This window comes from Mercenaria mercenaria, chromosome 7, assembly GCF_021730395.1.
Source record: "Mercenaria mercenaria strain notata chromosome 7, MADL_Memer_1, whole genome shotgun sequence".
NCBI classification, from domain to species: Eukaryota; Metazoa; Mollusca; class Bivalvia; order Venerida; family Veneridae; genus Mercenaria; species Mercenaria mercenaria.
This window is the reverse complement of record NC_069367.1, coordinates 81,196,164-81,263,184: the sequence shown is the minus strand read 5'-3', so window position 1 is coordinate 81,263,184 and position 67,021 is coordinate 81,196,164. Positions and strand designations below refer to the sequence as shown.

The window sequence follows — 67,021 nt, the reverse complement described above, 5'->3', positions numbered from 1 at the left end:
TTTAGTAAAAACATATTATTTAAAGCATATTTTCGGGTATTACAACTTTTTTCATACAAAGACACGCAAGCACACGCACGCACCCAACGCTACATCTATAACCATACAGAAACGCTAGATGCATTTCTTCAGGAGCGTCTTGTGCTCCTAAAAATATCTTGCTCATTTGATTTACTTTTTTCGCCATAACTTGAGCATGGCTTCAAGAGCTTGTAAACAACAACGATTTTTTTTAAATCAGTATTTGACTTTTGTTTTTAAGTCACCACAAATTCTTAATTAAACGTCACAAGAAACCAAGTATACACTTCTGAATGACTGCTCGCTGCCAAATTTTAGTTTGAAACAATGCTGTACTTCTATGATAAATGTTTTGTGTTTGTTTGAACAATGCCACGTAATAAATATAACAGTAACAGAATAGAAACTGCGTTTGGTAAAAGGGGTCTTTTTCAGAAAGGGAAGTTTTTAAGCAGCTGACTTGGCGGATAATCATACAGTATCAATAGAAATAACTTAGGAAGTACAATATCGATACTTCTTCGCTGACTTGATTTTCCTCCGGTAAAATTCTCAAAAACGTACATATCCAGTATATATTGAGAGTGACATTCAGTAACTATTGCTGTTATTCAGGGTTCAGTGTTAGGTTCTTTATTGTATAAATCCACAAAAATGACATATCTTTGTTCATGGGAAAACACACAGAGATACATTTGCTGATACAACCCTCTAAACCTTTGTTATACCCTTAAATACAGCTGTTGAATCTGTTACACACGATCTTTTAAATGCCGAAGATGTTTTGTTCATGAGTGTCTGCGCTGCTGTGGTTTACGTTGTAGTGTAACTGTGATTAAGGAACGTACCATTTCCTTTTGTATATTCATCCTTTTTATACTTTCTCCTTCAGCCCCCTCCCCTACCCCTTCCACCCCTTCCCCCTTCCTCCCCCTCTACCTATATTTTGAATAAAATTAAAATGTACTTGTTGGATTTTTGAAGCAACCCGTCTGTAATATTTTTCCGTTACAGCTTCTTTTTGCTGCGGGCCTTCTTTGCAAATGCGTGGCTGTGAGGCTGTGTTTGTGGTGCTCTGTGCTTCCGAGGAATCTACCCTAACCTATTATCTTTTGATTTAAAGCGCAGGTCTATCAATTAATTGCAAAACTAAAGCCATCTATTATATCCAGCAAACACAAGCAAAATTATATAAATACATTTGTGAAACTATAATCCTTACATTTCTTTCAAAAATGAAAAGGACAGGTCAACTGCAGCTTTGAAGAGAAAATGGTAGGTATTACAATAAATAATAAGAGATCTTGGCATAGTCATATCGATAATGTTCTTAAATATGCAGTCTCGTATAAAAAGCGTTTCTTTCTATTCCTTTGCATAAAATGTTTTCAATGCATATATTTTGCCACATCTAGACTATTGTTGTGTTATTTACAGGAACTGTACCACTTCTTTAGAAGATAAACTCTTTTAGTTTCAAAAGAGAGCTGAAAGTTTAAAAAAATTCTGGACAAAGATTATGATAAACCATCTGTTGATTTATTTTCTAAACTAAACTGAAAGGCATTTTATAGAGTTTTTTTTTAAAACTATTCTGCCGTTTAAAATATTGAATAACCATGCCCCTTTTTACTTAATGAATAATTTCATTTTATCATCAGACGTTCATACTCGAACTTTGTGGTCATCTTCTGGTCTCCAACTTTACATCCCTACACCAAATACTAATCAATTTCATAAGTCACTAATGTTTTCTGGATCATGTATATGAAATAGCCTCATCTTCAAGCCAAGCCTATTGTATTGTTCGAATGTATTCTGTCGTGAAATAAATGACGTATTTCTTGTTTTCAGATACATAAATTCGTCACTTAGAAAGTGTAGTCACACGATCACTTTCTAGATCTTTTTCTTGTCTGTTACATGAAAGGTTCAGCCGGCAAGCGGGCAACTACTCGAGTGCAAAGTGAATATTTTTTCTGACCATTCCTAAATAGTGTTCTCTACGCTTTGTATTACTCACTGTATATTACTCACAGATAGTCTGTGTTCGGACCCTATTTTCTGTTCACAGGAGGTAACTTCTGAGGCTATTCAAATTTTGTATAGTTATGTCCCTTTTCTTCAAAAACATATATATTTAGAGTCGAGAAAGAATCATCAGAGTAAATAAGAGAAACTGGCTACCGACTAGATAATCTTTTTAAAAGCCAGACTTCTCACTAGAAATTGTTCAAGGATCTGTACTACTGACTAAAGATCATTGCACTATGCACTGATCACTGATCATTTCTCGAGCATTTGTCACGACTAATGTTTCCGATACAGTATTATTGACTGGACAGTGTTCGCTGAACTTCACTCACGGCGCATGTGACGTACTGCTTAAACTTTGTTCTACTCATAAGTAGTATCCAAGGCTCGCGAACTGTCTTTAAACATTGTTCGCTGCTCACTAACATTTCTCAATGAGAAGTGTTAAACTGGCAAACAATGACTTTATAAAAAATGAAAAAAAAAAAAAACAGCAAAAAAAAAAAAATAAAAAACAAAAAAAAAAACAAAACCGTTGCATTAGACTGTAATTAATCAAGGTGACAATACTAATGCAGGCTTCCTCTGACGGAGAAATTCTTCCTGTATCAAGGAGTGTATTGATAAGCCAACATTTAGGTACGCGTATGACATCTGATACTGGAATAGCAATGTGTGTGTGTGTGTGTGTGTGTGTGTGTGTGTGTGTGTGTGTGTGTGTGTGTGTGTGCGCGCGTGTGTGTGTGGACAGCTCAATCGAGAAAATAAATCAGATTTCATTTCATACAAAAACAAATACATGTATACTCTATATGTACGTTTTACTGCTAAGTCAGTTTTATACCTTGTTGTATCTTGCCGTGGAAGATGCTATTTAAAACTCCGGCCTCTCCGTGTTCGAGTGATTTAGATCGCTGATTTCGAATCACTTGACCCTCATCTCTTTGCATTTGAGCCCTACTCGGGTCATCGTGTGAGGGATCCAGCTAATTAACTGGCTTGCCCTACCCAGCTTCGCGCCCGTGGTGACATCCAGAGGTTGTCTTCCACCACAACTGTTGAAGAGTTATCAGTTGACTTAAACTCCAGCATAGCAAAAATCCCGTAACTGATGCAGTACCATGTATCAACCACAACAACAACAAAAACAACAACAACACATTTATCAAAGAAATGCACTTGATTTCAAAGTTATCTTTTGTTCTACAACGGGAAAAATACAAATGTCACTGTTTTATGACTTTGGTTCGACATTCATTTAATATCAGATATCAGCCTAATGCCTGCTATAGATTTGTACTTTGGGAATAGAAAACATAACTAACATTACGTTAGACACATTTTCTGAATATTTTAAGGCGGTAAACAACCCCGATGATATTTTTTTTCCAACCAGATGAAGACGTGCTGTATTTCAACGACACTTTCCTTAATTCAGAATTAAAAATTACGTTTCAAGAATTAAATGTACCATTTACTACTAATGAAATTAAAAAGGAAATTTCAAATCTAAAAACAGGTAGATCGGGAGGACCGGATAGAATTTTAAATGAGTTTATTATACACGGAGAGGTTGTCTTTGTTCCTTACTTACATAAATTATTTAACAAGGTATTCGATGTAGGCTATTTTCCAGACGCATGGGGTGAAGGTTTTATTGTGCCTGTTCATAAAAAGTGTAACTTGGCAGATGTCAATAATTTTAGGGGGATAACTCTCTTAAGTACTGTAGGAAAACGTTTTAGTAGGTTGTTAAATTCTAGATTATCTAACTGGGCTGAGCAATATTATGCAGGCAGGATTTCGTTCTAAAATAGGAACAAATGACCACATTTTTGCATTACATGGACTTGTAAATCATATGATAAACAATAACTCTAAACTGTACTGTTGTTTTGTGGATTATTCTAAAGCATTTGATTACTTAGCAAGAGAAAATATATGGTACAAATTGATACAGTTGGGTATTAGAGGTAAAATATTTGATATTATTAAAAGTATGTATAGAAATGTTAAATCAAAAGTTAAGTGCGACAATGCATTAAGTGAAAGTTTTGAGTGTTATTTAGGGGTTCGTAAAGGGGAGAGCTTATCCCATTTTTTTATTCTCAATGTACCTAAATGACCTAGAATATGAATTATTGCTTAACGGTTTTGGGGATGTTGATATTCGTTTTTTTTTTTTCAAACTACTTTTGTTAATGTATGCCGATGATATCGTTATATTTTTTGCAGTCACCGGGAGAACTTCAAAAAGCTTTGAATAATCTGCATTCGTATTGTTCAAAGTGGAAACTGAAAGTAAATAAAGAAAAAACAAAAAGTTATAGTTTTCAGGAAAGGGGGTATGTTACCACGAAATTTAAGCTTTTATTTTGACAATGCTCAGTTAGAAGCAGTTAATAAATTTACATATTGAGGTATTGTTTTCACCTCAGGGGGCTCTTTCTGCGAAGCACAAAAAACGCTAGCCGACCAAGCACAAAAAGCCGTTTTTAAACTAAGACAGTATCTTTACAAATGTGTTAATATTAGTGTTTCTCATTCTCTAGAACTATTTGATAAACTGATTTCGCCAATTTTGAACTATGGGAGCGAAACTTGGGGATTCTGTCCGGCCAATCAAATAGAGCGAGTTCATTTACAATTTTGTAAGTCTCTTTGGGGGTTAAACTACTACACAGAACGACTTCATTTACGGGGAATTTGGAAGGTTTAAATTTCAATCATTACGATTATCTAAAATAATAAAATACCGGCTAAAAGTTGTAAACACATTTGAAAGGAAATACATTTCAATTGTATATAAATTAATGTTAAGAGATCTTGACGTTCATCCAAATAAAACAAATTGGGCTTCACTAGTTAGAGATACGCTTTCAATTATGGGGTTTTATGAAGTATGGTTCGCACAAAATGTTGGTGATGTAACAATCTTCTTATCAATTTTCAAACAAAGAATAAAAGACATGCAGTTACAACAGTGGACTAATAGGATCAGAGAATCAAGCAGAGCATTATTTAATAGATCTTTTTAAAATTTCAATTATTAAATATACCTAAATCAGGTAAATGTTAAGAAATATAGGATTGCACTCACTAGATTTAGAGTTTCATCCCAAAGGCTTAAAGTAGAAACTGTAAGGTGGAATAATACACCATTTGAAAATAGAATATGTCTTATCTGTAACAAACTAGAAGATGAACACCATTTTTTGTTAGAATGTGTTCTGTATAATGATTTAAGAAAAAAATATATTAAGCCATATTTATATAAAAGACCGAGCATGGACAAAACAATCGAATTATTGACATCTGAAAACATAAAAGTCATAAGAAATTTAGCTACCTTCATATATAGTGCATTTGAAAGCAGAAAGTCTCAGGTGTAATTATTTAATCCACGGTAACTATAAACACATAGACTGTATTGAAATTTTTATATTTTTCTTTCTGATGTACTTCTATCTTTCTGGAACTAAAATACATAGTCTCCTGTCACAACTTTGCAATTGTTAGGAAAACGTTACTATTACATACATATTTTTTAATCCCCGTTTACTTACAATATAATTTCATACGTCATTATTTTTTCCAATTGACGTTCAAATTTCGTATTGGTATGTGACGTCATTTGTGACGCCACTTTCATGTATGTCGACGCGTTTAAAAGTTCCTTAACGACGATATTTTCAATTTCACTTAGGCTTAATATCAAATTTTAATCATCGATTTACTAGTTTTAAGCGTAGATGAGTATGTAATAAAAAGCTTGTTGGGTTTGCATCGAGAAATATGCACTTGTTCTTTCGCGGAGTAATATTGCGCTTCTATAAGATCGCGCATTATGTCCGCTACAGAACTCGTGCATGTTTCTCGTTACAAGTCTAATAACCTATGATTATTTGTCATAACGAGGTGTATTTTTATGCATGTAGTTATACACTTTAAGCATATTTCCGCCATTGACAATCCCTTTCAGAATTTGTATTAATTGTCACCTTTTGATTTGATCATGGGTCATGTTGACCTACATCAAATATATCATGTAATGTGTATTATTATGATGCTTGTATGAATAAACCTCTTAACTTCTATGTTGAACATCATAGTATTGTTTGGTTCAGTTATGCTCTGTTCCTCTTATCATTAGAGAACTATGATTACACAAAGTAAATGTCATTACCGCCGATTTTAATTGCCCTGAACAATATTTGGCAATAACGCGTGGTTCTTCTAAAAATAGTTCAAAGTTAAATAAAATGAAAGATTATTGCTATTGTATATCAACCGTAAGTATTTTAATGTCCTACATATTGCTATTAGTTATGCGGAGATATTTCCTTTCAAATATAAGCTTTCCCATTTACTTCGTACTATTATTTCTCAGAAAAGGTTATCCCCTTACTTCATGCGCGTATAGTTTTTAAAAGCCTGGCTACATCCCAGATGACAGAAGTATCACTGCGACTTACATTTTTTTAATTAATTAAAATTGTCTTCATTTATTAAGTAAACCATGGTTAAACCTTACATCTTTCTTAAATTGTGCCCTTTAATAACAAACGTTTAGACAAATGTACGTACATACATGTATATATAGCGGTTTTTCATGTGGAAGTATTTGAATTTAATTTCAATAATAATCAAAAGTTAATGAGGCTACAACATTCAGTACAGACGACACTTGCAATACTCTCTGTTGGAGACACAAATGGGTGTTCGCGCATAGGCTTAATTGTACGCGACTGGTGTACTAGCAAGATTTATGTGATTTATTTAGAAATAACAGTTCATAACAAAATGAACTAAAGGTCCAGTAGTATTAAATAGGTAATTAAGCAGCACTTCCGGATAATGGCGTAAAGAAACAATCCTCAAATTTTTCCCTGTTAAAGTAGCATTTTCATGTTTTATGTAAGCTAGTTCCTTTTTTTTTATTTCTTTGTGCATCTATACTTGACATTTTGGTAGCATTTTCAAGGAGATTTTTTGCATTTATAGAAATGTAAACAAACCTTATTACTCATGTTTCATGCCCATATTTTAACTGTCTGTTTGGAAGATATTCCATAGTGTTGACTTGTCAGACAAAAATCTCTCTTAGAAGATACATGACCCCTACATTTCTTGCTGTGTTTTGGTGGTTTATAGGTCATTTAAGAACATAAGGCTAGTAATTCTTTTCTTAAAATGGGCCTGGCTATGTGTTACAGCTCTCAGAAGATTGTTAATTTTATATAGAACATATAGCAAATTTATTTACTGGTGTATAGCCTAAAGGAGATGAATTAGTATCATGTAACCTTATTGTATGGGATGTAACTGGATCCAATCACGGGAGATAATTACTCATCATGTGACTACAAAAATTGATCACGTGATTTATGTTTTACAAGCAGCTGGTAAACAGCTGATTGAAACAAATGGAAATTTTCACTTAATATTGACAGGTTTTGTGTTTGAAAAGTGATTTATTTCTTATGGAAGGTAAGTATTGATATTTATTTCTTATTTAATTCTTAAACCTAACCGCGTTTTAAAAGGAACTGCGTACAATTACACGATATTTACTTTGTTTACATTCTTAAACCAACGCAATTGCCAATTGGATTTGTTTATAGTATTAAGGCATGTTTCGTTGCAGTTCAAGGCCCTTTGTAAACATGTTTACGATATTTTTAATGGTTCAGTAGGCCTACTATAAAGTTACACTAGAATAACACGATTATTTGTAGATAGCGTAATAAATTACCACATTTTGGAAACTTAATGGAGATCATGCTTATAAATGTCATTATAAACGAGCATATATTTAATATACACTTTGATTCAAATAAATAATATGAACCAGTTACTGGATAGGAATGAGTCAAATAAAGATGTAATGCTAATTTGATGATATCAAACTACAGTATGTCGCAGGGGATGGGCGGATTAATTAATACAGGGTCGGAAGACCACTTATATATTACTTAATTTCTACTTGAATTGTGCGGAAACTGAGCATTGATATTCGTGCTACATTCGCATGTACATCTTTGTTCTTTTTTGTCTGTATGTGAGCAAGCATACACATACTTTTACAGTTTTCTGCCAACCTTGCATGTCTCAGTGTATGGTTATCATGTAACCGGCACTCAGGGGATTTTCTGATGCTGACCTTTATCTCACACCTGATAGTTTTAGTCAATATTTTGTTCTGCTTTGGGGAGAGATACGCATGATTCCGTCTGATCAAAACAAAATATTAATGCTTATTTACAATAATCGATAGCTTGCCTCTATTCACTAACAGCAACAAAGAAAATAAATATTGGTTTATTGGAAATTGCTTTGTGTTAAATACTGCAGCCGACACACACATGCTGTGCTGCAGCAGACGACGACAAAAGCTTTTTTCGCGGTAAATAATAAATCGGTCAAAGTATCATATAGTTTCCATTTATCGTTTATATACTCATAATTCATGCTTTGCTTTAAAGACATACGCGCGAAAACGGAAAAGCTAAACTGTACTCCTTTAAAAAGGACTGATATATCTTTTATAACAGGGATTGTATTTCAACAGGAACTGTTGAATATATGTATGGGTCTCGTGCAAATAAATATTCGTACGATACCTTTACACATGCAGTTACTAGTATTGTAACAATCAGGTGCGGAAAATGTTGTTGTTTTTGTGTTTTTTTTGCCGGCTGATGAAATCATCTATAACATACGAAAAGCCAACAACAACAAATAAAACATATCATATTATATGCGTAGAAAATTATGACAAAGAAGTTATAGCTCGTTGATTATGATTATATAATTCCTATTGCATGATCTTGCAGAGTAACTATTTGACATTTACCGCTACCACACCTTCCTGAGTCATTTATATTTGGACGCTGCCATCTATACAGATTGTGCCTGTTTTCAGTACGTGTTGTTTGCTGGCACCACTGTCACATGCATGTTTGCACTACTTCAGTTTATTTTGGTATAAATCCAACAATAGCATAGAGGCTATATCAATTCTGTTGAAGATACTTACCTACTCTCTCAGCCCAAGTAATTTTTTTCGAGAATAATAGAACTGTGTATAAAATGTTCTAAAATACAAACATGACAATTACTGCAGACGACCGAGAGATATTATTATCTAAGCATTGATTGATTGATTGATATTCATTCATTTACTATTTACTCCAGCTTTTTTCTGACCGCGTCGCCTTGGTTTTTCAAACCGCCGAAATGTATGTCTCCCCGCCAGGTTGATTATCACACCGTTGTTTGAAACAGTATTTTTTTTTTCGCACTGCTTTATAATGTAGACATAGAAAAGATTTGCTGAGCTGCTAATGGAAAAAATATGATTTTGTAGATTATGATTGAAGTTTTTTTGTACAGGAATAAGGTGTCTTTTATATAGTTCTAGCATGTTCTGTAACATGTTTATTATACGAAGGTTATTATGTCAATGACTAAGCACATGTATGCAATTTATATCTGTTTTACTAATCATTAATGAAATCATGTCGGTTGAGATATTAGAAATAAATATGGTTGTTTACTTAGCAAGAAAATGTTTGACAGTTCATTGTGTGTTCATCCATATTAATAACAGACGTGTACCTGCTCAACTATACGAACAGAACAGAACAGAACATGATTTTATTTCAGTAACTTATACAGTATCTCATTTCATATGCAATAATTTCATGGTCACATGATCAACTCTTACAACCTTTAAGTAGAAAAAAAACAGAAAACATGCAGGGTATTGTAATGATATTGTGTGTGGAGAAACGTTTCACAAATGACTTGTACATGCATTAAGAATACCAAGTAAGTCATTTGCACTAAGGATGTATAAAATAGCATTAAATTGTTTTTTATGGAGACTTGTATACATGGTAACATAATAAAATCTAATATTTACAAATAAATCGACACACAACCCCATTAAATGGGCCTAGAGTATATGCCATTTTTTAAAATAACATGTAACTCAAATATATGATACAATATTTGTCAAAATGCATGACTGACAATGAATTGAGTAGTTGTAAAATGTGTTTATTGACAAAATAATGCTTGACTAGTCAACTTTAGCAGGTCACAAATAATGCTTGACTAGTCAACTTTAGCAGGTCACGAATAATAATCACTCCAAAAAAAACCCACCTCATTCATACTTCACAATATGCTGTTCAGAATGGTGTACGCGTATTCTCGTACGTCTACTCGTTTTAACTTTTATGCTGAATAGACTTCATTTGTACCAGAAACACGTGGTGGCTAATAAGATTCATGTCGATTCTGTTTAGGCCTAAAAAATTCTTTGTTTCCGGTAACATGCTAAAAAAAAATAGGGTAGGTAGGTCGGAAATTTTTTGTTTGGATTTTTTTAGCTCACCTGTCACAAAGTGACAAGGTGAGCTTTTGTGATCGCGCGGTGTCCGTCGTCCGTGCGTGCGTCCGTAAACTTTTGCTTGTGACCACTCTAGAGGTCACATTTTTCATGGGATATTTATGAAAGTTGGTCAGAATGTTCATCTTGATGATATCTAGGTCAAGTTCGAAACTGGGTCACGTGCCATCAAAAATTAGGTCAGTAGGTCTAAAAATAGAAAAACCTTGTGACCTCTCTAGAGGCCATATATTTCAAAAGATCTTCATGAAAATTGGTCAGAATGTTCACCTTGATGATATCTAGGTCAAGTTTGAAACTGGATCATGTTCCATCAAAAACTAGGTCAGTTCGTCTAAAAATAGAAAAACCTTGTGACCTCTCTAGAGGCCATATATTTCACAAGATCTTCATGAATATTGGTCAGAACGTTCACCTTGATGATATCTAGGTCAAGTTCGAAACTCGGTCACGTGCTGTCAAAAACTAGGTCAGTAGGTAAGATAACAGAGAAACCTTGTGACCTCTCTGGAGGCCATATTTTTCATGGGATCTGTATGAAAGTTGGTCTGAATGTTCATCTTGATGATATCTAGGTCAATTTTGAAACTGGGTCATGTGCGGTCAAAAACTAGGTCAGTAGGTCTAAAAATAGAAAAACCTTGTGACCTCTCTAGAGGCCATATATTTCATGAGATCTTCATGAAAATTGGTCAGAATGTTCGCCTTGATGATATCTAGGTCAAGTTCGAAAGTGGGTCACGTGCCATCAAAAACTAGGTCAGTAGGTCAAATAATAGAAAAACCTTGTGACCTCTCTAGAGGCCATATTTTTAATGGGATCTGTATGAAAGTTAATCTGAATGTTCATCTTGATGATATCTAGGTCAATTCGAAAGTGGGTCACGTACCGTCAAAAACTAGGTCAGTAGGTCAAATAATAGAAAAACCTTGTGACCTCTCTAAAGGCCATATTTTTCATTGGATCTGTATGAAAATTGGTCTGAATGTTCATTTTGATGATATCTAGGTCAGGTTCTAAACAGGGTCATGTGCGGTCAAAAACTAGGTCAGTAGGTCTAAAAATAGAAAAACCTTGTGACCTCTCTAGAGGCCATTCTTGTGAATGGATCTCCATAAAAATTGGTCAGAATGTTCACCTTGATGATATCTAGGTCAAGTTTGAAACTGGGTCACAAGCCATAAAAATCTAGGTCAGTAGGTCAAATAATAAAAAACCTTGTGACCTCTCTAGAGGCCATACTTTTCATGGGATCTGTATGAAAGTTGGTCTGAATGTTCATCTTGATGATATCTAGGTCAAGTTTGAAACTGAGTCAACTGTGGTCAAAAACTAGGTCAGTAGGTCTAAAACTATTAAAATCTTTTGACCTCTCTAGAGGCCATATTTTTCAATGGATCTTCATGAAAAATGATCTGAATGTTCACCTTGATGATATCTAGGCCAGTTTCGAAACTGGGTCATGTGCGGTCAAAAACTAAGCCAGTAGGTATAAAAATAGAAAAACCTTGTGACCTCTCTGGAGGCCATATTTTTCATGAGATCTTCATGAAAATTAGTGAGAATGTTCACCTTGATGATATCTAGGTAAAGTTCAAAACAGGGTCACGTACCTTCGAAAACTAGGTCAATAGGTGAAATAATAGAAAAACCTTGTGACCTCTCTAGACACCATATTTTTCAATGGATCTTCATGAAAATTGGTCAGAATTTTTATCTTGATAATATCTAGGTCAAGTTCAAAACTGGGTCACATGAGCGCAAAAACTAGGTCACTATGTCAAATAATATAAAAAACGACGTCATACTCAAAACTGGGTCATGTGGGAAGAGGTGAGCGATTCAGGACCATCATGGTCCTCTTGTTTTATTAAGTGAGACTTTCCGGAAATTATTTTTGTGTCAAAAAATGAATACAAATAAGGATGTTATGCCTTTAGAGCATCAGTAAGTTGATTTCTAACACCACTGACCATGTTAAAAGCATAAAAAGTGTAGTTTGAACTTCTTGTTAAAAAACTGAAAAAAAATTCTCCAATGCCATAAAAACATTTAGGGTCGGGCCAAAAAATTAGAGTAGGTCGGGATACCGGAAACAAACATTTTTTACGCCGTATAGGCAAACCAGAAAATAGTAATTTCCCTATCAGTTTCTGTATTGAACTTTGACTCCTGTTCTGACCCTGAGTTGATTGCACGTTCGGACATAAGGAGTTTCAAATTTTCCATATTAAACTTGATGTTTAACTCTGACCCCAGACAATGATGACACGTGATTTTACTATAGACACTGCGCTAGGCTAGCTACAAATATAAGTGTAGTGTTGCAACATGTGTTGAGATCAAGAAATGTTTAAAGTAGTTTATTTTCTTCAGTACTGATGGTGAAACTATTTCTGAAAACTTGTTTTCTCTCTTGACTGAGAGTCAAAGATGAATGAGAATATAACTTCTTTTCAAACAGTTCTGTGAGGGAGTATAGAGATTAATCTTAAAGGCATGACTGGTGCCAGTGCACTTAGAGTGAAATAATAACATACTAGAGATACGGAAAATACGAATATCGCAATTTGCACATTTGACAAGTCCCCCGGAGAAGGTAGCTCATTAGCCGAAGGCAGAAAGAAAACAATTTGTAAACGATATATTTTTTTCTACAGAGGCGGAAATCAATTCAGGAATTCTAAGATATTCTTAGTATCCGGATGTCCCATAAAAAACTTAGTTGCAACACAAGTAAAATCTTATAAGCCGGATGCGTTACAAAAACTTGCTTGACCAAACCTGACATGGAAGTCACATGATTATATCACTTCAGTTATTTTCCCAAATAGTTTAGTTGCTGTGTTACACAATGTCTTCTGTAAAGTCTACGTTTCTAATTAACTTTGTCTTCGAATTGCCCGGAGGACTGTCTAGTCAACATCTCTTTTTTGACATTTTGTAAAGTGGTATTTTCCAGAAGTGCTAGTATTTGTCAGTAGGGTTAAACCAGATCCTTATAAACAGGATAACCAAACCTGTTGAAGTGTTTCACATACTAGAAATAGGTAATGGGTCCCTAGGTTTTGCAACGGCGGATATATTGTATATAAAAATGGTCAAAAATTATTGCAACCTGGTTTGTATTTTTCAAACTGCTTGTTTGTTTACTAATTTAGGCTCTTTTTTCATTCCAAAGACTTTTCTGTGTAAACTCCGGGTTTTCGTATCTTTCCATACTACGGTTGCAATAATAATACCTGCGTTTATAGTCAATGTCAAAGTTATCCTATTCATACACATAAAAACTTTACAGAAACACAATTTTATAATTCCACTTTACGCAACTGAACGACATTTTTATAGCCAGCCAAACAAAGTATCCGCGCCAATGAAAATACCTTTTATTGCTGGTTGATATGACCTAATCAAACTTACATAGTACGTTATTATTTGATTTTAGTGATATTTGTACTGATCTATTAAGGGCGGTGGCATTTCTTCTCGAACGTCTCTCATACACGTGTAATTGTGAAGCTTTTTTCTGAACTTAGAAGTATTTAGTTACTGTACTGATATGGATGATACTTGACCGAAAGGACCCTATAATAAGGACCCTACCCTACTAATCTATACTGAAATTACTGGACGTTTGGTCGTTTGTTTATTTTTAGTGATATATCGAGATAATGATCAATTGAATAAGGTCGGGTGACACAACATTTCTTAAACATTCTTACGTAATGATTATTTATCGTCTGCTTCTTTAGATCTCCATTTATTCCGCACTTGCTCTTTTTGAGCAACTCTTTGTGATTTGTATTGTATACAGGATGATGACTTTACTGTAGTAAGAATCTAGTGTAAAGTGTGACTTTATAAGGAGACAATTTGCCTCTAGAAAAGTAATTGTGTATGTATAATTCATATCAAACAGTATCATATGGGGACGTGGTGATATAGGCATCTTAAAGGTGTCGGTGGTTGAGGAGGATAGAAGATGACACTATAAAAACGCATTATAACCTACACTAGAATTCGACCACAAAACAAGCCCCTTAGGTCTCTTATATCCAATATTTATGTCATCTGATTGAATGATCCAATTTCTTGATATCTGAATATTGTCAATTTAAAGATTCAGTCGTTTCTCGTGTTTATTTTCAGTCAAGAGATCATTAAATTTAACGCACATGCCTTTCAATACTTTGTGTATCTTGTGCATGCCTGCCTTCTTTTTCGTGACAACTCATAAATGTTAGCATTAAATTGTATAACTTTTTTCAAAACAATGATACAAACAAGATACTAAACTGGACGCATTTCTGATAATAATACATCTACAAAAAATATAATATACACGAAAGACGTATCAGTTCCTGAATTTAAGACAATCCGCGTATTATACTTGTCAAGCAAATGGACCGCAAATAGGTTTGCGCAATATAGATATTTCCCTCTAAATATTCAAATTAATATTCTACAATCTCCAGATTACCCGGGATTTTTGTTTTGTTTTTGCTGAGTGTAAAGCTACTCGTCCACAGTTTCTAAAAACTTTTCAACATGTTCAATCACAGAATGAATATGTGACACTTAGATGTGATAAAGTGGGAGGAAATAATAGTTAGTGGTAAAAATGCAAGAAGAATGTAAACTTTCTGCATTATTTCAAACGCGTTGAAACGGTTTACTACCTTCTGTACAATATATTTTGGTTACTTATAAGAACATCTTAAAAAATCTTATGTCAATAAGTTTGCACCACTAGTCACTTTCAGAGTATATAGATACTTTTAATGGATTTTTGCGAGAAAGTATTTTTAGGTTATTCACTTTAACGTCGCACCGACACAAGTACAGGTCATGTCCGTAGTGGCTGAATTAGAATAACATGTCGTTTTCTTTCTCTTGTTTTAAAGCACGACCATTCTAACACAAGAAAGAGTATTCTAACTAAAAAGGTGAAACTCGCATATAACATACCATTGTGGTACTTCGATAAACACGATCATTTTGTACCAACCAATATCAAATATTTCGCATTATTCCTAATATTTTTAATGCAATAGAACCAAATGGCGCTGACACTTTTTAAAGAAATTATAGTAAATCAATACCTTCAAAAGCATTATGTGTTGAAGTATTCATTTAATATTTTTGAAGCTCCGCTTTTCTTTGATTTCGTAGTTATACAGGCGGTAATTAAACCCCACGCCTAATAAAACTGGAAGCACAAACACCGGTTTCCTCGCAAGACATACACATGCTCTTTACTATATTCCTATCTTATGAGACTGGTATCAACTTTGCAGCAATGCACTCTTTGAAGTATGTTTAAGAGTTTACCAGAGGTTAAAGGCTTTCCGATTTAGTTTGTAATGAACATTACAAAGTAGTGTTCTACCATATATAAGCCACTCTAAACCTTTATTAGGGAATCTTATGAAATGTAGGAGCCTGTGTTAGCATTAATAATTCACCCCATGGCTGTGGATTCAAAACTCCGCTTAGCATACAGAATAATTTTATGTGCGAAAAGTGTCTAACTGTGTTGCAGACGATCGGTGGGACTTCCCTGTCCCAGGTCTTTATCCTCGTACCTTATAAAATCCGGCTGGGTACTTTGGTTCCATCTCCAGCATTAGATAAGAAAGCCATTGTTTGACTTAAATAGTTTTGTTGTGACTTAAAAAAATATGTCCTATAAATGTGTCATTTTGAAGAGAACTGTAATGAGTACTTGAGTGCAGCGCTTCAGATAATGTCGTTTTCAAGTGCAGATTGTAAATAAATGCGTGCTTTCCTAAAATAATTCAGTTGTAAGTTAACATGAGATAATACATTAATATACAAAATATATTAAGATTGATATGAACACATAATCGATGAGTGGGTTTAATCATATAGCAGCTACGCAGTTCTTAAGTATTGTAAGTTAAATGAGGAGTACCTCTGTACGTCGGGTGGATCTCAGTTTATGACACTTTTCATATCTTAAACTGTTAAAGTCACTGTAACCGAAGATATAAGAAAACCTAAAGTCGTGACAAAGCGTTCCTCTAGTCTTGAAGAAGCTCTAGTGCGTCAGATTCTTTTTTGCATGTGATAAAAGGAAAAAATTAACAGTAGCACAGAAAACTATCTCGTAAAACAGTCAAAATTTTGCATATTCGTAAGTTATATGATTATTAATAACATTTTTCATAATTACAATCTATAAAAAGAAAATCGCATAATTCGGGGCACTCATTTCATATTAACTGCCGGTCTGACATAATTTTATTCCTGGTGTTGGTTGCAAAACGCTTCGTAGAAACTGTCTGATACAACGTCATGACAGTGTTTTTACGTTGCAGAAGCCAGTTCTAAAAACGTGCGAATCGTATACTAATAAGAACTGTGAACAGATAAAATCATGTTATAACTTAGAATTACGTCAGCTTATCTCAACATACATGTATAAGTAAACCAAAATGAAACTAATTATCAAAGGTACATCGATTCATTCGACTTTGAAGTTATATCAGAGCAGTTTATGTAACATGACATCAGTAAGTTTATATGTATCAACAGTGCCACGCCAAAGGTTTCAAACAGTACATGCAATCACAGTATAAATGTATACCACCACTAAAAACTTAGGTTTTTAATCTATCAAATGTTACTGCATGAAATTTAATTACGAATGTAGCTCTACATACACATTTCATATTTATTTATATATTAAGTAAAGATTAATACATTTGATGAGAATTAAAACACTTGAAAGTAAAACCTGAAAATAAGATATTTCAGTGAAAGATGGGCCTTGGATAAGGTATCAATAATCAATGAGAAAGAAACCTTGTTCTGTTAATGATAACACTTTTCACAGACGCATCGAAAAACAGTTTCGTATTTGTTTTGATAACTGTCAAGTTTGATCCCATGTAAGGTTTCCCCACTATTCATTTTGTGTCAAGAAACTTGTCTTAAATGCGTTAACAAAAAAAAAAAATAGAGAGACGCCAGATGGAACTCGAGCAAATGAGATCCAACTAACAGAAACACAAAAAAGCAAGACCCAATATTATATCCCGACAAATACCGAAAGGTGACAGTAGACCTCGAAATTTCCTCAAGATACAACTCTACCAGAAAACTTCTTAGATTATTTTAAAAGAATCAATTTTGTACAGCTATGTGCTAACTAATACATCGTTTCTTTTTTGCCATCAGCTATAACTATTAACACGAAACGTTTCGGAGACCCCACGGCCGAGTGTACTGCACTTCACCGATTTGCGTTCGAAACCCAAAAATAGATGTAGAGGCATCAGCTGGTGTATGAATAGTCGGTTGCACTACATTGTCCAAAGAGTCATTTAATACCATTAAAACCTGGGACCAACTTCTACACATATTCCTGGAAACTCGTCGTATTACATAAACTTTCTGGTGTGACTTTAGTCAGTCATACGAGCTTCGACGTCAGTAAATGTGTCATTTTGAGAACTGAATTCAGTACTTGACCGACCGCACTACAACAATATCGTTTTCAAGTGCATATTGTAAATTACGTGTTATATTCTAGAATAACTCTCTCAGTAGAGATTATATATCAAGATTCATATGATCAAACTAACTATGAGCCGTATGTCACGTTATACAACATAATGCTGTGCAATATTTGAAACGGGCCACTTGTTGGGTAACGAGTGTTTTATTTTCACGATGAAAGCGGCTGGCGAATAAAAAATATTTCATCATTATAAAAAATCAGTATCTCCAGTAGCATTAACTATTACGAATGGCTTATTCTTATTAACGACAGTATACTTTAACTTGCAAGTTCTGCTAGCGGGGAGTGCTATGGGGGTGGGTGGAGCAGTGTTGTCGAGGTTGCCGATGGTTATGGAGGAGTGCTGTTACAGCTTGAGGAAGAGTGCTTGAGGGGCTGGGGAAGAGTGCTGTCGGATTTGAGGAGTGCTGTCTGAGGTTGGGGAGGTGTCCTTCGCGGTTTGGAGAGAAGTGCTGCCTGGGGTAGGGGAGGAGTGCTTCTTCGGAAGTTAGGAAATAGTGCTGTCGAGCATTGAAAAGGAGTACTGTCTGAGATTGGGAGGAGTGTTGTCGGGAGTTGTGGAGGAGTGCTGTTTTAGGTTGGGAAGGAGTGTTGGAGTGTTGTTAGAGCTTTGGAAGATGTGCTGTCAGAGGTTAAGGAGGAGTGCTGTTTTGGGGTTGGGAAGGGGTTTTGTCCGGGTTGTTAGGCAGTGATGTTTCAGGTTGGAAAGCAGTGCTGTCGGGAGTTGTGGAGGAGTTCTGTCGGAAGTTAGGAGGAATGCTGTCAGAATTAAGGAAGGAATGCTGTCGGAGTTTGAAGGGGAGTGCTGTCAGAGGTTCACAAGGGTGGAGAGTGGGAAGGAATGTTGATTGAGGTTTGGAAGGAGTACTGACGGGGTTGAAAAGGAGTGCTGTTGGAGGATGGGAAGGAGTGTTGCCGGAGGATGGAGAGGAGTGCTGTCGGAGGTTGGGAAGGAGTGCTGTCGGAGGTTGGGGAGGAGTGCTGTCGGAGGTTGGAGAGGAATGTTTCGGAAGTTTAGGAAGGAGTGTTGTCGGGGATTGGCGAGAGGTGCTGCTGGAGGTTATGGATGAGTGTTTGTTTGGGGTAATTTTCATAACGCAATATCGGTGTAATTTATAATACAAGAAACCCCGAACTAAATGTTCAATAATGTTATATATAAATGTTAACCTAATCAAAATTTCTTTTAGAATTTAGTGTGTATTCAGAACTTATTTATAGTATCTATTATTTCACAAATGTATTACCCAAACAAACACACAATTATTGTGAAGTAACTGACTTCTTTCGTAAGTTGATCTCTTTTAACTTGTCGAGTTATTAGTCTTATCTTGATAGTTTTGCGACCAGTTCAAACACTTTTCTACTTTTCAAATCATTAGATAATCGCTAACAAAAATACCTCACCCAATATTTGCTTAGATAACATGCTGATGATATATCATTATTAACCACATATTTATCAGTCTAGAAATTACGAAGAGGCGGTGCTCAAATAGGTTGTCGGTTGCAATAACGGACGGTCCGACAAATTTAGGTGCAAAACGTCTGGGTAGACAGACATTCGAGAGTCATAACACAATTTCCCTCCGCTACAGCCAGTTTTCAAAAAAGGTACGGATCGTTAATTTAAATAATACATCAAAACTGTGTATGAAAATAAAATATATTAGAAGTGTAATCATCATTTAAAATTTAAAAAAAAATGACAGTGGTGTCTATAGCCTTTTAAATACACAAAAATGTCCTACTTGAAAATCTTGTAAAACAAATGAAGGGGATTTTGTCCGCCTGAGGGGGGTTTTGTCCGCAGGATTTTTTTGTCCTAAACTTAAGGGAATGGACTCATTATTTTGGTCTAAATTATCTTCATTTACACTCGGCCATATTATGAACATTAAAACATGTGTTTTTGTTTCTTACCTATTTTAAAAAAAAATGCTAAATAAAAAAAAACATGCCTCAGACGAGAATCGAACCCGGATTGCACCGGATTGCCTCCGCAATAAAGTCTTTCCTACCATCTTGACCAATACAACACGGAGGAATTAAAGTTTTATAATTGCGTACCCGGTGACAAACGCTTTTCAATTCTATTTGGTTAAATAACAACTAACTCTCATGTGTTTCCAGAACATATATCATGTGTTTCCAGAACATATAATCTATCAGTTTAATACTATGTGTTAAAGCCTTCTTTAGAAATATAGCGACTTAACTTAAAATTGTCTTTTTCCCCTTTAAAACGAAACTAAATAAGAGTGCACATTTATATTGGCTTTTAAGCACGTGACACATTGATAATAAAACGATGACAACGATCAATGTTAAAGAAATCTTTTTTTGATGTTAATGATACCAGTCTTCCCAGAAGCGTCGAAAATAGTTCCGTATTTGTTCTGGTAAATGTCAAGTTTGGTCCCATGTAAGGTTTCCCCCTATCAATTTTGTGTCAAGAATTTGTCTTAAAGGTGGTCAATCACATTTAAACAACATTTAATGACATTTTTTACTTTTTGTATATTCTGGTAGAGAATTATTTAAGGAACAAAAGACCGATTACATAGAGTTAGATTCCTATTTGAAATGTATATTTTATTATTTTTATAAAATTTTGTAATTACTCCCCTTTAATATGAAAGTATATAAAAAGCTGGGTATTTCTTTTTATTTCGATACAATGTCTAGTTTTACATTTGCATTTGATAGACATATCAACTATTAAACAATCTGAACCAAAATGCAAGTTTTAAAGCTGTGTGTAGCTTCTGAATTCATTTATTTCCAAGATAGGCAAAGGGAGGTAATAATAATTTTTCAAACTTGCGTTTCTAATGAATTCCATCTAAATACATAATTTTTAATGCAAATACTTTACAAATATATTACAATATGTCTAATATTTATACATTTCCTTAGGCAAAGTATGTTTATCAAATTTATACTTATGATAAAATAACTCTATCTTGGTTGGGCACCCAGGATAAGAAAATGAAATTTTAAAAATACCTCCAGTGAAAATCTAATTTGTATTAAATGTTAAGTGAACATAAATGAGTGTAAATGATCAGATGCTAAAGTTTCGAACAAATCCGTTACATGGCCAAAATCTGATTATCCACCTTTAATAGAAACAGAGCGTTTTCCCGACAATAAAACAGAGCAACAAGGAAAAGTCACTCCAAATGCACACAGGGTAAGCCCGGTCCAGTATATGGTCCAACATCTTTGTGACATACCTGACAAACTCTGAACAAAACGATTCGCTAAATAAAATTATCATTCTGTAAAATCACTCTGTACATTTTTTTTTTCAAAATTGTGAACAGCAATTTCTGACATTTGGAAATAATAATGACATTAAAGTGTTACAGTTAAATAAAAACGATCATATCTGTGAAAATAATCGAAATGATTTAGAATAGATATTTCAAAATCAAAACAGATCAAACGTCAGTTTTACAGAGAGCTAGGCCTTGTACGTAATAAGGTCCGACTAAAGCGTTGAAAATCACTAACTCTCTCTAATACGCCACTTCATCAAAAGGTATCGATTAAGTATGGATATAATTTAGGCTTTGCGGTAAATGTGTTCACCAAGAACTCTTTTTTTCATAAACTTCCGGGAGGTGGATGCAAGTAAATGCAAGGGAGAGTTTAGACTTACAAAGTCTGTTCAGATCAAATAATCTGTAATAATGTTTATTTCTTTCCTTGTACAAACACGGACATTTTCTAAGAATGAAGTTGTCTCTCTAGGCTCATCTCATCAGAGATAAGAGATATTTTTATTTTTTCTCAGAAAAGTGCTATTAAAGAGGATTTTATAGCAGAGATGTTTATTTTAAAGGACTCCGACGAATGATGCTAGTGTACGGAAAGTCTCGAGTCATGCACCTAAGGCTATAACCAAACACCATTGCTTATCATTCTTTTAAAACTTCCCGAATAAAATTGACCTGTAAGTCACATTACTAGATGGTTATTTGGGACAGTGGAAAATTTTGAAGTTGGTGAAAGAGAAGCGCTAAGCAACTTACTTCCGAACTGAGAGTCTAAACCTTTGTGGAAAGGAACGAACATATAGCCTAACACTACCGAGAAACATTTGGACTTGTCATGCTTCATTGATACACGTGAAATATCTTATGTCTAAGCCGATGAAGCCTTGTAGACATACTGACGCAATATTAGGCTACTACATACGCGTTTGTATTTTTCATTTTATGTTTTTGATCTTATCAAATTAATTTTCACCGGCAGACGGAAGCGCACTTGAATGCGAAATAACACATTCTATCCGAAATATATTTCTTTAAAGATACAATGGGTGCATGTAAGTACGGCTACACAAATGCAAAGATATCGCAAGTATTTATGTAATTTGTCTAGTAAATTAAGGGGTAATTATATACAAGTAAATTTTATTTCATATTGAGAATACCTTTGAATTACAGATATCAAAGTAAAAATGTGTTGTTTATGTTTTATTCACACGTGTTTAAACAGATCGCTTTTGAAACAGTGATACTAGGAATTTAAAGTGTCTGCAAAATGGTCCTAATGACTGGTGGTATTTATTGGGTAAAACAGTGGCAACCGATCATCATTATTAGACTGAGCATATGCTAATATTTATTCATGATACATGTAAGCATATGCAACGTCAAGACAAGTCAAAACAAAAGATTTTCGTCTGGCCAAGACGACAGCTAAAACTTTGATTTTGCGTGATTTATATTGACAATGTTCGCCCCTACTTCTAAACATTTTTTGATAATTAATTGACTATTTATATTCTAACATTTACTTGGTTTGGTGTTTAGCTTGTCTACTTGTGGCAGTGAGAGCAATGCCAATCTTCATAGTGCTATCACGCGACACGTGACATGATATCCCATCCAGTCACATTATACTGTCGGGGGCACATATCGTATATTTTCTTTAGTATCATCTTTTAAAGGACGTTTAATTTAATAATAAAACTGGTTTTCGAAACTGATCTCAGAATATCAGTGATGTCAATCGTTCTCAGAAAAACACAAAAATTGGCTGTTGGTTTTCTGAGGTTGGTCTACATAGTTTGCTTTATTAAAACTTTTCTGTAAGAAAAAAAGAGATTTGATTCCGGGATTACATGCAGCAGTGCAGCTAAAATAAGCTTTTAAGAGCATTTCACACCAGTTTCATCTTACACTTTTTCTGAAACATTTAGTCAATGAAGGAGGATCTGCAGACAAACTTCTTTAGTAAACATTATATGTTATATTATCTAGAAAACATCTTAGTTCATCCTGATGCTGGTGCGCCTTAAGCTTTAAGGTTTGTTCTTATGCTGAAATGTAATGCACGTACACTACTGAAGAACATTTTTCTAAAAATACATTAATAGGTTTAGTTTCCATGCCGTGCAAGTTTGATACGCTCTAATTATGGATCATCCATGAATATTTCAAACGACCAGGAATACGGTTTATCATTCTTTTATGTGAAATCATTACTTAGTCAGTGAAGAACAATAGCAACAAAGGAGAGTTAGCAATGTAAGAATACGTGTATAAAAAACGTAGAATAAATGAACTAAGACTGATTTGGAAATCTGACGATACTGAGGTTTAAATAAGTTGCAAGTAAAGACGCAGAGATAACGTAGATTATAAAATGTTGGAAAATAAAGAATTAAATATGTAATAAAAAGGATAAATGGCTTGATGCCGAGGAAGATTTAAAAAGGAGCGGAAGGTATTGTAATTAAGATTGTGATGCAAGTGTGAAGATATTGGTCGTTGTCAAGGTAACGGGTTACAGAGAAGCTTTATATATTGAGTAAGATGTGTCCTATTGTAGGAGAAGTGATATAAATCAAAGTAATATCCACCCAGATACGAAGTTAGAGACAATAGATGGAGTCGATATTGAGAAATCGATGGAGAGGATAATTGAAGATTTGACCGAACTGAGAGAATACGATGTGATAAGCAACACATCATTTACAGGGTGGCCAACCCACGTGTCTTTTGGATACCGTACACAGGGAGAAAACGTCTCAGTTCGGGTAACATTTTGCCAGTATATTTTTTTAGTTACTTAATGGATTTTCATAAAGTAAAGTGCGTCGAAGACAGCAAAATAAACGTTTTCCTCCGCGCAAAGCATCTGCCATCAGTTCTAAATACATTTCTCAAACACTTCACCAAACTGCATTTTGTGGACTGACTGTTTAAATAATGAAGATAACGTACGCGATTTCGCAGTTGGGCGAAGTGTTCGAATTCGCAGATGGGCGAAGTGTTCGAATTCGCAGTTGGGCGAAGGTTTCGAGAAAAGTACCGAGAACAGATTGCAGACGTTTTGTACTGAGGAAAGTACTCGTTTTGCTTGCTTTGACTCTCTGTCTTATGAAAATTCGCCAAGTACTAAGGAAAATATACTGAATCGGGACGTATTCTCTGTGTGTACGATAGCAAAAGTCACGTTGGTAGGCCACCCAGTTAATATATCATGTACAATGATTAAAATGGGATGAAGACAAGCGTGTAAAATGAATTAAAACTTCACAAAGATATGTGACTTCAATATTGAAATACCGAACTAATGACCCTTATCATAACCAAGACACGCATCGCCTCGACTTAAATCATTGATGGTACAATTATTGTAAATATCACCAGTTTTATTGCTGATTTGTCAAATTTTAATTGCATTAAATATATTTTTTCTGTTGTCAAATAAATGAAATATGGCCATTAAAAACGTGATTAAAAACTACACTGACTTGTAAGTGGTTGTATTTATAGTGATTTAGCAAAATTATGAATAACTGAAAAGGCTTCTCATTTAGTCTTTTAAAGTTTTATAGTGCCTTTTTGAAATATGGCTGCCACATTTTCCGCCATGAATACAAAAACTATTGATTTGTTGTTAAATCCTGTTTTCAATAATTTTAATCTCCAATATTTATCAAAGGTTTGAATATTGAGGAAAAATAGTATAGAAAGTTTATTAGAATTTATTGATTTTGGTTCTCTCCCTTTATGGCACTGTAGACGTTCATGTACAGTATTGAAAGTAGTACTTTTTTAACCACGCATTTGTGCATAACATCTATTTGTACTTGTAACTATTTTATTTGTTTTTAACATAAAATTTAAAGCCTTATGGGACTTAAGGCATAAATGGACTCGACTTTATGATCGGGAAACAATGTGCATAACTAGTTTCATCTGTAAACTGGTATGTTTCATAACACTATGAAAATTAGGGATTCACACTTTCAAAATGTTTTGTAGACGATTTAGGAGAATTGTTACGGTTTCATATTCACATCTGTGTTTGCTTCAGTGAACATTCACAAACCCTAGTTTATCGATGCCGAAAAAATCTCATCTTGGTGTAATAATTACTTAAAAACAAGCACATATGAGAGAGGTTTAACTTTGTAAATATAACTGTGCTTGAAACTGTTAGAGAGCCTTACCTCCTAATATTTTTTTCATGACGTATTTGCTAGTTGTTTATGAAATATCGCGACGTTGCTGCAGTTAATACTAACGTACTAAAAATTGTAGCAACTGTTTAACATCCATATAAGCGTTTTAGAGTTACCATTTTTTAAAATTTTTTAGTCCCTTCTGTGAATCATACAACGACCAAAATCAACTTCACTTTTACAAAACCGTTCGTATCAACTTATCGTAGACACAACAATTCAAGTAGAATTTTGGGTCACAGAAATCAAGTTGATTTAGCATAATTATAGAGAAAACATAACCCACTGAAATTTATTTCAAAATGAAGACGCGTCAGTTTTCATGTTTGATTTAAACTATTTATTATACCTCATGACATAATCTTGTTTAGAGTTTTCCTGCAAAATCTGACATTTTCCTTCAACTGTTTAGAGATTATTCAACCTTAGACAAAATTCTATTCGATTCCTGTCGGCGATTAATAGTTGAAGTTAAAATGAGTTAAAAAAGTTTGTGGAAGACAATGAGAAATTTCTTCATAATTATTTAGTATTTCTCTTGTTTGTGAATCCTCTTGAACTGTACATGTTAGCTATTTCAGATTTAGTATGCATTCACATGAAATTTGCCTTTCGAATTAACTAATGTTGCAGAGAAAAGGAATTAAATTACATAAATTGAAGTATAAGTCAGAAAATTATTTGTGAAGCGACCCTATCATATTTTGTACAGTCTTTGTACTTGAAAACGGACACTGAGTTAATAAAACGTGAAATCACTTTTATGTAGATAATCAAAAAATGTTTAAGTAGTGTTGGGTTGCGTCATTTTACAATTATGATATATTATGCAGCAGATATCGAAAACAGTTATAATGTCATGTTATTGTGTCATGTTTAGCGCAAGGTTTTGGTGAACGCATTAATGGACGCTTTTGAGGACGCACATTAAGGGGTTAGGTTTTAGATAGAATATTTTTTAATCGGCCCATTTTCATTTAATCCTAATAGAAAAACATGTCAGGTCTCAGTAAGATATACTTCTTATGATTAACCTTTTAAGACAAAATAGCCGTTTAAGGAAATTGGTCAATACCTACTTAATAATAGGGGTGTGGATGTTTTATAGGGTAAATGTCACGGTTCTGTTTCAAAAAAGTTTTTTAAGGAAGTATGTCAAGTATTAGATTGTTAGGTATTTGATAGGGTCAGTGTCATATGACCGAAATCAAACAGTTTGCTGCGGCCTTATTTCAAGGATATACTTTTATCTTGTAGGTGTCGGATGCTATCAGCTGAACGACTTACAGTGATGTAACAACTGCAGTTTAGATACGGACAGGTACACGAATAGTTGGGACAGATTAGAAGAGAGACGCTGGGTTACGAGAACTTGCGTGACATTGCAAGATTTCAGTTTTCTTAACCTTAGTATAATAAAAGCACTCGAAGCGTCGGAGATTTATAAGTGTATTTGTTTATGGATGGGCAATCGACGATATCGCTTGAAGCCCGAGGGTCGTATATTTCTTCGAAGCATACAAAAGTAAACACAGAAATATATATGATAAACAATAAAATACATTTACACTGAAAACTGTGTTCTAAGCGTGTCTGACAAGCAAAGTACTTCATTTTATTGGGAAAAAGAGACCATACTGGATATACTGAAGGAGCTTAATGATTCATAAAGCAAAGTTTTTACTGAAGCGCAGACGACACCAAGATACAAATAAGTGTAACAGGAAAGGAAATAAGTGTTCCTGGACTTTTACGATGAAACAGTAAGTAGCCACTTGATCTTTATTTCTCACATAATTGTGTTCTCATGGCATAGATTAACTGTCCTGAAAAAGCACTTGGGGAAATGTTTTGACTCTGTTGTTGGATTTATGAAAAACATAACAATAATTCTTAAATTTGTTGTGCGAATATAATGTTTTTTATTTTGTGTAAAGCATGCGAGTCGTCCCCCAGATGTATTGGATCTTTTGTTTTTCAAAACGGAGGCCCCGTTCTCCAAGACTGTCCTTTTAATGCGAAGACGCATATTTATTCTAGGTGTGTAGAACATATATAGAATACCTGATCTCTTTTTCAAATATAACCTTTCCCGTGTTCTGCATGATTCGGATATATACGGATATTCATTGTAAATGCAAAGTTATAAAGGAATTTCAGTTCACTTGCAGAAAAAAATATAGCAGAGACATGTATGCAGTATAACATTAGCAAACGTAATTTTTTTTTATAAAAAAACAACAACAACAACAACAACAGAAAACGTCATTTGCAAAATGGCCCTTCTTATCGTGGCGGCACAGATATTGTATATTCCATGATTCTGTAATGCATGCTAAAAGCCTATACGCTGCATGCCCTACTGAAAATTACATAATGATATTTATTAAAACTGTAACAAGTGCTTGTAAATGGCCATGAATTCTCATCAGTGCGTGTTATGACTGCCTGCTGACTGTTTCTATATATAGGTTACAGAGACCTGTCATGTTATTCTTGTTCGAAATTGAGGAATTACTTTGATTCGTTAGTAATGGTAAAAAAGTGAAAAAGGTGATTTAGCGAGTCTCATAAAACACTCATAATAAAATTTCAAAAGCGTTAGTCACGCGGTAAAAAGTTGACGTTATATATGTATATAGAAAGAGCTATGGATGAACTTTATATCAATAATTTATGTTTTTGTTGAATTAATTTGCTATTTTTTTATTGTTTTAAAACGTTTTACTGAGTAAGTTCTCGCGTATTTTCTATTTAGGTTTAATATCGTATGAAGGAAAGTTCTCAACAAAACATGGGAGGCGGAAGGGAGAAGGATGCTAAAGGGAAGGAGACGCAAAATGACGACAACTCACGGAAGTCGCCGAAGACAAGCGAAAATGGACGGAAACCAATGTCAAAAGATAACACACCGATTCCACCACCAGACGGTGGATGGGGATGGATGGTCGTTCTTGCGTCGTTCTTAATTCACGTGATTGCAGATGGTATTGTATATTCGTTTGGAATATTCTACATGGAGTTCCTGGAATATTTCAAAGGTGGAAAAGGCGAGACAGCTTGGGTTGGGTCACTGGTGCCTGGCGTTACGTTAAGCGTTGGTAAGTTACGTTGATATTGTGACAAATACACGACTTAGTATGATATGCAACAATATCTTTCACAGAACGTTCGTTCAAGACATTACTTTCATTTTTATCAAGTGTTGAAAACTTCAGTGAAGAAAAGCAGTTTGCAAAATATGTATGCTACCCATTATGGCCTGTCAGAGGCAACTAGACCATAGTTTAACCCTTAGCCTTCTGGCGGCCAGTGATTAGACCCGTACAGACCAAGAACTTCCGTGCAGTCTGATTATGGCCTACACTGTTCGCCATTCAGTCAGTATCTGTTTGGTAAGCACCCTTTTAACCTTTAATCAGAAAAGAAAACAAACCCGGACATTAAGTACGAAAATAGCGCTAAAAAGGTATCGCATAATGGAGGATCCAACTAGTTCTCGGTTATTTTGCTCTTCTCTTTCCCTTATTCATATTGCCCGAATCACATGACAGATCTCTGCTTGAGAGTTTCATAATGTCACAAATATAGCATTTTACACTTAGATGATACACCAGCACTACAATAATTTGGGATCTTAGTTTAGCTGCCTTTACAGTGTGTTTGTTTGACTGAAATATTTGTCGTCTATCAACCATTAACTTCATTTTTCGTTTGATTTTTATTATGCATTGACAAATGTAAGTAACAAACATTTAAAATGGGTCCTGGTGTGTGCTGCAACCATTGGAAATATCTCAGTTTTATACACAAATTGAATGATGGACAAGTTCATTATAGAAATTTAGCAGGGTAAGGTTTAATATGTTGTGATCTTGACATTTGACCTAACCACTTCACGGCAAAAGAGGTCATTTACTTACTACAGGCAACATTCTAAGCCATACGCCTAAGTGTTTTCCGGAAATCGACCAGAAACCGTTTTCAGTCGATCTCGAAGCTTGGAGATTTATTTGAAAAGATAAGCAATAGGAGACATCTCCTGACTACAAACAATTATCTTATTAAATTTGAAAGCTGTAAGGGTTAAAGTGCTCCAGATATTGATTCAAGGTATAAACACCCTAAATAAATGGTCTTCTTAAAAGGAAACTGTTACCAGTTTTGAGGTCAGTGTGACCTTTGACCTTTGATCAACTCATCCACAAAAGAATAGAGGTTATCTACTAGACATGGTCAAACGTTTTTACAAAAGTATGCCCTTGTATTCTGTAGTTATTGATCGCAAACTAAATGGTCTATCGACGGACGACTATGAGCAAAACAGAATACTCTCTTTTCTTCGATTATTCGAAGTTTGATAGACGAGGGATGGGGATTCATAATAAGCAGACTCATTGTTTCAGCCTTAAATTCAATTTGATTTGTTTTTGTGCCCAAATATGTCACCGCCCGGGAATCAAAATGAAAGTTATTTTCATTTGCTGAATTTGGATTAAAACGGGTTAGTCTTATATCAAAATTTTACATGGCGTTTTTTTGACGCGATGGGTTCTTAAATCGGAGGCATCTGCACGCGAAATCATTTAAAATGCACCGACTTGCTGTTCATGTAATTCGTCTAATGCCTGAACAACCATGCGCTGTAGTCAGTTTCTTGTTAATACAGAAAGAGGTCAAAGTTGAACATTAGTGACACTGATAGTGTTTATCAAACTTTATCAGAGTTATAATTACACAGATGTCAGCGATTAAATTGACACTTACTCCTTAGATTGGCCGAATTTCGAACATCACTTTAAAGATAACATTTAAGAAAATATGTTTGTCTTGTTCATTCAAGGCCACAAAATAGTGCAATCTGTGTAAAAAATTGTTTGCGTGTCTGTATATTTGTTTTCTCCCGAGTTCCCTTGGCCTCTTTAAAACGTAAATTTGAACTGATTTCGTGGACACATACTTTCAGTTTCGTATAACTATAATTTTGGTAACTTATCTGTCCTAAATAATGCACCAGTTAGGAAGTTGAATAAGAAAAACAAGTATCTGTTTCTGTACTGAAAATTTAAACGGTATGGTTTGATTAAAATGAAATGTCTGAAAAGTGAATGATAAGAGATGACTACTATTCGCTATATTTCCATAGGTCCTCTTGCGAGTATACTAACCAACAAGTATGGATGTCGGGTGACCACTATAGCCGGCGCCATTATTGCTGCTGCGGGCTTTGTGCTAAGCCTTTTTGCTCCGAACCTGTACTTCCTGTATTTCAGTTTTGGCATCATGTCAGGTGAGTAATATTAAAGTAGAAAGATGGATTTTAGCCTTTAGACCCATAATTCAATTCCATTAAGGATTTTCTGCATGCGATTTTCTGCATGCCACCACTCACCGGCTGGTATAGGAAGCCAGTGCTCGTGTAAGCCTCATTGTTGTCCTTGGTGATACCGATACGATACTTTCTCAACCAATCACATGCCAGACAGTTTTGATATTTTCCAGTATATTCCTGTAGGTAGAGTGCACAGCCTCTCCAAGCTACACTCGCCCCTCTTGGTTTCTGAATGGTTAGGAGTTGGTTTTATAGTCTTTATCCTATACAAATAATGCCGAAACAGCTAACCAGAATTCGTAATTACAGATACGGAAATTGCGGATCACTCCCTTAAACCAAACTGCATTTCAAATACTGTAGAAGTCGAAATGGGTTGGGGGAAATCAGTATAACGTTACGACTGCAAAAATTATACTCAGTCTTGTATATTTCATTCTGTGTCTAGAAAGCAAATCTGGTTTAACTGATTTGTCTCTCTCTCTTTGATGAAATAAAGATTTCACAATCCAAGTTTAATTAAATTCTGTACCAGTGGATGAAAAGCAGATAACGTTTTACATAGATAAACTTAATTGTAATTGTATTAATCAATTAAGTATTTCAACTAGCGTTTTCCTGATGACTTATTGTCACATGGTTGTGTCTCAATGTACAGACTAGTCATGTAATTGAATCAGAGGCAATATACACTAAAGAGGACAAAGTCGTGTTCATAACACAAAACATTAACTGAAAAATCCCGTTAGAGAAACTTGTTTCAGGTAATTGCTGTCTTTAGTTAACGACTCTACTAAATCATGTATCTCCTTACATGGGCAAGTGCTTTTATTCCCAGTAGAATTATTCCTTAGGAAATGGTTTGGTTGTTCGTGACACGTTACAGTCCCGGCTTCAGATTTTAATAAACGGCCTTTCGTTAGGTACATAGACACACAGTTTTGTGCAGAATGGGTGCCCAAAGCTAATATAGAAACGATCGTCGCTTTTTGAGAGACAGGGTGCAATAATACAAGTATTTATCAATTAACGATATGTTATTGGGTTATTGGGGCGTAATTGTGTCAGGTATTTGTAGCCCGATGGTGGTTGAATGAGCAAGTATTTGGTCAGCAATTTTTATCCCCCCCCCCACCTTCGAAGAAGGAGGGGTATATTGTTTTGCAGATGTCGGTCGGTCGGTATGTAGACCAATCCGTTTCCAGGTGATAACTCAAGAATGCTTGGGCCTAGGACCATGAAATTTTACAGGGAGATCAGTAGGTTAAAGGTCAAGGTCACAGTGACCAGGAACAGTAAAACGGTTTCTGGACGATAACTGAAGAACGCTTGGGCCAAGGATCATGAAAATTGATAGAGAGGTTAATCATGACCAGCAGATTACCCCTATTGATTTTGAGGTCAGTAGGTCAAAGGTCAAGGTTACAGTGACCCGGAACAGTTAAACCGTTTCCAGACGATTACTTGAGAACACTTGGGCCTAGGATCGCGAAACTTGTTAGGGAGATTGGTCATGACCAGTAGATGACCCTTATAGATTTTTAGATCAGTAGGCCAAAGGTCAAGGTCACATTGACCGGGAACAGTTAAACACTTTTCGGACGATAACTTGAGAACGCTTGGGTCTAGGATCACGAAACTTAATAGGGAGGTTGATCATGACCAGCAGATTAGCCCTGTTGATTTTGAGGTCAATAGGTCAAAGGTCAAGGTTACATTGAACCAGACCAGAACTTTTTGTTTACAGTGAGCAAATAATTTTTGTTCCTTGTGCAATTACTGAATGCATCAAAAGAGCGGGGTGGGGGGGGGGGGGGGGGGGAGGGGGTGCATTTCGTGTTCTACGAGCTCTTGTTGGATTTTGTGCTTTCAATATTGCAAACAAAATTTGCTCTTTCGGTTTGTATAGAATGATGAAAAAATGGGAACTCATTGTTATGTTATATCTCCACACACCACCCAGAAGGAGGCTATTATTATTAGCAATGTTGTCTATTAACCTAATTTATATTTCGTTTAATTTCAGGTTTAGGATTTGGTCTCATATATTTACCAGCTATTGTCAGTGTCGGCTACTATTTTGAAGAAAAGCGTGCCTTTGCCACTGGCCTAGCTGTGTGCGGCAGCGGCCTTGGTGCCTTTATTTTCAATCCTTTCTCAAAATACTTGATTGATGAATTCGGTTGGAGAGGTGCAATATTAATTGAGGCAGGAATAATTTTAAATTGTGTGCTTTGCGGTGCAATGTTTAGACCATTAGAAAAGCCCAAGGGCTATAAAAGTGACACGGACCAAACGATAAAAGCCCCGTTAAAAGATTCAAAACTTGTGAAAGATAGTATTGAACTTGAACTGTTCGTCAGCAATGGCAACACAGTATCTTCTCGGCCGTCGTCTCCAATACGTGATTTTACTCCACTGACTTTAGAGCCACCACAAAAGGGGACTTCTTTGTTCCGTAGCGATGGTGCCTTACACCGTAATACGCACAAACCGACGACACCATCACCTCTTACGAAGGACCAATCAGAAGACACTACGCTTGTGAGGCCTCAATTTAAACGACTACTTTCAGAAGAACATCATTATCGTCACCGTCACCACAATCAGCAGGCGTCATTCCATTCTCACAGAAACCTGATGCTAGGTAAGTTGCTTATCGCAAAAATGGTCGCCGTCACGCTTAAATGGAACATGTTACAAAAACGAAACCTCATTTAGAAACAACGTACACTTTACAAAATTTACAAAGTAGTTTTCATACGTTCGATATACATTTCACTTTAAAGCAGATACAAGTACATACTTGAAATACATTTTCTTCAGCACAGTTGTATTTTCAAAAACGAAATTTCTAAAAGCTCTGACGCTCCATTTCACATGACGGCTCACAGTAAAGTCAGCTGTTGTTCCTGAAATAAATACAGTAACGATACATAGAGTAACCAATGTACATCGACATTGTAATTTGATCACGTGGGCAATTCCACATAAAATAATAGCTCCTCCATTATTCATGTAAAAATATGTCTCGGAAAAAAGCGTTTCTGACAATGATATTCAATTCGCAAAATGTCTTCAATTTTAACAGATAGACATTATGTGCAGCATGCCCAATATGCATTTTTTAACCATTCTCGGATGGAGTCATGTTTCAGATATTGACAGACATAAGGGCGTTGCGTTTTCTGTCGAGAATGAAATGAGCCGTGCCATGAGAAAACCAACATAGTGGGTATGCGACCAGCAAGGATCCAGACCAGCCTGCGCATCCGCGCAGTCTGGTCAGGATCCATGCTGTTCGCTAACGGTTTCTCTAATTGTAATAGGCTTTGAAAGCGAACAGCATGGATCCTGACCAGACTGCGCGGATGCGCAGGCTGGTCTGGATCCTTGCTGGTCGCAAACCCACTATGTTGGTTTTCTCATTGCACGGCTCAAATATAGTATTATTTCAGAGGGTATTGCTTACAAACTGCTTCCTTCTCAGTAGTTGCAAATGAGGATGGGTATACATTTTACTTGTACTTTGAAATGGTTATAGACAGAGATACTAGTTGATGGTAAATTAAGTCGTTATTACTCTCAACGTTATCTCCGACAAAGTTATTGTCCAAACAGTCGGTGCATTGTAGGCTAACAAATTGAGACTGATTGTCTCATTATTCTGTGATTGTTATAGATACCTACAATCAGATAACAGGACATCAAATTATGCATTTCACCTATCGTATGTTGGATGTTGACAGACAGGCATATGAGATTTTGGCATACAGACAATTTTAGCATGGATATTATTGTCTTTCTCCCATATTGTCTGTCAGTTTTGAAATATAGAGTAGTAACATATTGTAGACATAGAAAGATGAATTCATTTCTTATGAAAACTATAAGTCGAGTCAGACCTGCACGAATATCCATATAAATAAATATGATATTAAATATTTAAAGAAATCAAAGTGCGATAACTCTTGTAAAAATGACCAGATCAGTAAATCGTGTTTTTAACGCATATCTTCATACGTTAGATAGTCATATTGGGATATTTGAACAAACTCGTTCTAATAGTTATAAATAAGATTAAAGTTAATTTATACAGCTGTTATTCTGATACGCCCAGAGGGACGTATTGTGTTATGACGCCGGTGTCCGTCCGTATGTCCGTCCATCCATCCGTCCGTCCGTCCGTTAGCAATTTCGTGTCCGCTCTGGAACTTTGAACCCCTTGAGAATTTCGAAGAAACTTGACACAAATGTTCACCACATCAAGACAACGTACAGAACACATGTTCTGGACGGCTCGCTTCCAGGTCAATGTCACACTTAGGGGTCAAAGGTGATATGACTTTGTTTCGTGTTCGCTCTGTAACTCTTGAATTGCTTGAAGGATTTTAAAGAAACTTGGCACAAATGTTAACCACATCCAGACGACGTGCAGAACGCATGTTTTGGATGGCTCTCTTCAAGGTCAAGGTCACACTTAGGGGTCAAAAGTGATACCTGAACCCCTTGAAGGATTTCGAAGAATGTTGACACAAATGTTCACCACATCGAGACAACGTGCAGAGCGCATGTTCTGGATGGCTCGCTTCAAGGTCAAGGTCACATTTAGGACTCAAAGGTCATATGAATATGTTTCGTGTCCGCGCTGTAACTCTTGGACTGCATGAAGGATTTTAAAGAAACTTGGCACAAATGTTCACCACATCAAGACGACGTGCAGAGCGCATGTTCTGGATAGATCGCACTTAGTCAAGGGGTCAAAAGTCATACCTTCGGGCGTATATTGCTATGCATTGCGGTGTTCTTGTTTATTATTAGATGGACCTTAAATGCATTCGTTATAGTAAATGATTTCATGATTATTTAAAGTTTTATTCAAAATCCACAGACTTGAATCATTGGTTAAGCATCAGTGAAATGCGACGGACGGACTGGCGCCTTCGGTGAAGGATAACACAACTAGGAATAAAATGTTTCTGTGGTCGTTCACCATTAGTTTTACCAATTGTGAGAATGAGTTGTCAATACGGTAGCTCGAAGTTTTACCAATTGTGAAAATGAGTTGTTAATACTTGTCAGGTGATAATGATCTTTAGATTTGCTGTATCTTGTCCGCATCATTTGATTGCACGTCCGATGGAATAAATCAGCTTTAAATTCTTATCGAGTTAGGGACTGAAGACTCGTGTTTTCCGTTCGTCCACTATTCCGTCATTCTGTCATCCCGTCATCTTGTTTGTCCGCCTGTCCGGTCTATAACTGTCATCCATTAAGGAATTTTAATATTACTTGTCACAAATGTTCACAATAAAAAGACGAAGTGCGCAAAGCCCGGACACCTACCTCAAAGTTCATGGTCAAACTTGGAGGTCAAAGGTCAACAGAGCCTTCTTCCTGTCCGGTATGTATATCAACCATTCATCAAGAGATTTTAGATTTTCTTGACAAAAATAAAATGTTTTCCATAATCAGAAAACGTCTCATTCACAACAGCAAGTCCCCTATCTCAAACGTCACATTGTGTCAAAAGTCAAGTTTTTTCCTGTCCAGTCCATAACTCTGTCATTCATGAAGGGATGTCCATATTATTTGACAGTAGTGTTCTCCATGATGAGACGATTAGTCTTGCATTAAAAGCTAGATCTCTAGCTAAAAAAATCAAAGTCACACTTATATGTCCAAGTTCAGTAGTGTTTTTCCCTGTCCAAGTCTTAACTCTGTCATCCTTCAAGGTACTTTAATGCATCTTGGCACAAGTATTTCCCATAATAAGACGACTAATCATGCGCAAAACTAAGATCTCTAGCTCAAAGGTCAATGTCACTTTCAGAGATCAAAGGTCAGTAGGTTTATTTTTCTATCCGGTACATAGCTGTTTCACCAGTCATTAGATTTTGATATTACTTGGCACAAATGATCACTGTAATAAGACGACATGCTATGCGCATCACCCCTTTCTCAGAGGTCACGGAAGTCAAAGGTCAATAGGTGTTTTCCCTGTCCGGTCCATAACTTTTTTTATCTATCAAAGAATTTTAATATTACATGCCACACAATGTTTCCCATAATGAGATGATGTGTTATGCAAATAACCTTATCCCTAGCTCAAAGCTAAAGGTCATACTTGGACGTCAAGAATTAACAATGAGCTTCTCTAGTCCAGTCTTTAAAATATTTTAGGTCACTTTATTTGTTCTGTATGTAGCGTTTTCGTCCATGCACGGTTTGTATAGATATTCAAAACAAGATAATGTGTTGATATTTGCCCAATAATAAAAATATTGCTGTATTTTTTTCAGAATAACTTCCCCACTTAATTTCCCACCTATTTAAAAATGAAATGTTATTAAAAATACGTTTTGTACTTATAGATGTTATAAGCAGTCCATAACTGTAGATAATTTATATATAGGCAAATTAATCCCTACATTTTGCGTGATAACATATAGCATATATGGCACAATATTGTATATACATCTTTAACAGATATCAGTTCATTAGGATAGAATGCAGTAGATTTAATCAGTCACTTTCCAGTCGGGGACAAGGTTGGTCTTGTTATTGGAAATTCAACGCGTAGGAATATAACTTGTTACACAATACACATCATGTTTTGAACAAACTTTAACTCGGGGCATATGCTTTCATCGTTGCATATGTTTAGAGTCTGCAGAACGTGTGAAAACGGACGACTTAAAATTCAAAATTTCTATACATTGTTTACCATGGGTAATAACTTAAAATGCTTCAAAATTCAGGCAAATTGGAAACGTAATTTGTTTCTAGCCAGACTGCCTTATTTTCTCTAATTATGGCAGAGTTATTTTCATACATTACTTGTTAACAAATGTCTGGATCAAACCAGTTTTTATAAATGCCAGTTGAAAAATACGGGAAGGCATTTAACAGATTGCATCGAAACGAGTACAAATGCATTTCTGTGTCGTGAACTTGCGCGTACTGTCTGGTCATAAAGGCACCATGTCAAGTTTAAGAGCTATCAGAATTAAAGTAAACAGAAATGTAAAGAAATACGCACTTTCTGTATTTATGGCTTTAGGTATATTCTGCATATTTTGGTCTGGGATGTCAGACCAAATCATGCAGTGCGAATCATTGAAGTGGCATCTATGTAATTTATTGGTAGAAGTCCGAATGCTGCAGGAATAAACAACAGAAATACGTGAAGTACAGTCAGTATATTGTTGACTGACAAATTGAGACTGACTGGTATATTACTTTGCAATGATTGTAGATACCTGTTATCAGATAAGTGGCATTAAAATCGTGCATTTTACCTATCACATGTCACCGTTTGACAGCCAGACGCTTATAGACAATTAGTTTTAGATGTTATCATAGGGCTTCCATATTGTCTGAATAAGAAAACAATTAAGTAGATACAAACAGAACATTGCATCACTTATATATGTGTATAATATTGTGTGACATGTCCGTAAAGTTCGTAAAGACACAATAATTTCAGTTTATTTTTTATGTTATATTTATGTAAAAATAATTGTTGTATATCACTTTCACTGGTATGCCATTTTTCTCTATTATGATATTGGTAGATTTTGTTTATCCATAAAATCAAACTATGGATTTTTTCTATATACACTTGTTTTGACAATGACATAAATATAATTTAGTTTGTTTTTTTGTAGATGGTCTTTAGCACAAAAATATGTAAATTAAAAACGAATCTTTTGTGTTTAAGTCGAATGGTCTGTGCTTTCAGAAGGTCTTAAGCACTTTGTATGGTGTCTACCTGTAGTTTAATTTTCATACTTGAACACATTGGAATGCTTAAGTTTTCCTATGTTGTTGGTAAGCTGGTTTTACATTATGTTTTTATGAAACTTTACCGGTATATATCACTTAAAGCTGTAAAAATACAAAGTTTCATCAGAATAGTTGCATAACAATCTAAGAAAATTCGTCTAGTTTTAAGACAAAATGTCAGAACTGAAAAAGATAAATGCCATAAAATGTCTGCGTCCACAAAATTCATGCTACAGAATGAATGACACTTTTGTCTTTGTCTACTGGTGTAGAAACTATTTCGTCTTTATATACAGACAAACAGCAAAACATCCGACCAGACAATATTCACATCGTAAGACTATTCATTATGTCCCCACCCCTACTTGGGGAGACATATTGTTTTTGCCCTGTCCGTCCGTCCGTCACACTTCATTTCCGATCAATAACTGGAACACCATTTGACCTAGAACCTTCAGACTTCATAGGGTGGCAGGGCTTATGGAGTAGACGACCCTATTGATTGTGGGGTCACTCCATCAAAGGTCAAGGTCACAGGGGCCTGAACATGGAAAACCATTTCCAAACAATAACTTGAGAACCACTTGATGCAGAATGTTGAAACTTCTTAGGATGATTGGAAATGCAGAGTAGATGATCCCTATTGATTTTAGGGTCACCCTGTTAAAGGTCAAGGTCACAGGGGCCTGAACATGGAAAACCATTTCCGATGTATAACTTGAGAACCACTTGACCCAGAATGTTGTAACTTCAAAGGATGATTGGACATGCAGAGTGGATTACCCCTTATTGATTTTGTGGTCACTCTATTCAAGGTCAAGCTCACAGTGGACAGAACATGGAAATACATTTCCAGTCAATAACTTGAGAACCATTTGATCTAGAACCTTCAAACTTCAAAGGTTTGCAGGGCTTATGCAGTAGATGACCCCTATTGTTTTGGAGGTCACTCTATCAAAGGTCAAGGTCACAGGGGCTGAACATAGAAAACACTTTCCAATCAATAACTTGAGAACCACTTGACCCAGAATGTTGAAACTTAATAGGATAATTGGTCATGCAGAGTAGATGACCCCTGTTGATTTTGGGGCCACTCTATTAAAGGTCAAGGTCACAGGGGCCTGAACATTGAAAATAAAATTCCGATCAATAACTTGAGAACCACTTGATCTAGAATGTTGTAACTTCATAGGATGATTAGACATGCAGAGTAGATGGCCCCTATTGATTTCGGGGTCACTCTATTAAAGGTCAAGGTCACAGCGGACAGAACGTTGAAATCCATTTCCGGTCAATAAATTGAGAACCATTTGACCTAGATTCTTCAAACTTCATAGGGTGAAAGGGCTTACAGAGCAGATGACCCCTAATGTTTTTGGGGTCATTCCATCAAAGGTCAAGGTCACAGGGGGCTGAACATAGAAAACACTTTCCAATCAATAACTTGAGAACCACTTGACCCAGAATGTTGAAACTTATTAGGATGATTGGACAGGCAGAGTAGATGACCCCTACTGATTTTGGGGTCACTTGATCAAAGGTCAAGGCCACAGTGGCCTGAACATTGACAACCGTTTCCAATTCATAACTTGAGAACCGCTAGGCCCCAAATGTTGAAACTTAGTGGGATGATTGGACATGACAATTAGATGATCCCTATTGCAGCCAACCACCAGTGTCTCTTTGATTTTCGCTCCTGTCCCCTATTGACTTCTTGCCTATACGACTATGCTACAAAAGCATCTTCTAGTTAATTGAATGAATGTTTGTTCCAGTCTTACTTAAAGGTTTATTGCTAATGCACCCCTGATATAACCTTCATTTCAGACACAACTTCCAACTGGTTCCTTGAGAACGTAAATGGAATTCTGAATTGAAGACAGTTTATTTGAAAAAAATCTTTAAATTATTCTTTTAGCAAGATTTCTAATTAACACCGAGAATTAGATATTGGCTGTCTGCATCATTTAACAGTAAACATACTGTAGAAAAAAGAAAACATTACATTGAGAACTTGGGAAATTGCGAATGTTTCTGTTATGTTACATACATCCAGTAGCTGGAGTTGGACAATCTTGAAACAAAAGTTTTATGTTATTTTAAATTCTGGATATGTATGGAATTTTATAGACGTGACATTGTAAAGAATAAAATGGGAATGAAATACGTCATTATATTGAGATGAGTGGACTTGATATAGATGATCGGAACTACATCGCCTGAGGCAAAAAAAAAAAATGGCGCTTAGGACACAATTTTCAAAACCAGTGTGATATGTAACTTTGGCAAACTGAAGTTTAAAGAATATTTTCATGTAATTTCAAGAACACAGTATTTACAAAGTTGCAGACCTTTAAAACACTTCTCACTCGACGCCTGTTACGTCATTTTGTACTTCCTAGGCCTTTTAATACTATTAAATATTTACATACCCATACCTTTGGTGTTACAGTATAGATGTTGCCATGGCAACAGAGATCATTTTCAGGACATACATTTGCAAGGTATCAAAAGAGAGTATGTCCCGAACAACGAATATACTTTAAGAATAACTTTAATATAGAAATCAACACTTTTTTAAGCTTATAAAGTACTGTTATGCCCTTTAAGATGCATTTTCTCAGACAGAGATCCATTAGCTTAATACCATGCGCCGCTAATTCCGTGAAGTTTGGCGTTAGTTTTGCAAGAGTCAGCGTTCTTCATCATTCTAAAGGTCTCCAGGGGCTGGTTGTAGGAACTTTCAAAACTTTACAATGTCGATGATTTTAAAGCAAAAGAGTATTTTTCTCAATGTAAATGTCTGTTTTCAAACATTTACAAGATATTTACTTGGAAATGTTGCTTAAATGTTAACTAAGATATTCTTGAAGCTTAATAACAATCCAGTAAGAGTTAGGGCCAAAAAAGAACTCATATATCTTACACGTACTGGGGAAACATGTTGATTTAGTGCGGTCCGTCTGTCTGTCCGTCACAAAATGTGTCCGTCTTTCTGTCTGTCACAAATTGTGTCCGTCTGTCTGTCTGTCTGTCACAAAATGTGTCCGTCTTTCTGTCTGTCACAAGATGTGTCCATGCAATTCCCAAGAGTGATCATTGCCAGCCATATTTGTGCAACTCGTCGGGCTTTTCCGGTTCGATGATTGTCAGCTGAGTTATGGCCCATGATTCATCAAATTTTACGACGTTTTGGCAACTTCTTTTACATTTTTTGAGGATTTCCACCAAATTTGTTCAGTGCCAAGCCTCATTTTACATATAATTGGCAAAATCAGGTTCAGTGAATTTCAGTGGAATTATGACCATTGATTTGTCTTTTTGTTTAACCTTGCCCGTGCACCTGCTCCGATACCGTCAGGAGAAATTACACAAAACTTCACAAAAATGATCACTTCTGACCACTTCTGTTATATAACAGGGCGGACTTCCATCAAACATTACAGGAGTTATCAGTTATAAAGTCTATTTGTGCATATCTTCTTAACAGTGTTTACTCTTCTTTCTGTATACTTTTAGGTTGCTTTTCACCAAACTTTAGTGTAAGCACGTTTGTGTATATCTTAGCCATGCTCTGATTAAATGCTTTTCAGTAGAGTCATTATCCTTGATTTGTCGAATTCTTGTTTCATACATAGTTCGAATCTTATAGATCAGTCATTATTCCTGGAGTTATGACCCTTAATTTGTGGTATTTTTACAATTTCTGCTTGGCAAGTGGTGGGAGATATACGTTTTTTTTAAAAAATTCTAGTCTTACTTAAATCTCTGTGGTGTCCGAAATGGCTGACATTCACAGACGAAATACGCTTTCAGTTTTCGACGAAATTTTTCCAACCTTGGCGTTGGTTTAAACGATTCTATGAATGATTTTGTCTCATTTTTAAAGAGAAACAAAGAAAGGACAAATACCCTGTCATAGAAATGTAGCGTTAAAACCAAATAAAAGAAGCGATTTGACCCAAGTTATCTTTAAATTGTTTATTCTTAGGTCACGTGATCGTATCTTGACCGGTCAATGTCGGTGGCCGTTATGATTTTAATCGATATTTTTTAAAATAAATTCGCTACCCAAAGATTCATTTTAAAGGTATCAGTATATTTATAGCAAACATTTTCCACATTTAACACAAGATCATTATTCGGTAGTTGCCAATTGTTCCATCTTCCTGCTGATATGACATTCATAATTTATATTTTGGGACTGTTAAATTAACTGATAATTTTTTCAATGTGTAATATTAGGCGTTAATTTGATTTATCTTTTATCAATAGTGCTTTGCTGGTGATTCGTAACAATATTGATGTTTTATCTTGACCGGTCAGAGACTTTTCCATCTATGTATAGTGTGCCCATTGACTATAAAAACTCGCTCAGTTTTTTATGATGATGAATAGTTGCAGTTACGGTGACGAGCTTCTCGTGCATTGTTTATTGTTCAGTCTAAGTTCCAGGGTTTTGACCATGTCATATTTATAGGACAACACTTCCGGCATTACACTTTCTAAGACAGCAGTAAAAATGTACATTTAGTATATAACACTTTATGAAGACATTGTTGACAAATTTACAGACAGGCTTTTCATGTCCTCAGATTCTTTAAAACAACAACACCAACAACAACAACTACAAAAGTGACTGCATTAGGGGATTATTTAGGGTTCATATGATGCTAGCACATCATATCCGGAATTCATACTAATATCAGAAATATCTTACAATCCCCTAATGCAGTCACTTTTGTAGTTGTTGTTGTTGGTGGTGCTGTTGTTTTAGTCTCCTGAGTTTTTAGAGAAAACGGGCCAATTTTCATTAAATATTATTGTAAAATGCAGGTTTTCTCTTGTACATTACCATAGACGTAAATAGTACATATTGATGTATTTTGTTATTACTGCTTCTCCGGCGATAATCAAAGAATTGTATAAAACGCGGCTGTAATTAAATAGGCAAATTATCGTTCCATGTAATAAATATTGACACGCAGGTGTTATATTATAACTCTCATATTTGTAATGTTATATTCCGATTCATTTGCGGCACATGCTTTACATAATACAATATTTGTACTTGTTACTAGACCTGTTGTTATAATCACACTTTCATACTAAGTGTCACTTTATAAATCATAACACGGTGTTCACTCGTGTTCGTGGGCTGCAACGTGGATACTGCGTGTTGTTCAAGGCAGAACATACTGCCACAGTAATGGTGATCTAGGCGCGTGATTGTTGCATAGTTATTTTAATCTTGCTTTTGCATAATAGACAGTATTATACGCCGATATGAATGTAGAAACAAGTTAAAGCATAGCAAAAGTTCCGTCTAGGGTGAGACATCTATATAAATATGTAATGATCATCTTATAAAATTGTGGGTAATTATATCTTTATGAAATAACATGTCTACTGCTTTACCTCCGCACCCACGTTAGTTATATTGCCCCTATCAAGGCGATATGAAAAAAAAAAAAAAAAAAAAAAAAAACATACGCGGACGCGGACGGCCTAAATACTTTTTTTTGGTTGCATTTGATTTAACCTCTTTTTCAGGAGAATTCCAGTCAGTTAGGACATTCAGTTAACCTAACCATTGTTTCTGTATTCCGTACCGGTACTAAGTTGTTCTCCGCAATCAGAAGTGATTTCAGACACAATGTGTTTGATTTAACGCCACGAAGAATATACTCCCCACCTTTGATAGGATCTGCGCTCTCCCTGCTGAGCTAAGTGGCGGGCATATTCTAAATCAGGAATTTGAAATAATACAGTGGCCGTTAACATGAGGTCTGATAAAAGTGTTTGTTTATTTTTCAGGAGGCATTTACCAGAGTGGAAGTCTGATGAACATATCCATGCAGCGGTCACACCCTGCCCTGTACATAGCTAGTCTTACATCAATTCCGGGGGAACAAACAGACCTTACCAAGAGACTGTGTTGCTGTAACATACCTGCTGATATGTACTATTCATTGAAAAATATGTGCGATCTTTCATTGCTGAAAGATTTGATTTTTCTAATGTTTGTCATTTCAAACTTCTGTACAAGCATAGGCTTCAATATGCCTTTCATATTCTTGACTGACCGTGCGGTAGATGAGGGTATCAGTGAGGAGAGTGCAAAGTGGTTGGTGTCAGCTATTGGGATCTCAAACACCGTTGGCAGAGTTCTGTTCGGGTTTCTTGCGGATCGGCAAGGTGTAAATCGACTAATGCTCTACAATACTGCTTTGACAATCTGCGGCGTCGCCACGGCGTTATGTCCCCTGGCTTACACGTACTCATTGCTGGTAGTGTATGCTTGTGTGTTTGGGCTTTTTATTGGTATGTTATTTACTGACAACGGTTTTAGCTATTTTTGTTATTTTAAACTGAGGTTAAGGCCTTATAAGCTTATAAAGGAAGCGTATGGCTAACAACGTGGCCTTACATAATAACGAGTAAAGCTTCGTTATCCATTTTGCTGAATGTGAATCTCCATGCAAGAATGGGTATCAGATTGAAAATTCAATTTTTTGTAGATGTTTGTTTCATTTTGAGCGGAAGTGACAAAATGTTCTCAGATATCTTATTAAATTTGCATACATGTGTAGATAAAACCATTTCTTATAAAACCGTCGGTCTGCCAAATGGCCCTTTGTGTGTGTATTTTAGTTTATTTACTGTCATTACAGTCGATATCCATGGGTGACTGTCTCTGGAAGAGTGTTGGTAAGTTTTAATGGAGTAAAGTGCAAGATACAGAAGAACCGCAAATTCAGAACTTTCCCAAGTTCTTTAGCATGCCAGGCAACAAAACGAACATACAAGGAACTCTCATTCAGATGTTAGTAATTTTAGTTGAAGGAGCTTGGGTTCGAACTAAAGATCGCAGTCAAAAGCACTTGATACCATTTTAGCGTGGAGATTCACCTCGTTTTATTTGCTGTTACTGTGTCGCTTGAAAGGTACACGCATGACAATATTGTCCGTGTGTGATTTCGTGGTGACACTGACAGAGAGAACAATTATAGTTTTAGCTGCATTAGAGAATGTGCAATAAAGAGCATGTCAAGTAACGTATTTATCATACCAATCTCTTGCAGGTGTCTATGTTTCACTGACCTCAGTTGTACTGGTTGACCTTTTGGGGTTGGAGATGTTAACCAATTCATTCGGATTGCTTCTCATGTTCCAAGGAATTTCCACATTGGTTGGACCACCAATAGCAGGTTTGTATTCGAAAATCTCGTCTTAGATCAGTGAAAGTACACAATTTAACATATGTGGAACGATGAAATGTTAAGGGGCCCGCATGTATTTTTTTAAATTGAGAAAACGCTTCTTCTGTTGGCAATACAGGTAGACAGCTATGTCTGGTCTTGTGAAATTGTAAAGTAAATCTCTATAGTGTTTAAAGTTAGAATGTAATCCACACAGACATACTGTTAAATGGTGTGACATTCTATCAAATTCCTTCAAGCTGCAACCCACAGTACCTGCATCATATCCACAAAACTTGTTTCTTGTGTTTCTTTATACTGTCTCCTAGTCATGCATCATCATCCTACTGCCTACTTTACCTCCACCAAAAATAATTTTTAAACTGTGTTTTGACATTCTTTCTTAGTACCCCGTGTCGCCATTCCCCGCAAATTCCACAATCAAACTAGTGGAAACATGAAAAATCTTTCTGTCAGAAAACACTGGCCATACCTCAAACTATCAAACTAATGTCACAGATATGTTTTGTTCTAGCAAGCTGTGAAGCCCAGATGAGCGTTCTAGTTCCATCATAGCCCTCTTGCTAGTAGAGCCCCGAGCTAGAAAACTACTTCACATGGATTAGTGTAGTAATGTGCACTCGCATAAATCAGGTTCCTGAAATGCACTTCTTACCAATATGTCGCACTAACTTGGGAGAATAGCACTATCTATTGGCACCACGCATATAATGAACCAATTAAGTTATTGAAGTTTATACTGACTATGCCGTCCAGCTGTTTATGTCATAACCTCATGCATTATGTTTATCTCATGTTGTATATATTGTATTTGGGCCGGAGGCCATATAATGCAAATAAATTGAATTGAATTGAATATAGTCTTTAAGATTCATTTACAGAGAATGCTTCTGTCGGTTTCCATGACTTCCTAGGCTACAGCTTCATGAAACATAGTTATGCTCTAATTCTTTTCACTCAACAAGCATAAATTATTTATAACCTCCAAGCATACACCTTTAAATAAACAACAAACAACTATATATAGGTCGTTAGCCTGAGGTCACCCGGGAGCCCTTTTTTTTTTGGCAAAAATAGCCCTAATTTTAGTCCTATTTTTTGCCAAATAGTGCTTGAAAGCCTGGCCCGGGTGTCCGTCTACCTGCTGGCTGGCGGAAAGTCCGCGGCACTGCCCAGCTGCCCGCCTATGTCTGAAATATGACCTAACTGTGTCTTATCGCTTGTTACGAGTTTCCACCCTTTTTTTAAATTTTTATATTTGAGCTGGATACTGACAACTGTATTTACATTTATGTTACAATATTTTGACAGGCTGGCTTTATGACGGGACTGGGAGTTACGACGTGTCTTTCATAGTTGCTGGCGTTATTGTAGCTGTAAGCGGGGTTATGCTATACTTCATTCCACTAGTGCGGCGATGCCTGGATAAAGAGGACGTGGAAACTGGGGACGATAGCGAACAGAAAGAACTTACGGCATGAAACTCACTTACATAGCGTAAAGAAACCTATATGAGTGCAAGAGTGTTACTTATCAAAGAAAACTAACCGATAATTGATGCGATTTACATAGCGTGTGTGAATCGGTAAAATGATAATGAACAAATGAAACGTATATCATGTAATTATCATAAACGTAACCTTTCTTGACGTAACTGTACGGTTACTATATTATGAAGAAAGTGAATAAACATATCGGCATAAAATATGATTCACGTTTCACACTGTTTCCTAACGAATCGAATGATGATAGAATAAGGGGAAATTGTGCTGTAGACTTTCGTAACACTAATCACAGGGCGGTAGTGAACAGAAAGAACTTGTGTTTACGTTACGTACCGTATAGTTTCGCTTTGAGTTAGAAGCAGCATGCTATACAGCGTTACATTGAAAAACGCATTTAGTTTTAAGAATAGACTTTATCAAAATTTAAACAAAGAAAAATACACATATTTTGTAGTTGCAGAATAAAAGCAATCATGAATGCAACAACGAAAACTTTAAGCAGTATTGTGATAGAAGGTCACAGGTGTTGTATACTCGAAAAGTGGAAGTATGGCTCACTTTTAAAAGCAAATACTTTGTTTAGAAGCTCTGTTTCATGAGGACAAAGCTGAACAATACTTTATAGTGAAAGTCTAATCGAATGGCATTGATATAACAGAATCATCTGAGAATTCCAACATTATTGATGTCATACTTACTATAGTAGCCTTTAATCTACCATGAGGAATGTCTATTAGCGCAATGTAATGTTTTTCATATGGTGTTTATCTTTTATTTCTCTTAAATGTCTTCAGTATAGTTCCTTCTATATATTGTACATGATTCCCTTAAGCCTTTGTCATGTAAAACACAGTTCAATGTATTGCATAGTATACAGTTGTATAGTACAAAGATTTCTTGAAACTTTTGCTAGGTAATGTACATTTTCAAAGGTTATATTAACGAGTTGAATAGTATGAAATTTCGTTAAGCTTTTGACAGTAAAGCCAAGCTCGAGAAATTTATTTATTTTGTAAAATGAGTCATATTTAAGACTTTGTCTTGTAATGCATAGTTCAAAGTATAAATAATCTAGTTCCGTAGCGAATACATGCCGCAAAGTGCATAATTCGACGATTTCTTTCCATCGTGACTTTAAGCACATCTCGTGTATAATTAAGGTTATTTACAAACTTCATCATTATAAAGATTCCTGTAAACCTCCGTCACACTAAGCGCATTTCAAAGTATTTTTTAAAACAAATTGATAGTTTAAATGTATTTTTAATACTTTGTCGCGTAAAACACAGGTCAAAGTAGTTATAACCAAGTTACTTAATATAAAGCTTTCACGTAGAGCGCAGCTCAAGGTATATTTAACGAAACTGTAAAGTGGGAAGATTCCTTTAAACAAGCACACTTTATTATTTTTTTATAAACAAGTTGCGTTGGATGAGGAAACGTTTTTCTTCAAGATAAGCAGATTTCAAGGTATTTATGAACACGCTGCACAGCATACTGTCACATTCAGTATTGCAAGTATAAAGATGTAAGTTAGCAGATCTCAGTTTAAAGTTTCTGTGTTTATTGATATAAGTTTTTGTTACTTTTGTTTTAGTTGAGTCGGACTCAATAGTGTGATAATCATTACACGGGCATTTTTTTCTCTCGCCAGAATTCAAGTTTTACAAATCAAGTATTTTTAGTTTGTCAGCATACCTCTACTCTGCCAATGGTCTATGTGAGTTATGACGGTCCTATGGTAGAGACTGTCTCATACGTTTAAACAATCAAATTAGCTCAGGTAGTCCCTTCTTCTTGAAAGTGTTTTAAAAAGATATTGCATGGAGTGCAATATGATTTCTGTGTTCAGTGAACCATTTACATTCGTTTTTATTGCTTTTTAACAAAACAATAGCATTGCAGACATCAGATACATCAGTTAGTTAGTGAACAGTTTCATCTGCCGTTTCCATAACACTTTTTTCATTGGTTTCTCTTTCGATGTATGACAATACATCATTATAACGAAATCTATGGACGGTAAAAGGAACATTTTAAATTTTTAAATGTCTTTTATCGTGTCTTCCATAGTAACTTTCAGCCATTTAAGACAGTAAAAACTTTTAAAGTTTGTGTTTTGTGTTTATTCTTTTTACGAGTTGTTTAAAAAACTTTGATATATCTTAGTTAGAAAAGTAGTTTCATGTAAAATCATTCAGAATTGTATTTTTGTTACAAAAGTTTTCAATACAAGGAAAATACATTTTCGACTAGTTTACTTTGTTAAAGCCATGATACAATTCCACGTCTGATCCTCTTTTAGCGATGCATTAAAAAGTCGCAATTTACGAAAAACTGTAGGCCATTTTTATACGGAAATTCATACAGAGACCACGCTTTCCAAGGGAGTAACTATCAGTCGAATTTTTATGTTAAAGTGCCTTTCAGTGGTAATGACGAAGAACAGTTCGGCATAGGAGAAAATATTTTCGAAAGCGCTATTTCCAGTTTAATAGACGCGCTTTTTACTTGACCAGCATTTTAAGCTTTCATTTTCAGAACCACAGAACTTTACAATTCCTATTCATGCAGAAGATATTATGTTTCTAGAATGGGACCAAAGCTGAACTTTCCGCATGGAAAAATATATAGATCTACCCTGATTCATAAGATATTATAGTTTAATCGGGAACAGTTCCTGACAGTAATGTTTTTATTTATATATTTGATGATACAGGCAGCAATGGTTAGTCGCCACTCCTGCTGAACTTTGCATATAACGGACATTTTGCGTATTCTTGTGTACATGCCTTGTAATCTAGACAATTTTTGATGTATAGATCTATGTTACCAATGTATTTGCTTGTTTTATGTAGTAGCAAAAATGTATTTCTTCCAATGTATGAGCATATTGTTTATATAACAAGGTTCCATGCTAAATTTGTTATTGTATTTTGTGATAGTTATTGATTGAGAAAAAACGTATATAGAAGTGTATCCATAGTAATATAACATCAGTTAAAAATAGAAGATTTTAGATCAAATGAGTTTAAAGTGTTAAATTTTACCGAAAGATATTTATACTTCATGTTCATGTCTAACACGAACAATAAAGTTTTATATACCAAATTACCTGTCGATGTCTTTCTTCATGGTGTAGTTTGGAATATATATGCTTCTTTGGAGAGTAATAATGAAACTTGGTATGGTGATGTAGATCTTTTTATCTTAAATGTACGTCGAAAATAAGATAATTGCTGTGGCAAGAAATTGTTAAATATGACAAAAATGGATCTTTTGATGACTTAAAAGTACAAGGGACTTGTGTCATGGAAATCGGGACATTGATAGAAGACATTGTTTTTTCTGCCCGTTTGGCAGACCGTCCGTCCTTCTGTCAGTCCCAAAGATGGACTGTGCAGTTTATTTAAAAGTAAAATTTCAAAATTAATGAATTTCATAAATCATATGATGGAAGTAAATGTCTTTACAGGAAAGACGTTTAAAACCTAGATATATATCTGCGCAGGTGCTAATTTTGCATCAGGTGTAAGTATTTCATCATAATGTGAACATAAATTCAGTAAAACTTTTAAAACAGGCCTTACATTTAGTGCCTTTTAATTTCTCAGATCCGTCATTCTGCGCCCTGGTGAAAAGATGACATTAAGGGTCCAGTTTCAAGACATACGGCAAGAAAATAGTCTCGTGAAAATTGGTTTATTAAACTTTAAACTTTTTACATAGCGAGTGCTTTTAAAAAATGCAAAGCTGAATGCTACATAGTTTAAATGAAATGCGTGCTGATTTCGTTTCCACACAATAGCAAAATAGTTGTTTCGTGAATTATACTTGGATACTATTCTGACCATTAAAAACGGAAAGTCATTGCGTTGAAATAGTACGATATATTTGGACTATTCTAGTATTAACACATCCCATTGGGCTGGAAAGAAGCTAATGTTGTTCCGATCTTTAAGAAAGGTGATAGAACTAAGCCAGAGAATTACTGCCCAGTTTCATTAACAGCTGTTGTTTCAAAAATGTTAGAACACATTATGGTATCTCAAATAATGGACCATATGAATATGAAATGAAAGGAGAAACACTTGAAACAGTAGAACACCATCCCTACTAAGGAGTAAAACTGACCAACACGCTGAAGTATAACTTACATATCGATAACATCACAAAGAAGTCACCAAGTGTTCTTGGGTTCCATACACAGAATCTAAGATATTGCCCGCCAAAAGTGAAAGAAAAAGCATACACCAGCCTAGTGTGACCTAAATTTTTAGAATATGTGTCAACAATCTGGAACCCCCATCAAAAGACTCAAATTGAACAAATTGAACAGGTACAACGAAATGCAGCTCTCTGGATAACGAACCAACTGTACAGTAGACTCATTCCAACAAGCGTGACTCCAATCCTCCAAAAACTACAATGGCCGTCACTAGAACAGCGCAGGACGTGGTCAGATGTTACTTTACTGTTGTGAATGGACTCCTAGCAGTACCAGTCAATTAGACAATTACCATCCTGAATTCGCACACGTTAGATCATCCACACGGGGAAGTCATTGTCTAATATACAACTAGAATAAATGTGTACAGATATTCTTTCTTCCCACGAACTGTAATTGCCTTGAACTCTCTACCAGAAGCCTGTGTAATTTCTGCAAGCTTGGACGCCTTCAAATCAACAATTCAGCTTGTACCATCTGCACAATTCTAAAAAGCGGACATTGGATGTACAGTGTATATAGGCCTATTTTAAAGGTGTATAGGTGAACATCATGATATATGGGCGGCTAGTTGTAACATCAATGCTGCGAACTGTAAATAGTTTTAACAGCGCCGTAGCCACACTGAGGCAAACCGAGGCAGTTGCCTCGGTTAAAATTTGAGGAGCCAAAAATAAAAAGGAGTAAAAAGCAGGCCTGTCACACTCATGAAAATTCAGTTATAAAAGTTCAAAAAAGTATATTAACACCATTAGAATATATCAGAATATCATTTGCCTCTAACATCATTGAGGCAAGGTGAGACAGAAATCCTAGCAGTCCTATTGATAGCCTGGCCAGGCCCAGATCCAGGGCCGGTCCAAGTAGGCCCTTGCCCCTCCCCCTTCCACAAGTTGGCTGAGAAATGCACCAGAGACCACCATTTCATGCATGTAATTCAAATTTTTCCAGGGGGAGTGCCCCCAGACACACTAGAATGAGGGGTTGCCGCTACAGTACCTCAAAATTTAGACCAAAAAATGCACCATACAAAGGCCACCATTTCATATCTGTATTTCAAATTTTTTTCCAGGAAGAAAGCCCACTGACCCCACTAAAATATGGGGGAAACCCCCTCCAACAACTTAAAATTTAGACCAAAACATGCACCAGAGGCCACCATTTCATACCTGTATTTCAAAAACTTCCATGGGGAGAGCCTCCTGTCTCTCCTAAAATGAGGGTTTTCCCCTACAGTACCTCAAAATTTAGACCAAAATATGCATCATAGGCCACCATTTCATACTTGTATTTCAAAATTTTTCAGAGGGAGAAAAGTCCAGGGGTTCCCCCTCCCACACCTTAAAATTTAGACCAACCAAAGTACCAGAGATCATGTTTCTGTATTAATCCCCTGGCCCCCTAAATTGAGGTGGTTCTTCCTAAAATACCTAAACATTTGGACCGAAAATGCACCATAGGCCATCATTTCATATCTTAGTTCAAAATTTCAAAAAAAAATAGAGCCCCATGACCGCCCTAAAATGAAGAGGTTCTCCCCTTCAGTACCTCAAAATTAAAAGCAACAACGACAACTTCCCCCCCCCCCCCCCCCCCCCCCAAAAAAAAAAAAAAAACAACAACAAAAAACAACAGAGATCATGTCATGCCTATAGTTTTAGTGGGAGACCCCTGACCTCGACCCCTCTCCCCCACCCCATCACGGACAGAGCAACCCTCCCGTACCTACGCCCTCTCGGGTTATAAACTAATAATTTATTGAACTACTAGTAACCTGATAAATAGCATGTTGCTGTATGTCTTTACTGATGGTTTTCTTGTTATCAATATATTTTTTTCTTAAAATATGAAAGTGTGAAAGTGACTGTGAGAAATAGGGCTAAAAGGACGATTTTTACTGTGATATTACACAGTCTGAGAGTGCTCCAGAACGCAGCAGAGATGTCCTGGGGGAAATTTAGGCGGGGCTTTGAACGGCTGGCATGCCCCCGGACGCCCCTAGTTTGCCTCGGTTAAAATCTGTGTCTGGCTACGGCACTGTTTAATGAATGGTTGTCGACGCATTTCACCCTACATGATCGGATGTACAGTCACCTGCTGTAGATGTCCACGTTGCGGATGTTGGCAAGAAACCACATTGAAGTTGAAGTGAAGTAGTCAAAGTACAAGTCAATTTTCAGCTTTTCCCCAGGCGTTTCAGGAAGCAAGAAAAGCAGTATTGCTATTATAGTATTTTATATCTTCTGGGTGTACTTCTCTCAGTTTTCTCTGTTTGATATCCTTAGGACACCGGGCACATTTTTATGCAATCTCGCCAGGCATGTGTATGTTTTTGACAACAAAGAAAATGACGTCACGCGACCTTCAGCTATTTCCGGAAGTAAAAAATTGAAAGTAGACATGGCACAAGACCACAGTTATTTGCCCTTGGTTGAGAATACGGAAGTGGTTAAGCGGAAAATAGTTGAATATTGGTGAATTTTTAAGCGAAAGACCTGCAATAAATGGCATGATTTAATAGAGACATGAAATAGTAGGTACATGTACAATTTGACAGAATGAGAATGTCAGAATATGCATAACATGACTTTTTGATAGGGCCTGTTTTGCCTGTTTGCGGCCATCTAGAGAGTATTCTTCATACGCATGTGATTTGATTCAAAATGGTGGAAAAAAGAGCCGGTCAACCCTATATTTACTGTGGCTGGACTTTTTTCTCTTGAATAGTTCTGCTGAGTTCAGGTTTTTTATGGCGGTTGGAATGCATGCAAAATTGCTATAGTGTCCAGTGCCTAGTGCAAATCTTGAAAACGAAAGTCGCCTTTGGATAGTCAGGGGTTACGCGCAGGGGTCACCCCGTCAAAATGTATGCGCGTGGACTTTTTTTTTTGGTAATGGGGAATCAATTTTCAGCATTTTCGAACGATTTTGAAAATACCTGGGCTTTAGCACGACATGTCAGCTTTTCATCTACGAAAGAATATTTGAACTCGGAATAAACACAAATCCCACAGGGGTCCGTAACGGAGCAAGGGTACATAGAGAGTTTTGGAGCTTTGTCAAATCGCTCAAATGGCCTTTTTGATGTTGTCTGAAAGTGTCAGTATAAACCTCGGGTGTAAGATATTTCCGTATTTGAGAGCTGCAGACCTGGACATTTCAGAAATATTTTCAAAATAAATTTCGTGTAATAAATGTCGATTCTACGGAAGCATAAAAGGGCCATCAGACGCTAATACGTTTTATCACGCTACAGGTGCGGAAAGGTTATGTAGTTGTACTTTCATGTTTACATATCTTCTGTCTTGCTACCATTACGCATCTTATATATCACATAGGGATTCCGCTGGCATGGACACATTTTTGTTAACCGTGTCAAACAACTTTTGAACATGTTGTGCATTACTTATAGGAATTAGGCTTTCAAGTCCCTGGTACTGACGCTGCCATTGCGTTGTCCCAATGCTTTCCTTTATTTGTTATATTCACTTTGTCTATATGGTTAGTTTTGTCTATATATTACTTTGAATATTATCTGTCATGTACACATACATACACTGGAGTGCGGTTTCGTTTTTGGGCCAGCATTTTTAGAACGTGGCTATCACTGATGGATATTTGAAAATTTCCTGAAGGGTTAAATACAGGCCTTCCTCCTGAGCTCAAATGGACACATTTTTTGCTTTGAAACGTGGCTGGGTTTAAAGATGAGTGTTGATATGCATTTAACCGGTTGAATTCTGTATAAAGTTAAAAGCGCTACTTATCATGTAAAACCATCAGTATACTGATGCTAGTTAAAGCGCAGCACAATTATGTATTGAAAACACCATATATACTATTGAATGTGACCACATACCGTTGAAAGAACTGAACATGATATGAAACGGACCACAAATGCAGATAGAAACACCACATATACTGTTAAAAGCACCACATATACACAGCTAAATTCACTGCAAATACATAGTCATCTGCAGGTTCTGAGTGCTGATAACGAAAATATACATTCTCGTTTGCTTATAGATTGCTAGACTGGTTTTGCTTGTACTTATAAGCAGAGATATCTATTAGTATACTTCCCTTTCAATTTCACAATTGAGTGGAAAGTATAAACGGTTTAAGTTACAAAATCATACCTTTTTGCACAACAAAAACATTCAGGATTTATTAATGTGTATTTGATTTTATTTTACCCTTTATGATTTTGTCAGCTTACTTATGGTACAAAATAAACATTTTACAAGCCGATAATAAATTGAAATACCAGTAAATATTTTATAGTGCAAATAATAAAGTTTTGCTTTTATCAAACTGTCACAATAGAATACCCTATCTAAAATGGAAAGTTGATGTTTACTAATAAAATACATTAAAAGACTTAATCCAAACAATATCAAAACATTTATCACTATCAAATATGTGGTTGACTGATTACTGCACTCATAAATTAGCACTAGTCTTACCAAAATTAAGAGTCCATTCCACTAAAATTTCTTATCTATCCACTTAAAAAAGTATTTTATTAAGATATGAATAAAACAGCCATCATCTAACACCAGCTATGGATTTCATTTATTAAAACCAGCACTATTACAAACATTTGCATATTTTAACACAAGAACACCTAACCATTCTTTTACTTAATTCAACCATCATATTATTTAAAATACCAACTCGAGTTATAATACCAATTTATGTACATTACTCGATTAAAAACCCAAAGAAAATGTGCTATATATACAGGAAATCAGTTCTTCTTTTTAAAATATCAAAGCAGGTGTTGGCAGACAACCGTACAATACTCTTATTTGTAATTTGTAAATATTTCTTTAATTTTTTTTCGTCTGTTATTGTCGTGAAATTTTCAATGTTATTTGAAGCATATGTAAATAGACTTTCACGCAGATAATCTTCACAACATATAAATGACAGTTCATCAAAACATGAAACTCATTTTCCACCTGACTGGTACAAAAAGGACAAACCCTTTGAACAGCAATTAATCTTTCATATCGTCCGGTTTCTATTCTGATTAGGGCAGTACCAATTCTAAAATTGGCAAGCGCAGCTCTATGCGTGCGGGGGAGAATCATTGTACAGTAATTCTCGTCCAAATATTCCTTCTTAAACTTTTTATATGTACGCAATTTGTTCACTCCATTTCTACTGGGTCCGATGGGATTATTAACTAAACTTTTCCAAGATGTAACAACTTCTCATGCTACGTTTTTCAATTTTATCAATAGACATAGCCTTGGAAATATCAGTACTATTACCTATATCAGCACATTCTAACTTGATAGTGTTTACATCTAGAACCGTTTTCAGTCATACAATACATAAACATTCTATAACTGATTCTAGATGTAGGCATATTACAAATTCGAAACCAGTTTGTAATACAGAACAGGTAGGATTAGTAAAGGTGCAATTATATTGTCTCTTTCATATACCTAATTTATCAGGCTTAAAAAATTACACTTACAAATCTCAAAGCTAAAATATGCAGTAGTTGGGTAACTAAAATGTTGTAATTTCACATGCCATCTAGTTAACTATCAGCTTGGCCTATTAATACTACATTTACCTTTATATTATAAAAGCAAGTGTTATTTAGAATAGGACTGACTTCGCAAAAGTCAAAATTGGAAGCAACATGTATATATTGTAGCAGTGTGAAGTAACCTTGGATAGCCCATGAAAGCTAGAAAGCTTATTTCCTATGGGGTCCTTGGCTAAATATACTTACTATAATGAAAACATATTTAAACACTTGAAAAGACTTTGGGATATTGAAGCTATGTAACTTAAACTGTTTTTACAATATATTTGTAAATCATAAAGACATACAACTGTCCAATGTGATTAATACTCAAAACTATGTATTAGACCATGTCAACAATGCCACTGTTTTTCACGGCTACATCAAATAGATGTTTCTGCACAGAAAGCTTTTCAGTAGAGTCATTACCCTGGGTTTACCAAATTCTTTGATACTTTTGCTACCTGTCTTACTACCACTGATTGGAATTCCACCAAATTTCATAGGTATTATCACTGCCACGCCTAGTTGTGAACATCGTTGGAATATTATGGTTCAGTCATTTACCTATATTTCGTGGCGTTTTACGAATTCGGCTTGGAAAGTGGTGGGAGACTTTATGCTAAAAAAGATTTTGATGAATTCTTATGAGAGCGCTACCTAAACAGTCATTTTAAAGGTATCGATATATTTACAGCAAACATTTTCCAAAATACAGATGAATGTTTTGTAGGTAGAATTTTATCACAAGATCATTATTCGGTAGTTGCCAATTGTTCCATCTTCCTGCGTGTACATATGTAATTTTACTCAATATGACATTCATAGTTTACTTTTTCGGACTGTTAGATTAACCGATTATTTTTTCAATGTGTAAAATTAGGCGTAAATTTGATTTATCTGTTATCAATGGTGCTTTGTTGCGGATTCATAACAATATTGATGTTATAACTTGACCGGGTCAGAGACTTCTCATCTATACATAGTGTGCCCATTGCCTATAAAAACTTGGAGATGAATTGTTGCAGTAACGGTGAAGAGCTTCTCGTGCATTGTTTGTTGTTCAGTCGTAGTTCCAGGGCTTTGACCGGGTCATATTTATAGGACAACACTCTGGCATAAAACTTTTATTAGACAGCAGTAAAAATATACATTTAGTATATAACACTTTACGAAGACATTGTTGACAAATCTACAAACCGATTTTGTCATGCCATCAGATTCTTTAAAACAACCCCAACAATAGTGACTGCAATTTGGGATTATTTAGATTTCATATGATGCCAGCTAATCATGTCCGGAATAAATACTTATGTTAGAAATGTCTTGTCAGTGGGCTTATTTTGTCTCCTGAGTTTTTAGTGAAAACGGGTCATTTTTTCTTACGCAATATTGTAAAATGCAGGTTTTCTGTTGTACAATACCATAGACTTACATAGTACATATTGGTGTGTTTGACAATTACTGATAAAGGTCGTTTAATGTTCACCGAGTGCTTCTCCTCTCCGGCGATAATCAAAGAATTGTATAAAATAGAAAAGTGGAAACTCCGCAGGTCGCTCAACACCACCAAAACGAAAAATGTTGCAGGCTCGGTTTGATGGAGCCTGTTCGTGGACGGTAGTGAAAATGCATGCTGCCGTCCACGCCCTGTAGCCCAGGGTTGAGCAGAACTCAACATTTACAAATGCTACAAGTACAAAAATAATTTAGAGACAGATATTTTTACAGAATATATAATGGTATATAAATAAAACCATTTCTTATATAACCGTTGGTCTGCCAAATGACCCTTTGTGTGTGTATTTTAGTTTATTTACAATCGATATAGGTGACTGCCTCTAGAGGATTGTTTGTAAGTTTTGTTGGAGTATAGTGCAAGATACAGAAGAAACGCAAATTTAGAACTTCCCAAGGTTCTTTAGCATGCCAGGCATAAATCAAATAAACGCGGGACTCTCATCCGAATGTAAGTAATTTAAGTTGAAGCAACTTGGGCTCGAACTAAATAAAATCGCAGTCAGACAGCTCTTGATACCATTTTAGCGTGGAGATTCACCTCGTTTTATTTGCTGTGACTGTGTTGCGTGAGAGTTGCACGCATGCTAATATTATCAGTGTGTGCTGACCTCAGTGTCAGAGAGAGTACAATTATAATTTTAGCTGGTACAGAAAGCGGTCATGGGATTGTAGCTGCTAAGAAGCCTTCTACGCTTTTGTTTTCCAATTTTTGTGTAACACTGGTGTGTTAAATTAGAGCTGCATAATTGTTAGCGAACATGGTTTAGTGTACTCTAACTATATTCAACTTCCCCATACAAATCATAAATGAAGGAGGGAAAATCCTTACTTATGTTTTCAGTCAGTAATTATGGAGACTACACGCTTCGAATGAAATTAGAATATTTTTTCTCCTGACTGGAAATATTTTGCTCTACCTGTTGAGCAAACTGGACGGAAAATGTGCCATAAAGAGCATGTCAAGTAACATATTTAACGTAGAGATCTGTTGCAGGTGTCTATGTACTGGTTGACCTTTTGGGGTTGGAGATGTTAATAAATTCATTCGGTTTGATTCTGATGTTCCAGGAAATTGCCACTTTGGTTGGACCACAAATAGCAGGTTTGTGTTCGAATGTCTCGTCCTAGGTCAGTGAAAGTATACAATTTAACACATGTGGAGCGATGGAATGTTAAGGGACCGATCTTTATCCTTATAAATTGAGAAAACATTTCTTTTGTCGTCAATATGGGTAGCAACTATGTCTAGTCTTGTGAAATTGTAAAGAAAATCTCTCTAGTGTTTAAAGGTCATTTTTTATTGTTAGAATGTTATCCACACTGACAAACTGTTATATGGCAAAGAAAATGAAAGGTTTAAAAACTCTCCCTATCAGAAACTGCTTATAAATTTGTCTCTTGTGTGACCCTCTACCATATTCTATTAAGTCAATCTATTTGGCCGCTAAATAAAAAATTGACAGCAGTATTCCTTCGGTGGCCCTCTATAGTATTTTTTCCGTTTTAAAAGCATTGGATCTCGTTTCGCTATATGGCATTACAGACAAGTTTCACAACTGTGAAATAATTTGACAGCGGTACTTCTAAAATGATACTACCAAATTGCATCGAGTCAATCTGTTTCGTTAAAAAAGAATTATGTCCGCCAGGGGCAGGGCAAGTTTTATCAGCGTTGCTTTATTTTTAGACCTTTTTTCCTCTGAAACCGCTGACTTGATTTCAAAACTTTCAATCTGATCCACTCAGTTCATTTGTTTGGCTGTCTTGGAACAGGGCTAGTTTTCCCTTTATGGAAAAGAAATCTTCCTCAATCTGCTGGTCCGATTTCAGGATACTTTCATGCAGATAATCCTTGCGTGACCTTATGTCAAATTCCTTCAAGCTGCAACCATAATACCTCCACCACATCCACTAAACACTACTCTTACCTCCAACTATCAAACTAATGTAAAAAAACCCCAGCTATTTTCCTTGTAAAACTGTTAGCAAGCTGTTAAGCATGTTTGATACTGGCTCTGTGTTTGCTTGGTAAAGTTGCAGTCTATTTCTTACCTAGCTATACATGTTTAATACTGGCTCTGTGTTTGCTTGATAAAGATGCAGTCTATTTCTTACCTACCTATTCATGTTTAATACTGGTTCTGTGTTTGCTTGATAAAGATGCAGTCTATTTCTTACCTACCTTAACATGTTTAATATTGGCAGCTTGGTAAAGATGCAGTCTTTTTCTTACCTACCTATACATGTTTAATACTGGTTCTGTGTTTGCTTGATAAAGATGCAGTCTATTTCTTACCTACCTTAACATGTTTAATATTGGCAGCTTGGTAAAGATGCAGTCTTTTTCTTACCTACCTATACATGTTTAATACTGGTTCTGTGTTTGCTTGATAAAGATGCAGCCTATTTCTTACATACCTTAACACGTTTAATACTGGCAGCTTGGTAAAGATGCAGTCTTTTTCTTACCTACCTATACATGTTTAATACCGGCTCTGTGTTTGCTTGGTAAAGTTGCAGTCTATTTCTTACCTACCTATACATATTTGATACTGGCAGCTTGGTAAAGATGCAGTCTTTTTCTTACCTACCTTAACATGTTTAATACTGGCAGCTTTGTAAAGATGCAGTCTTTTTCTTACCTACCTATACATGTTTAATACTGGCAGCTTGGTAAAGATGCAGTCTATTTCTTACCTACCTTAACATGTTTAATACTGGCAGCTTGGTAAAGATGCAGTCTTTTTCTTACCTACCTATACATGTTTAATACTGGCTCTGTGTTTGCTGCAAGAGACGATGAAAAGATTGAAAAGTTATGATACACAAAACATACTGGCACTTTTTGACGGAATAAATTCACTGTGATATATACGACCACTAGGAGCATGTGTCTACCTTCCCTTTATTCTGTCTATGATAATGTGGTCTGGAATGTTCAGGTTGAGGACAATATCAAACGCCAATCCACTGGAATGTAAGGCTTCAGCTTGGGACAATGATCGTGGAAAACCTGAAATATAGGTACACAATTCATACATGTTTGAGGATTTTTGGTCCTTATTCTATGGCAAGTTATCATTGTGATTCAAGTCAAATTACATTGACACAAATTCCTCCCCACATCCTCTCCTCCGTCACAAACCACATTTAATATGCGCAATATTGAGTATTTGAGCAAGAAAAATGGAAATCATTTCAATTCACAGCGAATGTGCTTGAAAAAAAGTTTAAAATATGGATTACATACCTGAAATCAACGTAGTTCCTTTCAGCTTCTAGAACACGTGTATGATGCTTAGCCTAAGCCAAAAGTCATAAGTCAAAAGTCGAAAGTCATAACTGAAAAGTCAAAAACACCTGTAAGTCGAAACTCAAAAGTGGCCCTCCACGGCTTCCACATACATTCAGTTGTAGTCTAACTACAAAATGTTGCAAAGATAAATGTTTGAAATTTCGCATTCTGACGAAGCCTTTTTCCCAAAAGGACCCTTTGCCTTTAAAGTGATCAATATAATGTTGGAAACGATTATATCCTGTATCTGTCAAAATGTAAGGACAGTAACAAGCACTTAGTTTGATTTGTGTTTATTTCAGACTAATTCTTCAGAGAATGAGTGATGATCACCATCCCTGTATTTGGGATAAAAAGGAGAGTATAAACACTTTATTTATATTCTGTTTTAGTATCTGACCAGGTCTGAACTATCTCATTAAATACATTAAATAGTAAACACATATATTACATAGAAAATAGAATTAGTTCATTACATCCAGACAAGGTGTCGGATAGCTCATGTGCAGTTACGATACCTTAGAGCTATACAGCCCGCCCGCTTAGCTTAGTAGGTAAAGTCTACGGATCGCGGGGTCGCCAGTTCTATCCTCGGGCGGGACGTATGTTCTCCGTGACTATTTGATAAACGACATTGTGTCTGAAATCATTAGTCCTCCATCTCTGATTCATGTGGGGAAGTTGGCAGTTACTTGCGGAGAACAGGTTTGTACTGGTACAGAATCCAGGAACACTGGTTAGGTTAACTGCCCGCCGCTATATGACTGAAATACTGTTGAAATACGGCGTTAAAACCTAGCCTGAGAAGCCGTTGATAATATTTGTGTTTTGTCTGAAGAAATAATAGAGTTTAGAGTTTATTCATTCATGCATTGGACCATAGGTTCCTGAGCATACATGCAAACATAAATATATATTTACAAGTAGTTACATTGTCAAGTATCAGTTAATTGAATATGATGTAAATATCAGTAGCACATCAATATTAGGAACTGCAATATTATATCATATACATATTAATTCATATATTATGTATCATGTATACAGCGTGAGGAAAGAGAGGTTTTCTATCAATTAAAATAATAACAATATTGATTTCTAATGTCAAAAGCTTTATGTACATACATCGCTAAGTTCTTATTGATATTAACATTTTCTGCAGTCATTAATTCAATAAATCTTGGTATATTTGGTCTTGACCAGTAATATTTCTTGATATACTTTTTTCTCAAATCATTATAAAGTGAGCATTCTAAAATAAAATGAAATAAAACATAATATCTATGCATTAAAGATCCGACTTAATTTGCGCTAATTAGTGTTAATTGGCATTCATCGAGTTTCTGATATTATCTACGCCTGGCGGAAATCTGAAGGAGTTTCCATGTCACTACTTATTATCAATTTTCTATTATTAGCGGAATTAACATGTGATTATATTTGCACTTGTTTGAAACGAAAACGAGGCAATGCTGCAGAAAATTCTGCAATTTTCGTGGATAACTAGGTCTGCATTTATATAACATCTTGATGGCTATGACGCAAACTTAAGTTTACTGACATATTTAAAAGTTATTACAATTTGCTGGAAAAGCTATGGGAGGTAAAAACTGGGATTTGTCTATGGCCCGGAAATGTTCGGAAACCTTCGGAAGTACACGACTCCGATGTGTCTTTTCCGAGAGAATTCCGTTTCTATTTTTAGCCGCGGATTATTGCTTTCAGAAGTTATCGTTCTTTATCAGACACCAACATAATTTCGGGTGTAATATAGGTGGTGCTGCGGTCGGAAAACTGGTTTCCTCAGGCTGTCAATTCGCAGGTAGAAAAAAGAAATTGTCAGACTGGATTCCCAGGCTACGTTAAACCCAAAACAAACAAACTTAGAGCTATACGGAAACATCTCACGCAAAAATCAACTAATTCATTAGTGCATGGATTTCATTCAAACACTGACTACTGCAAAGTTTATTTACAGAAATTCCAGCCTACCAAGTCAACAAACTACAGCGAGTCCAAAATCATGCCGCTAGAGTACTCATGAATGCTTCCTTTGGAACTTCTAAAAGAATAACACTGGCTTCCAGTTAAAGCTAGAGTCATATTCAAAGTCCTAGTAATAGTCATAGTCCTAGTAATAGTCTTCCGTGTCATCAATAGTACAGCTGTAGTATATCTGAGGGAAATATTTGTACCTACTCGACAACGGTACAGACTACGATCACAAAGTGACACTAACTTTAACATCCCTAGATGGTGAACTTCTTCTTCTTCTTCTTGTCGTTCGCATCTACACTTTCAGACCAGTAGCCTCGATGAAACTTGTGGTTTGCCTAAGATCCTCAATGCCTCCATACAGTTTCTGGTGGATTGAGGTATCTATTGTCCAAGTCGCAGCTCGCTCCTGGTAGTGCCTTTTGCATCTCTGAAGTATATGCTCCGCAGTCTGATCTTCTTCACCACATGGACAAGTTGGCGATGATGTCAGTCTGTATTTCTTGTACATGTGAGCATTGAGCTTGTTGTGCCCTGAGCGGAGCCTGACCATCATCACTTGTTCAGACCGATCAAGGAGATGAAAAGCATCTTCCTCCATCCTTGGTCTCGTTAGTGCCTTGATGATGGTGACTTTCTCCTTGTAACTCACAGGTACTGTTGGTTGTTCTGACTGAGCTCCTAGCTTAGCCAGTTTGTCTGCCTCTTCATTGCCTGCAAGTCCACAATGGGATGGAATCCACTGAAGTGCTACTTTGCAGGTCATACTCAGGCTCTGCATTCTCCTGGCTAGCTGCGGAGCTTTATTGTTGATCAGAGCTTCCATGACAGACAGTGCATCTGTGAAAAAGACGACTGAGGAGCTTTCTTCTGCTGAGTCTTCAGCCATTGAGACGGCCTTCATGAGTGCTTCAGTCTCTGCCTTATAGTTGCTGCAGTGTTTTCCTGTGGCTGCATGTAGTGTTTCTCTCTTGCCAGATGGGTACTGAATGAAAACTCCTGCTCCTCCATCTTTGACGGCGCATGTGGCTGATCCGTCTGTATAGACATGAGTCTATAATTCCGGAGGATAGTCTTCATTGATCATAGCAAGTGTGAGGCTCTTCCGAATGCCTTCATCCTCTTGCTTCCCGCGGTCAAGACGAGGAACAGCAAGTCTCACAGTCACTGAGGACAGATCATTCGCTAGTGGGTTTATGATGTCTTCACTACCTAAGGAAGTCGTTGGAATGCTCAGCTCAGTTTTGAACTCTCGGTTGAGTTTCTTTGCCTCATGTACGAAGCTGCTACGTTTGAGCCGATTCTTTGTATAGCCATCTTGCTTGGCTTTCATGGGATGGTCTTGAAAAGACCTGAACTTCTCTGCTTGAAGCAGAACCTTTGCATGTCTTCTGTCTTGTAACGGCTGTGTGCCTGTTAGCTTCTCCTCAGCATGTGACCTCCTACTCCAGTCCTCATCAGCTTGACGAGGAGTCCATCAGTCCAGACTTTGTCAAACGCCCTCTGCAGATCAATCCATGCTGTAAGCATGACTTTCTGCTCTTGGAAGGCGTCCTCTATCTCTTGCGATAGATAAGTGGTCTGGTCCTCAGTGGAGCGGAATTGTCTGAAGCCAGCTTGTTGCGTTGCAAATAGGTTGTTAGTCTCCATGTACCACTTCAGGCGTGCATTCACAATCCTCTCCATGGTCTTTCCAACACAGCTGGTTAGGCTGATTGGGCGGTAGCTTGCAGCCTTCTTTGAAATGCGTGATTGAGGAACTATTGTATTTTATGCCGCTTTTCTATGCTTTTTATGGACTTGAAGAATTTTTAGATTTTAACCTCCGAACTTCCGGTGGTGTTTGGTACGTTGGGGCTGGCTGCGTGGTGCGGTAGTCGGAGGATGGCTCTTCAATCTGTCAAATTGAACCGAACTGATGAAGTAAATGTAGGCAGGATGGTTGTGAGGGATGATTACGATCTGAATCTTGACAAGCTCCTTCGGAAGAAACTCAAGGCGGCTAAACGAGTCCATGCTGTGGAATATTCATATAGCAGGGATAATATAGTTTTTACTACTGATGCAGTAACTTTTGAGCTTATAAAAATCGCATTATCTCAGTATTTCGGTAAATTTCAAAGTAGTGTTGGATCAGTGGTAACTACAGATACTTTTGACAGCTCAGGTAAAAATCTTACAAAGCAAACACATAGGGTGAGCTACAGCAGCGGTGAATCCTACACATTGAATGTATATCATACAACTAGTAAACTTCTGTTAAATGGTAAAAATAAAATGACATTCCTTGAATGCGATATGCCTCATATTCATGAAATAATGGAATTTTTTTGTGTTAGTAATGATGTAGACATGGGTGCTTTGAAGGAACAGCTTGTGCGGGCTTTGTCTGATTTTATCCTTAACAGCCGGGGAAAAAATGGGTTTGATAAGAATGGAGAGACAATCGCGTCTACTGGGTTACATATGAAGGACAGCGCAATATACAGTACGCGTACTCAGCATGATGGCGCATCTGGTGACTCGGAATTTAATGTAGTGTGTCCGGGGTGTAAAAAATCATGTAAAACCAGAAGTTTGCTATGTACAGAGGGCGCACACTGGATACATTACCGGTGTGAAGGGTTGAACAAGACTGAGATTGATGAAGTAGAAAAATCTGGGTCAAATACATACTGTTGTAAGTTCTGTGTGAGACAACATCCTCCCGGTACAATATCGAGCAATGTCTCTTCTGATAAATTTTCTAATAGTATTAATTCACGTGATGCAGTGAAAAAATTACCAAAAACTAAAACTAATAGTATTAAAATACCCCAAATCACTAGTGAAACAGAGTGTACTTTGGCACTGGAAATTCTCCAGGATGAGGTTGATATTGAACAGTCAGTGAGCCAGCAGTCTTCGTGTGCTGTAGACAAGGTTGCAACTAAACCACAGGAAAATATTCTGTCAATTTCAAATTCAAATTCCTTGACTAATGTTGATGCGACTCAAACCCAAACAGGTGTGACTGTAGTGTCAAGTATATTGTCTGATAGAACCTTAAATAATGTAATTGAACACAATGTGAAATCTT

The 67,021-nt window shown here is 36.0% G+C and overlaps 2 protein-coding genes across 2 annotated transcripts; one reads left to right on the top strand and one right to left on the bottom strand.

Annotated features, from left to right (window-relative positions):
* The first annotated feature begins 7,393 nt into the window (after nucleotides 1-7,393).
* Nucleotides 7,394-50,469, top strand: LOC123553806 (monocarboxylate transporter 12-like). The gene is made up of 8 exons (XM_045343468.2): nucleotides 7,394-7,545; nucleotides 26,768-27,273; nucleotides 28,269-28,611; nucleotides 30,657-30,800; nucleotides 32,869-33,489; nucleotides 44,448-44,954; nucleotides 45,716-45,841; nucleotides 47,165-50,469. The coding sequence occupies exons 3-8, from the start codon at nucleotides 28,281-28,283 to the stop codon at nucleotides 47,332-47,334; spliced, it is 1,899 nt and encodes a 632-aa protein (XP_045199403.2). The 5' UTR covers nucleotides 7,394-7,545; nucleotides 26,768-27,273; nucleotides 28,269-28,280; the 3' UTR covers nucleotides 47,335-50,469.
* A 9,911-nt stretch (nucleotides 50,470-60,380) lies between these two features.
* On the bottom strand, nucleotides 60,381-65,259 carry LOC128558359 (adenylate kinase-like). The gene is made up of 4 exons (XM_053547299.1): nucleotides 65,233-65,259; nucleotides 61,903-61,930; nucleotides 61,551-61,665; nucleotides 60,381-60,534 (listed from the first exon to the last, which is right to left on the bottom strand). Exons 1-4 carry the CDS (start codon nucleotides 65,257-65,259, stop codon nucleotides 60,381-60,383), a joined length of 324 nt encoding a protein of 107 aa, XP_053403274.1.
* Nucleotides 65,260-67,021: the final 1,762 nt, after the last annotated feature.

Excerpts from the sequence above, each read along its gene's own strand:
- LOC123553806 (XM_045343468.2), top strand. The coding sequence starts at position 28,281 with ATGAAGGAAAGTTCTCAACAAAACATGGGAGGCGGAAGGGAGAAGGAT. Across the intron at positions 44,955-45,715 it reads TGTGTTTGGGCTTTTTATTG|GTGTCTATGTTTCACTGACC; the intron begins GTATGTTATTTA and ends AATCTCTTGCAG. Across the intron at positions 45,842-47,164 it reads GGTTGGACCACCAATAGCAG|GCTGGCTTTATGACGGGACT; the intron begins GTTTGTATTCGA and ends ATATTTTGACAG.
- LOC128558359 (XM_053547299.1), bottom strand. The coding sequence starts at position 65,259 with ATGGCTATACAAAGAATCGGCTCAAAC. Across the intron at positions 61,931-65,232 it reads TACAAAGAATCGGCTCAAAC|AAGCTGAAAGGAACTACGTT; the intron begins GTAGCAGCTTCG and ends CACGTGTTCTAG. Across the intron at positions 60,535-61,550 it reads ATAGACAGAATAAAGGGAAG|CTTGAAGGAATTTGACATAA; the intron begins GTAGACACATGC and ends TTATGGTTGCAG.